The following is a 72089-nucleotide window of genomic DNA, read 5'->3' as shown; positions in this document are numbered from 1 at the left end:
AAAATCTTCCCTAAAACTAAGGCAGGTTTTCTATTCCTGTTATATAGTGTAGAATCTGAGCATTAACAATTACAATATGAATGTACATTTCATTGGAAGTGAATGTGCCTATATAATGAGAACAACAGAAACCTCTCTGTTTAGATTATCTCTCTGTAGGTTGTGCTCTAATGACAGGAATGTTTACGATGGCCATATGGCATGGGGGCTGACTTCTAAAAACATGGTCTTTGTTAGAAACGCCCTTAATGTATAGGCTAGCTGTTAACCAACATTACAGTGAGAAGATAATGGAACGTTCACCGAATGACATCTGTGCTGTAATTTTCCAATAAACTTGAGTGAACTTCTCCCTCGATTTGATACGGGTTCTACATTATTTGACCACTATACGAAACCGCCAATTTCTAACAATAGTTACACAAACACTTAAACCTACAAACATCACATCACTGTCAATATCTCTTAAACTCCTGAGGGTTGTGTATTCCTTTTTTGTTCCTGTTCTATAGTCACACAAACACTCACACACATCACATGTCTGTCAATGGCACTCCACAACCTCCTGAGGGTTGTGTATTCCTTATGACCCCTCAGAATTAGCAGATTAGATGCATTATGCATAATTGGAAGATATTAAAACTTGTAAACCCTGAGCCAATCAGCCCAGGTCCACGGCATTACACATTGCTCCTCCGCACTGAGGAGACCTTTAATATTTAAATAGCTCATTTGAGCCACTGTGAAGACCATAGATAATTTCATAAACTCCCTATGACATTTACCCCTCTTCTGGCTTCACAATGGTATGAAAGGCTTGGTGGTTCCGTGGATATTAGTCTGGACAACTCGCATGGTAGAGAGCTAGAGCACTGACACGGAGCAAAGAGGGAAAGACCCTGACAATAAGACAGACCCCATTTTCTCCATGATTTCTTCCTCTGATAAAGACCAGGGATGTCTGAAAGAAATGACCTCCATAGCAACACTGTTCAAATATTCAGATTACTTCAAAGTGATTTATACATTCAGGTTTTGTTTCATTTCAGTTCTAATAGCAAAGGCCATGGTATCCAATCAATGACCTTCACTCAATGGCATTGGTGAAGTTTTATGTTTTTGCTCTTCAAAGACATTTTATATAATTGCATATTTCTAAACCTTTTATATTGTATCCAGGGCTCTAAATGTAACATACATTTTTTTAGCACTGGTTCTCAAAACAATATAGTTAGAAGCACAACAATTATTTTAAGTGTCCTCTAAAATTATTGTCCCCCTTGATAACAAAATTAAATTGTCATGTTTATCTTGTTGACGTGAAAAATAGTTATTTCTTAATCAAGAAGTACATATACAGTGCCATTTGAAAGTATCTAGAGCCCTTTACCTTGTATTTTGATCATCCTTGAGATGTTGATTTGATTTGACCATAGAAAATATAAGAAACATTAAAAGACACCTACCCCAAACTACTGATGATACAAAACACTATGAAGTCGAAGTCCATTGTGGTCATCAGGGCATCTGGGCAACACACAAGGTGACATGGACACTCAGTGCCATACACTCAATTATTAGAACAACAAGAATTACAAACATATGTATTTGTCCACACAAAACAAAAATACATCCACAAAATGCAATTTTTTTTTTACATCAGTTTACACTTTTGTTTTGCTTAGTTTACATAATTCGCCACGCTGTGGTTCTGACCAGTACTCTTTAAATAAGATGCCACCAAATCATTGTCACTGCCTCTTGTGGACAGAGAATAATTGTAATTTGATTGGAGTCTACCTGGGGGAAATTGTTTGGACTTTATGTAAGGTACATAACTACATAAGGTCTTACATTTGACTGGATTCTACCTGGGGAAATTGCTTGGACATAATTTGGTAAGGTACACAACTACATAAGGTCCTACACTTCACAGTGAATTTCAGAGCTAAAACCAAGACATGAAATCCTCAGAACTCTCCGTAGATGTCTGAGAATTGTGTCAAGGCATATGTCTTGGGAATATTACAACACAGTTGCTATAGCATTGAAAGTAAACAGGAGCACAGTATGCTCCATCACTGAAATGGTTTGGAAACACCAATACTCTTTCTAGAGCTGTCCGTCCAGCCAAACTAAGTAACCGGGCCAAAAGTGCCTTAGTCAGAGAATTTAGCAAGAACCCATTGGCCACTCTAACAGAGTGGACAAGGACAACCATCTCTACAGCACTTCATCAATCAGGTCTTTATGGTAGAGAGGCTGGACCGAAACCACTCCTGAGTAAAAGGCTTATGACATGCCGTCTGAAGCACTCTGAAAACATAAAGAAAACAATTCTCTGGTCTTATGAGTCCAAAATCAAAATGATCAAGACTGAATGCCAAGCGCCACACCTGGCAAAAACAATGTACCACACATCTGCTAAAGCATGGTGGTGGGACCATCATGCTGCGCGGATGCTTAACAGCAGGGACTGGGGGTTTGGTCACGATTGAGGGAAGGAAAAAGGAGCAAAATACAAAGAGGTCCTGATTCAGAGTGCACAGGACCTCAGACTGGGGCGAGCGTTCATCTTTCAAGTGTGCAAATTCGGTAGAAGCATTCTCAAGATTACTCAAAGTGTATATATACAATGAATATATTCAAGTTCATCTGAGTCATTAAGAACCCTTAAGTGGTCAGCAATAAAAAAAAAATGAAATATGAGGTTTTAGAAATACAAAATCCCTTTGTCATCTATGAAGATGGGGAAGGTCAGGGAAAACACAAATGGAATGAGAACGTGGACCACAAATGATGCTATAAAACAAAATAGGTACATGCCAGAAAACATCCATCCACACTATTTAGGCAATAATAGAAAATAAAAAAAAATGTTGGAGAACTGTTGGAGAACTGTTGGAGAACAGTTGGAGAACTAAAGAATGTAGGTGAATCTTCTGGTCACCAAATCTCCAAAAGGACAATTAGACTGTTGAAGTTCAAATCCAGAAGATTATATCCTTTAGACTTTCTTCCTGTGCCACCAAATGTTTGCATCATACATACATATATTAACTATGAGAAGATAATAGATAATAATTCCAAGATATTATTTGGAAATATTCTGCTGGATAGGAACAAGGAGAAATCCATAGGGTTCATATAGGACTTAAACCAGTATTGCCACTTCAGGGAGAAAGCATATGGTTCCCTGTTTTATTTTCTGCACTTTATCCTTTATTGAGAAACGCAAAGACAGTGAATTGAAATAGCAATGGGCTGGAATCAAACCCGTGCCTCAGTGATATTTTCATACCATAGAATGTGACTTAAGACGGCTGGCGCACCCCAAGCCACATGATTAGTCAAATGATATGTTTGCTTCTGCATGGCATGACCACAAATGAAAGGCCAGCTAGGACTCACAAAAGGGCTCATCTTGTTCCCAGACACTTTCCCCCAATTTGTAGAAGGTCTGTTGGAATCCATCAAACTTGGCCTTCATAATTCCAAAAGAAAGTTGTAAGGAATTCCTGGGGCAATAGGCATTGGCCTAATGGGCTATGCCCTGCTACCGATCAAAGGTAGTGTACTTACTCAGGGCAGAATCAGAAAGTTCTTGCTTCGTCAAAAATAATTATGATCAAACTGTACACCATCATTTTAGTGTAACTACTGGGACTTAGGCTCTGTTTTAGTTACCATAGAATCTGTCATTTCTTTCTTCCTTTTGTTATTACGGATCATCCTGTGTAGTTTCAATGTAACAGGGCTTTGCAACGGTCTTTCGACAAATAAAGATTTTTAATGATGGCCTGTAAAGTTTAGAAAAGGAGAACAGTGATAATGCAAAGTAAACATCATGAAAATACACACAAAATAAGGATAGTAAATGAGAATGACATACAGATGGAACAGACTGCCAAGAATGTTTTGTATTGAAAGGAAATTCTGTGGTACAGTAGGTCATAAATCAGCTCTTTATATTGAAAGGAAATGCAGTGGTAGGTCATAAATCAGCTCTTAAAACGTGCGCTTAAATTATTTCTTCACTTGGACATCCGTCTATCCACAGTCGTTAGATGAGGATACTCACATTGTGCAATGGCTTTATAGTTGTATAGTTGACCTGCCCTGTGTTTCTCAATGTCATACCGTGTTCTATTCACCATCACTGTTTTGGTCCCAAATGCTGAATGATGAGTGTTTCACAGACTTTGTCACTTTACACCAGCAAAGACTCAAATGCTTGATATATCAGAAAATATTTACATGGGTGTCACACAGGTTGGGAGAACTGAACAGCAGTTAACAAATTGACCTTGATCTGCTCACACTATGCCATTCCCAATGTTCCAGTCATAGATAGATTTCTTAGGATTGACCCTGAACATCTTGAGGACAGCAAACGTGTGGCAAAACTACAAACTGTATGCCTGGCATAAGACATTTTGGAATAAATAGTCATCCCTGCTTTAAAGTGTAGTACTTAATCATTAGACTGCAAAAAAGTAGGTACTTTGCCCTCCAATGCTTTTGAGGACAGTCTGGCTGTAGATCAAATCAGGATGTAATTTAAAAGCACAGAGCAAAAATAATAGAAAAAAATCTAGTTCTGATATTGAAGCATATTACTTTGTATATTCTGTATAGAACATTACAAGCATTTCTACTGCATTAAAATCACCTAAATAATATACTGTGAGAGAGTTTAAAACCAAACTCAGTGAATGACACACAATGGATGAATACAGAAAATAAATATAGACAAGGAATATATGATATTGCTAGCAACATTTTACCTATTATCTCATTCCAGTAAATCAAAAAGGAATATGGAAAATCAGTGCAGACACTGGTCACCTACCAAGGTCATTGTCCTTCAATGGCTTCAGAACAACCACTGGCTTGCAGATAATTGCCAGATGATGTTAGTGCAGACATGATTGTGCCAAAACAGAAATATTGCAGATAATGAAACTTTTTATTTTCGGTTTCAAAGTCTGATTTTAATTTGGCAACTGGCGCTGGCTGGTGTTGTGACACGGTACAAATTGAACTTTCTTATCTTCAAACAATATAAAAAATACACACACATTGAGATTATTGCACTAATAGTAAAGATTAGGACCAGCATTAAGATTAGAGATTACTTGAGTCAGTCAAAATTTAGTTGATTTCTCCATCTCCCTCTGATCTCCTTCTCATGCCCACTGCAAGTCAACAGTGCATCCAGAGAAAAACTATTCAGAAAGGCACTGGATTATTATGGACACTGGGTTTAATCCAACAACTGGAAATTATTCCAGCCATTTATTTCCAAAACAGAACTATAACAGAAGTGATGAATGATGCTTCCGTTATACTGCATATATTTAGTTGTGTTGCCATCCATATCATGTCAATGTGACATTTTACATTTGACGCCAGTGACAAACTAAAATCAAAACACCTTCTCAGTTGAAACGTTTGAATGAACACATGCCTCAGCCACCTAATACGTGTTTCTACACTGCAGGTAGTGTTGAAGCATTCATTTATTTCAAAGGACACGTTTCCTTCAGTGGCTAATGGCAATTCCGGATCCCCGATGGCTGTATCGTAGTTGTGCCGTTAGGCAGATGATGAGGATCACTAAAGGAGGTTGGGGGGGGTGGGGGGGGGGATCGATCACGTGTCTGTTTTGGCATTCTCCAGAAAAAAAGAAAAAAAAAGGCAGATCTCCATGGTTAACTGACACCAGTAAGAAACTGATTGAAAAGTGTAAATGTGTCACGGTGGTTTCTTGTCCTTAGCAGGCACTAGACATGTTGGGGGATATTGTAAAGAGGACGGGCTTAATCAAGAAATTCTGTGTAACAGTACAGAATGTTTGAATAAATGTATATTCTTTTTTATACTTGTTTTGAAAAAAATATGGGCTTTAACCTATTCATTGACATTTTTCTCTGTGATGCTTTGTACAGGCTGGGTCATCTTTAACTACCAACAGGGAACTCAAGAGCAGTTAGGTTGTTTTAATTATTTGGATGACACTGAACACTGATCATCAACATTCTGTTCACATGTTAGGTTTGTCTCCCTTATTAATGAAAATTGTAATGCTCTTGTTGACTCTCAATTGCAATGAAGCTTGATGTGATCCAATGCTTTCCATTAACCCCTTTTCTATCCTTGGTATGCAGAATAAAATAATACAATATCATCATTATTATTATTATAATATTGTTTCCCTTTATCTGTCTCAGTGTTGATGCATCCAATCATGTTCTCCTCCTTGTTCAATTTAACACATTGTCAGGAAACCTCAGAGAGACAGCTTTGTCTTGACGCTTCTCTTCAAAATGCAATTTGCCCACAATTTTCCACTATGAAACATACCCTAGAGGACAAATTAACACCAAGCCTGGTGTTTTTTGTTTTGTTTTAGTTTTTGTGGAGAGGGAGGTGGGAATTTCTTGCAACCATGTATTTTGTCAACAACGTATACATTTTGTCAAATATCAGAAGAAGCAAAAGAACCCATAGATAGATGGTGTTCTTTTTTTTAAACAATGGAACGTCATTTTCCAATCAAAGTCCTGGAAATGATGTGCTTCCTGTCACCAGATTTCACAGTTGCAGCAAAGCAATTACCACAACATGCCTGGGCCTCTCTGGAGAGACAGTGGGTGGGCAACCAACCTGAAAAACCCACAGAATCTCAACCAAGTAGGAATATGCAAGTGCCGTATTGGAAGTACGGAGTAAGGTAAAAGCATGCAGCGACCTGCTACACACACTGTGCCTACAAGGAAAATTCCTAGGGCTATAACCAGACTGATCGCCGGAGAACGGACACCAAATGAGAGCCGATTCATTTTGTGCCAGGATCCATCACTTCTGTTTGTCTGAACTTTTGTTGGCGAAAATGGATACTCAGGAATGTCATTGCCGCTGTCTAAAGCACTGAAGACCGCAGAAACAGATCAAATCAATGTACCAATCTGGTCACAGTCTATATATATTGTGTGTATGTGTTTGTAAGTGACACTGAAAGCAAAAAATTAAATAAAAAAATGTAAACTTACATTTAGGCAGAGAACAAGCAAATGAAGGAAAGAGGAATGAAGAGGGGCACAGCAAACCAAGGCTCAAGATAATGAGAAGGCATTAGCTAGGCTGAGCCAATTAACATCGTGAGTAGAGCAGAAATGCCAGGGCTTATAAAATAACATCAGCACGAACACTCTCCCTTTTACAGAAGAAAGACTACAGAGGTTGAACAGAGAGCAAGTGATTTTTCTAATGAGGCAAATACAAACAGCAAGATGAATGTTGTGTGAAAAATGCTTATTGATTTTGGCCCAGATCTTGAGGCACCCCTTTTCTCGGAGGGAGTACAAACCATCATTTGGAGGAGTTAGGAGGGAAGGAGAAGAAGAATGCAACAGAGGTGTCTTTGGATGTTGGGTTGTTGACTGGCCTAAGTGTGAAAGGATAATCAGACAGACAGGCAGTGGAGACAGAGACAATCAGATAATCAGACAGAGTTGGTCTTGCTACCTGGCAATCCAGGAAATGCATTTGGGTTCATTCCCAATCAGTGAAACACTGATGGGCTTAGAAAGGGAGTGCAAACTTTTTTATAAAGATGGAGAGAAACAAATTGATAGAGTGTAAGAGAGTGAGAAACATATAAAAACGGAATGCAAAAGGTTGAAGAAAGCCCAAGAGACACAAAGAGAGAGGTGAGAGAGTGACCAAGAAAGAAAGAGGTAGGGAGAGAAATACACTGAATAAAATATGGGCCAGTCTGTTGACAGCACTGTACATAACAATATGTTTGTTTACTCAACAAAGAGAACTGACTGACTGACAGACAAGTCTGAGTAAATATACACTTTAGCTTGGTAGGACGGCCCGCTTAATGGAATGTATCTGACCTTAACACAGCATCTGCCACCTGGCATCAATGGAGCTGTTCTTTTCCCAATGTGGCATCTTTCCTGCTGCATCCACTGAAAACTAATCCCAACTGTTGTCACTGACACTTAGTATGGTATGATGGATTTGAGATCATCCTTGGAAAGATATATGGGTGCATTGTGTTGCTCAATGTAGTATTCCTCCATATAAACTTCTGACATTTTGTGGGCAAATTTGGGAAGAGAGTAAGGAAGTGGGGAAAGGGCTGAAGGTACCGAAGAAACAGCTCATGTGTGTCACATGATCCCACACTTAAGAGCAACTATTTGTTGGCTGACAGCAAAAGCAAGAGGATTTAAATGTGGTGTTGGAATTATTTCCCTGTGATGCACACAAGCTTTACAAAAAAACATGTAAACGTTTTTCAATAAAGGGATGCAATTACTGATAAAAGCATTAAAAAGGAACATGGTTAAATGTGGTAACAGATATTTAAATTAGGCTGTAACGAGGACGCGCGCCATTCCCCCTGGCCTTCTAGTCACGCCGCTCCTCCTCCCACGGCACTGTCATGTCTTGTTATTGCACACATCTGGTGTCCATTCCCTCATTAGGTTGCCTATATTAGTTCCTGTGTTTCTGGGCGTCTTTGTGAGGTATTGTTCTATGTTGGGTGTTGTCCTGGAGAGAAACATGCATGCTTATTTTGCGTTTGGCTCCTTTATTTTCACACACCACGACGACACCGTTGTTACCTTTCAACCCCTAGATTTATTTTTAGATCTATTTTTCTATGTACAAAGCATCAGAAAGTTTAATTGTTTTGTATGTATAAGATTCTAAAGCACAGGGCACTAGTAAACGAGCTTACAAATATCTACTGTGGTAATGACATTGTCCTTTGGGAAAACAACTGTTCTGCCTCACTGGCATGCAATCATAGCTTAACGTTTTGCTTTAAATGCATTCTGATTTCACATTGAACAAAAGCAGAGTAGATTTATTGAATATCGTTTATGTCAACTTGAAAAGTTCAATAGAAGCGAAGAAAAGTGTCCTGTATGAATATAACATTTCTGCAGCAGAGGGCTATTCTATGTTTATTAGAATAATTACACAAGCTGAAGTTAATTACAGGTTTGCAGGCATGACTAGACAGTACTGGTCTGCCTATTTTGCTTTCTTAAAATTTGAATCTAAATGGAATACTTTGTTGTTTCAAATTAATCTACTGACTCATTCCACAAGAAACTGCCCAAATAACTGGCAAATAGAAAATTGGTCTGTGATGATTGTCTTTACAGAGGTATTGCTTGTTGATAGCACTTCTGACAGCCGTGATAGCTGTGAATGTTTTGGAATAACACTTCACCAAATTTGCACAATTGTTAGGGCAACATTTACATAATGTAGCAGAGAGTTTTATCCTGAGCAACCTACAGTAGTGGGTTTACACATTTTTGTACGGGCCCCTAATGGGAATTAAATCCACAACACTGGCATGCCAGCATCAAGCTCAAACAGCTAAGCTCACCAGAATCCGTTGCTTTGTCAAAATTGCTCATGATTAGAATATATGAATTGGCAGAAATACTGAAGGACATACAAACCACAGATAGCCAGACAGTCTGGCAGATAGACAAATAAACAGATATATCTACAGTATCTCACAAAAGTGAGTACACCCCTCACATTTTTGCAAGTATTTGATTATATCTTTTCATGTGACAACACTGAAGAAATGACACTTTGCTACAATGTAAAGTAATGAGTGTACAGCTTGTATAACAGTGTAAACTTGATATCCCCTCAAAATAACTCAACACACAGCCATTAATGTCTAAACCGCTGGCAACAAAAGTGGCCCAATTAGCCATTTCTCCTCCCGGTGTCATGTGACTCATTAGTGTTACAAGGTCTCAGGTGTGAATGGGGAGCAGTTGTGTTAAATTTGGTGTTATCGCTGTCACACTCCCTCATACTGGTCACTGGAAGTTCGACATGGCAATTCAGGGCTAAGAACTCTCTGAGGATTTAAAAAAAATAATTGTTGCTCTACATAAAGATTGCCTAGGCTGAAACTGAGCTGCAGCACGGTGGCCAAGACCGTAGAGCGGTTTAACAGGACAGGTTCCACTCAGAACAGGCCTTGCCATGGTCGAACAAAGTTGTTGAGTTCACATGCTCAGCATCATATCCAGATGTTGTCTTTGGGAAATAGATGTACGAGTGCTGCCAGCATTGCTGCAGAAGTTGAAGCGGTGAGGGGTCAGCCTGTCAGTGCTCAGACCATACGCCGCACACTACATCAAATTAGTCTGCATGGCCATCGTCCCAGAAGGAAGCCTCTTCTAAAGATGATGCACAAGAAAGACTAAAAGACTAAGGACATGGATTACTGGAACCATGTCCTGTGGTCTGATGAGACGAAGATAAACTTATTTGGTTCAGATGGTGTCAAGTGTGTATGGTGGCAACCAGGTGAGGAGTACAAAGACAAGTATATCATGCCTACAGTCAAGCATGGTGGTGGGAGTGTCATGGTCTGGGGCTGCATGAGTGCTGCCGGCACTGGGGAGCTACAGGTCTTTGAGGGAACCATGAATGCCAACATTTACTGTGACATACTGAAGCAGAGCATGATCCCCTCCCCTCGGAGACTGGGCCACAGGGCAGTATTCCAACATGATGACGACCCCAAACACACCTCCAAGACCACCACTGCCTTGCTAAAGAAGCTGAGGGTAAAGGTGATGGACTGGCCAAGCATGTCTCCAGACCTAAACCCTATTGAGCATCTGTGGGGCATCCTCAAATGGAAGGTGTAGGAGTGCAAGATCTCTAACACCACCAGCTACGTGATGTCGTCATGGTGGAGTGGAAGAGGACTCCAGAGGATACTGTGGGGAGAACAAGTATTTGATACACTGCCAATTTTGCAGGTTTTCCTACTTACAAAGCATGTAAATACAGAAAATCACATATAATTCTAGACCTGCTCAAGTCTGGAATGGGCTACAGGACAATAGACAAGCAGCTTGGTGAGAAGGCAACAACTGTTTGTGCAATTATTAGAAAATGGAAGAAGTTCAAGATGACGGTCAATCTCCCTCTCTCTGGGGCTCTATGCAAGATCTCACCTCGTGGGGCATCAATGATTGTGAGGAAGGTGAGGGATCAGCCCAGAACTACACAGCAGGGCCTGGTCAATGACCCGAAGAGAGCTGGGACTAAATTCTCAAAGAAAACCATTAGTAACACACTACGCCATCATGGATTAAATCCTGCAACGCACGCAGGGTCCCCCTGCTCAAGCCAGCGCATGTCCAGGCCCGTCTGAAGTTTGCCAATGACCATCTGGACGATTCAGAGGAGGAATGGGAGAAGGTCATGTGGTCTGATGAGACAAAAATAGAGCTTTTTGGTCTAAACTCCACTTGCCGTGTTTGGAAGAAGAAGAAGGATGAGTACAACCCCAAAAACACCATCCCAACCGTTAAGCATGGAGGTGTAAACATCATTCTTTGGGGATGCTTTTCGGCAAAGGGGACAGGACGACTGCATCGTATTGAGGGGAGGATGGATGAGGCCATGTATCGCGAGTTCTTGGCCAACAACCTCCTTCCCTCAGTAAGAGCATTGAAGATGGGTCGTGGCTGGGTCTTCCAGCATGACAACGACCCGAAACACACTGCCAGGGCAACTAAGGAGTGGCTTCATAAGAAGCATCTCAAAGTCCTGGAGTGGCCTAGCCAGTCTCCAGACATGAACCCAATAGAAAATCTTTGGAGGGAGCTGAAAGTCCGTATTGCCCAGCGACAGCCCAGAAACCTGAAGGATCTGGAGAAGGTCAGTATGGAGGAGTGGGCCAAAATCCCTGCTGCAGTGTGTGCAAACCTGGTCAAGAACTACAGGAAACGTACTGTTTGATCTCTGTAATTGCAAACAAAGGTTGTTCTCCCCACTGTACATATATATATATATATATATATATATATATATATATATATATATATATATATATATATATATATTTTAAATACAATAGTATTCAATAATTAAAAAAAATGCCTACTCATTACTAATAAAAATAAGAATATGAAAATATGGGCAAACAACAGCGGATGAAAAGGTGACTGGGAGCAGCTGTTACAAAGTGTGTTTATGAATAAAGCCCCTGCAGTTCAAGGGTTGAGCAGTTGAATGGCTCGCAAATAGAAGCTGTTTCTAACTCGGTTGGTATGGGATTTCAAGCTCCGACACAGACCCCATCTGTCCAAAGGAAAGCGGATGAATAGCTGTGACTGAGGAGTTAGCCGCCTTTGATAATGCTGTATGATGGCGTTAGACATCACATCGGAGAGATGCTTTGTAGTGAGTCAGAGCAAAAAGTCTAGAAAAGCAGGTGTGAAGACAGCGAGTGACAATAAGTCTCCAAGGTGCAGTGTATTGGACTTGCTTTGTTATTCTCCCTCAGACCGCATCATCAATTTTACAGTACAACCTTCTAGGGCTGGGCACAGAGTGAATCACATCAGGAACTATTACCTCTCTCTCCCTCTCCCCCTCTCTCTCCCTCTCCCCCTCTCTCTCCCCCAATCTCTACTATGTAACTGCTGAGACAATAAACGTGTTAATTTCCTCACCCATCCAGTGTTGTCCTGACCAGCGTCTCTTTTTATCAATTCTAAATACTGAGCCTCTACTTCTTGTCCTTGCAGAGAGTATGACTTGCATTGACACACAAGGAAACACGCCTTTTACGCAGTATGGATCCTGGGATCCATTATTTTTGCTTCCTTTCCTTGTGCTTTTTGTCTGGTTCCTGATTGCTGTTGTTAGATGATATCTTTCTCTCTGTCTCTCTTTCCCTGCCTCCCAAGCGACTGTTAGCGGCTACAGTTGTGTTCTACAGGCAATGAACTCATTGTCTCTCTCTCCCCTTTTCTTATAATGGCTAGAATAATGCCTGGTATTGTCAGTATAACCTTGTAACATACTCTTGTCCTTCTTATTAAGCATAGAGTGAGATAATGCTACATAGATGTTTGTTAATGCATGTGAATTTCTGATATGAGATGCATACAGTTTGAGTGACACGCCTGTATATAATGTATTAATGCACTATAAACCAAACACTTAAACATCGGGAACAGAATTGCTGCCATACAGCGTTAGTATTAGTCCAAATTCTATTAACATTTATGACGTTTGCATACTGTTCAATTGTGACTAAAATATCTGCAGAAATGCATCAATATTAATTATCACTGTGTGTGAGAAAATAACAAATCAATACATTTCTTAGTTTTTGTTACATGGATGGTACGAGAACTTTATAACAGCCTGTGCTGTGGTGGGTCACTCATAGTTAAAATTGGGTGCTGTGTGAAGTAGGGTGTTGTGTGAAGCTGGGCGTTGTGTGAAATTGGGAGATGTGTGAAATAGGCTGTTGAGTGAGGTAGACTGTTGTGTGAAGTAGGCGGTTGCGTGAAGTAGGCTGTTGTGTGAAGTAGGCTGCTGCGTGAAGTAGGCTGTTGTATGAAGTAGACTGTTGTATGAAGTAGGCTGTTGTGTGAAGTAGGCTGTTGCGTGAAGTAGGCTGTTGTATGAAGTAGGCTTTTGTGTGAAGTTTGGAATTGTGTGAAAGATCCTACAAGTTCTGCTATGCGAAGAGAATCTCAAGCTGCCGATTATCTCTCACTTGAGTATTGTTGTATTTAACAGCTGGATCAATTCTGGTCCTTGGATCACGGGTGAAAGGGCATCAAACAGAACGTTGTAGAAGAGCATTGCACCAGATGGACAGGAAGATTACAGCAAACAGAGCAAAGGTTTCTTTTATGATATCCAGGTTGAGCTGATTTAGCTTTTGTGTGTTCTATAAGTGGCTAGGGGAATTGGACAAGTATGTTTGGTTATCCTGGTTCCTCCACTGGGCCCTCAGCAGGGACAGCCAGGCATTGATTTCAGTAATCACTTGGAGGATATTATGCAGGAATACGCTGAATGGGCTCTTTCGCGGCCAATGAATACGCACCCACATACCCCACACAATGCAGACAACACACCAACACAGACCGTAAAAACCCATGAAAGAGACAACACACCAACACAGACCGTAAAAACCCACAAAAGAGACAACAAACCAACACAGACGGTAAAACACACTGAGCACAGACAACACACCAACACAAACAGTAAAAACCCACAAAACAGACAACACCAACACAGACAGTAAAAAACACACCAACAGACCATAAAACACATCAACAGACAGTAAGACGCACACAACACAGCCAACAAACTAACACAGACCATAAAACACACACAACGCAGACAACACACCTACACAGACTGTAAAACACAAACAACTCACCAACACAGACCATAAAACAGCCACAACACAATCAACAGACCGTAAAACACACCAACACAGACCATAAAACGCAGACAACCCACCAACATTGACAGTAAAACACAGACAACACACAAACACAGACCGTAAAACACACAACAACATAGACAGCAAAACACACACAACACACAGACACAGACCGTAAAACACGCTGAACACAAACAACACACCAACAGAGACCGTAAAACACGCACAACACAAGCAACACACCAACACAGACCATAAAACACACACACAACATAGCCAACACAACAAGTCAGACCATAAAACACACACACAACATAGCCAACACAACAAGTCAGACCATAAAACACACACACAACATAGCCAACACAAAAACACAGACATTTAAACACACACACACACACACACACAATGCAGCAGAGTGCACCAGTGCTGTGATGGTAGTTCCCTGGTGAGACTTGGACCGCTCTGCACCATGGAGAAAAAGCCCCGACTCAACACATTAAATATGGGCATTGGGGGATGGAGGGTAATGCACAAGAACAGCATCAGATAATGATGTCTGCATATATTACCACCTGCACTGGCTCCAATACTATACCACCTGCATTAGCTTAAATGCATTGCCACATGCATTGACGTATATGCACTACCATCAGCATTGGCATATGTACATTATCACCTGTGTTGGTTTAAATAGATTACCACCTGCATTGGTATAAATACATTACCACATGCATTTGTTGAAAGTTGACTCAGTGCTGTGCCAAAAGAGCAGTAACCAAGGGTTTAGCAAACTCCTAAACCATCTAGGAGAATGATATGACTTTGATTTGCCTTTGAAACATTTAATTTGGTGTCAGAATGAATACAGCAGGGATGGACATAGTAACACAGTGTCCAATTATTAGTCACAGAACAATGGGGTTGTTCGGCCCAGCACCATAGCAGAGGACCAGTCAACCAATTTACTTATGACTGTATTCATGATACAGTACTGCCTCATTCCTATACAGCCAGGGGAGTTTGCATTTCAAAAGTGAAACTAATCTTCACAGTTTAGCTGTGCACACAACTAGGCTTAAATTAACCCCTGCATTACCAAAATAAATGTTATGTACAGAACAAGGTTAAAGAACACACAAGAGGATACATTTAATAGATGATTCAGACAGCAGTGTACTAGTAATTGTAATTTAGTTGCCAAATTATTTTTACAGATAGGTCAATGATAGTTCAAAGTAGAGAATATTTAATAAGTAAGAAGAATTAAAAAACGATTCTACTGTGCGTTCGGGGGACTGGACAACCATAGTAATGACAGTCATAAAATAGTAAAGAAAAAGAAAAGAGAAACAGAAGGAGAGAAGAAGGATGACAGGAAGAGAAAAGCTTGTATTTTCCATTGCTAGGAGAGGAAAAAAATCTAAAACACTGAATTTACATTTCTGATTTAGGGGTTAGATTTAAGGTAAAACTGCCCTGTGTTTGGAGACAGAAAACAAATAAATTGCGTAATCAGTTCGGTTGGTAATTCCTACAGACAGACAACAATGTTTAGACAATTTTGGCATAAGCTTTTCATAAATTATTGAATATTCCTGTATTAAAGATGTCTTACAAAAAACAAGCCTACACCGGTAAATTCCAGTTACAGCGTTGAACTTGTACAGGGATATTTTTAGATCCTTTCACTTTTAATTTTGCCTGTGTTGATTTTAGGTTTTGCAAAACAATAACACAGTCAAACCAAAAATGCTTTCCACAAAACTACTTGCAAGTAATTTGCATAGTAAGGAAGGCTGTCTTGAATATTTTTGTCATACTTAAGCCGTCACCGTTTATCATACCCCAAACACATTTCATTGTCTTTTATCCAAAAAACATGAAGTCTTCAAAGAACCATATAAAAATAATTGGAGGTGTTGAAAACGTACGCGGAGTAATTCATTCAAAAACCCCTAGATGAGAGAGGACACATCCTGCGCATAATATCCAACATCTAACATGTCCAGCACAGGAATGGCTGCATCCTGTCAAGCACCTGCATCTTCAACAAGGCCCTGCTGGTGGATAACAGGATTTGCTGTGTGTGCATTTGCCTGTGTATCTGTTAAACACAGAGGCAAGTGTCGGCGCGTGTGCTTTTGTGTCGGTGAGTGTCCGTGTGTGTGCACGTGTGTGAGTTTTGACACTGCACACTGCAGCAAGAAATCTGTGTACAATCTGTAAGGTGCTCTAAATCGAAAACAGTTACCGTATCTGTTCTTACAGCATGCAGGTCTGTACAAACAATGAATATAGTATAAAGTAATACACTTGAATAACTCATGTAATTTGCAGGTAAATCTGACTGTGTGCAGGATTTGACTGTGTATGTATCATGTGTTGTGCTCCAAGGTTAAGTTTAGTTCATGCATAGAGTACACAAGCAGCCATTGCAGATCACCTGTTGAAAGCTGCAGCGACACTTTTCTGTTCTCCACTTTCACTACAAGAACATCGCAGTTCGCAGAACACTAAATTCTATAGGGTCGGCAACTGTTTTGAAATGCACTGTTGGCAGAAAGTCACCTGACGTTGATGAATGTTGTCCTGGGATTGTGTATGTGTCTATGCCAAATGTGTGTGTGTGTAGGTTTGTGAGAGAGAGTAGTAGAGAGAGGTATTACTCCCTGATGTGATTTCCTCTGTGCCCATCCCTAGAAGGTTGTACAGTAAAACTGATGACGTAGTCTGAGAGAGAATAACAAAGCCATAGCATGGATGCAAAAAGCACCTCCTTCGGACAAGCATTGAACACACACATTGTTTTTTACTTTAGGTCAGGCTGTATTAAGTTTGGATGAAAATCCATTAGGAAACAGCAGATGAACAGAGTTGTCTACACCTTCAGAGTCTTAATGCTTTTCTCTACCTGGATAGTCCTTGCCAAGGTTATATTTAGTTTTTCCTTGGCGATGTATACACACACAGAGCTTTAAAGCACCATGTGTTAAAGATACTAAACATGGGATTTCTCCCCCATGTGGAAGATCTTAGAATTAAAACTTGGTTCAAAACAAATCCCCCCTCACCCACTACAAAACATAGTGGAGACTCGAGCGCTGACTTTATTTTTTATTCTCACAACATAGATGTCGGCTGCCATGTCACAAGAATTTCATTGTGCAGGATGACACTGTCTTATTCAGTGCATTTGACAAGTACATTTGAAACTTGAACTTGATGAGCTCGGGCCCAGAGAAGGCGGTGGCGGTTCTGGATCTTGTTTATGTAAGGTTTCTTCTTTACATGGTAGAAGAAGCCATATATTTGCCTTTGTGGATGCAGCAATGTACTGTGTTCACAGACTGGTTATCGGAAGTATTCTTGAGTGCATTCAATGATTTCCACTACAGAATCGTGTCTGTTTTTAATGCAGTGTGGTCTGAGGGCCCGAAGATCACGGCCATCCAGTATTGGTTTTTGGCCTTGTCCCTTGTACACAGAGATTTCTCTGGATTCTCTGAATCTTTTAATGATGTTATGTACCGTAAATGATGAGATCCCAAACTCTTTACAGTTTTACGGCGAGAAACTTTATTCTTAAATTGGTGCACAAAAAGCCCACGCAGACCTCTCAGGAATGATCATTTAATACCCAATCAGGTTCCTGACCTGATGCCAAAATGTCCTAATTAGTTGTGTGATATTCCACCAGGTTTAGTTTTTTAGCATTACACAACTTTTCCAGTCTTTTGTTGCCTCTGTCCCAACTTTCTTTTACACGTGTTGCTGGCATTAAATTACAAATGTCTCAGTTTCAACACTTGATATGTTGTCTTTGTAATATTTTCTATTGAATAAAGGGTTTAAATGATTTGCATGTTTTTATTTACATTTTACACATTGTCCCAACTATTTTGTGTTTTTACCCCCGTGGATGGTAGCAGTTGACAAATCCAGGACTAGTTTCTGGGGAGTGCTCCTGTTCTGTGAGATAGTTGTGGTTTTACTTCTTCTTTATGGTGAGCAGTCTTTGGTCATTCACTGTAGAGGTCTTCCTTGGTCAACAAGATTGTTGGCCTTGTTGAGCTCACCAGTGCTTTCTTGTTAATATACTGTAACAGAAAAAGCTCTCTGGGACAGCATCCTCAGTCCTCCACATCATAGTCTATGAAACACAGGCAGTTAGCATCCATGGTTTCGAGCATCCCCTGGGGCAGCTTTTAGGCGGTCCTTTACAGCTGCCCGAATTAGCCCTAACAAGCAGCAGGTGCGTAGGGATGGAGTAGGCCTTCCCAGCAGCCTCGACAATATTACGGAATCTCCTTAGCTTCCTCTCAATTTATTCACATTTATCTGCCTTGACACTTCCTTGGTCCCCATGTTGTTAGAAACAGACTCAAAATGCAAATGAAAATCCCAGATATGTGCAGCTTTCTTGTCAATGCTTGAACAAGGCAAGCAAATAAAACTGCCTTATGTGTAACCACTGTACAGCCAATTGTCCAAACACTTTAAGGATCCTTTAAAAGATGGGACTATGTGCAAAACGATGTACAAAATGGTCAATGAAATGCTAAGATACCTTGTTTATAATAAAAAAGCCACCTCATGAGTATATTTTTGGGACATTTGGTACCAAAACCATTGCTAAGGGCTGTATCAAGGCACTCCTTGCTAGCCTTAGCCTTTGTGGCATTTCACTCACATACTGTAAACACTAATGTGCTCACTGTTATTATTAGGTCTTCTAAGTATGATATATTCTATCTAGAGCTTGAAAAAAATAAAAAGAAGTCGAGACTGTCATTGCTATAGATCTGAATTCAAGGTGCATTATCAAGAAGTTCACTAAATAGCTTGCAATGATGAAAATAGGCTTGTCCTAATGTTCATTTAGACTGCATTCAAATTAAAACTCTGCATGTTGGTTCAACAGAAAATCTCATTCAAAAAGCCTGTTGAAGTGGTAGACACAACAGCACATCGTGTGGCCATAGATGTCTTGGTACACTGTGGCTACAGTATTTTATTTAAACCTTGTTGTCCTGTTCCAAGACGAAAAACAACCCCCCCCCCCCCCCCCCCGACCAAAAAAAAAAAAAGGTATTTCCAAGACATTACAAACCAAGAGGAAAAATTAGTTTATCATAAACTAATTTTGTTTTCATATCTGACCATTGCTTTTATGTGAGATTATGAGAAAATGTACTCTAAAGTCACAACAAGGGAGGCCCATTACTCTTACTAGTCTGGAACGGGAGTGATTACGAGGCTCAGAGCCTCCAATAAGTTTAAGTTTGTGATGAAATCAATCATCATCACAACGCTGCAGATATCTCATTATACCAAACAGACATGTGGTCAGAGAAAACGATCAGTCTTACCAAACTGCTGTTAACTGTGTCCATTAGTGCAAAATATAAATCCTTGTTTAATGTTTCACCCTATGGATTTTCCCAGTTGAAAAATAACATTAATCAATGCTCCCAGAGGATGTGATATACACTTAGAACAAGTGAAATGTATCAGTTCAGACCGAGTGCCTAATGCAGTGAAGTGCATTATACTTGACCTCTCACATTAATTTAATTGTAGTAGAGAATGAGTGTGCCTGTTTTAGTTTCACAGACTGATTTAGAACCAGTCCATACAAGGATGGAAAAACATGAAAAATGTGGGTTATTATCAGAACTGGGGTAAATTTCTGTTCTGTGTTTATTTACTTATTAAATGATTCTTCATTATTTTGGCATAGACATTTATAACTATGTACTTAATTTCTGTCCTAGTAGTCTATCATTGGAAACTTAATGGTTAACAGATGTTTCTGTAAGGTGTGAATGCAGGTGTGCTTTTAATTGCCTAGCTTCGATGATCCTCGAGATAACACCACTCTGTCATATGAGATGACCCAAGGAACAGATTGGAATGTGTCCCTAACCAATAAGGGATCTATTCTGCAGGACTAGTCTTGGTATCTTGATGTTAGATAACCAACCCCCACAACAGTTGGGATAAAAACTAAAGTGGGCTTTTCCTCACCCATAAATGCATCTTTGCTCTTGCAAACATCTTGAATCTCCAGAGAACTATTCATCTTAGATACATGTATCGTAATTGTAATTCTCCCTTTGTATATTAAATTAATTTGTAACATCAATTCATTGTTTGGAATTAATCTAAAACGGTACAAAATCCAGTTCCTTCATCTTAGGTCTAGGCATTAGAGAAAGTTATGTTTAGGACATTAGGTTAGGTTTTTGAGATTAATGTTAGAGTTAGCATACATTTAATGTTAGATTAGGGTTAAGGTTTGGTTGTGGTTATGGTTAAGGAACATGGATATTTTGTTTAGTTTTTTTGATCCCTCATTTCTTGTCTATGTACATTTCCGAGGAGTAGTAATGAAGTAGTAATGGAGTAGTAGTAGATAAGTAATGAATTAGTAATGGAGTGCTAATTTAATATTCACGAACCAGTAAGGAAATAGTAATGGAATAGACAAGCCACTAAATTACCATACATTAATAAAATGACACTGCCGTCACAAAAGCCAAACATAATTATTATGTTTGTCTTTTGTGTAATTATAACATCATTATAAGAATGGTAATATGTTGATGACTTGTCATTCTCAGACTAAATTGTTTATGGTGATATATTTTCTCTCTGAATGACAAAACAGCTGATTCCCTCTTGTTGAAGCAAATCAGGCCATTTGATAGAGAAGCCAGGGTTATTGCCATGATGACATTGGTAAGTCAATGTATAATATGGTTTTCACAGTAAAAATGTATTCAATGACCAAAGCATTTTTAGTGTCCTTTGAACAGACAATGTGGTGAAGCATTTCAGTATATGCGAGTAACATTTTTTAAGAGCAATACAGCATACAAAACATTTAATTCAATTTACACCAAAACAGTGATCATGTACCACTCCATTAGCTGGAGAGGAAAGGTATCAAAGCCCTGAGCTGCCAAACATATCTGTCTTTATTTGCTCTGTGACAGGTGCAAGCATGCAGAAATGCTCTCTCAGCCTCAGTGATGACCGTCATCTCTAATGGGTGTCAGCACAGGGGCGCACCCAACACAGCCACATGTGATTAAAATGTAATCATCACCTGCCCACTAGATCAGTGGAGCTGCCTGGAGAGTGTGTTTGTGCTTGCGTGTGTGTTTGTGCCTGCCTGCGTGCGTGGCATGTGTGTGCATGCTTTTCCAATACAGTATATACCTCAGCCTAAAGCTGACAGGCTGCCTAAATTAAGTAAAACTCCAACTGCTATAGGCACAAAATGCTCCAGTTTAAATGCTGAAAATTGCAGTTAATACATTGGATAAAGTGCTGCAGGTGACAGAGAACTCACGGCTCGGAAAACAGTCATGTCAAATAATGTCAGATGGAATCAGGTAAACAAATTTACCTGATGCAAAATCATGTAACCCACTTGGTTAAGAGGATATATTGAGCGTCTTGCCGGAATGTGACAGCGTCATAATTGTGTCTTGATATTTGCAGCTGAGCTGACATAACCAGTCATAACCAGTCATAACATGTGGAAACGTAGTGACATACTGCATTGTTATTTTATGGTTGTTACAACAAATCTACGTGTGTCATGACAGGATTATAAAAACCTTATTAAACGTTATGTCAGCTTTTACTACTTGGTGACACATTTTTATGAACATGTCATAACGGGTTAAGATATGATGCTTTAAGTCTTGCCCGGTCTCTCATGGGCAAGGTCAAATGCCGTCCAAATTAATCTCAATTTTTATTCTGCGTTTTAGAGAAAATTACATCTCACTTAAACCACTCAGTGGTCTCATAGGTTACATTCTATGATGTCTTTAAATGTTTCAACTCTCTGCCAAAACCTTGCATGGATGTTACCATAACCCTAGTAATGACAGTTTTGGAATATATTATTTGATTATTGAGGAGAGTGGTTTATTACTAAGTCCAGGAGATTCCCTGGTCAAAGCACAAGATCAGGAAAAATCAGAGCTCTGATCAATATTCCGTTTATTGTTGCCAACATAGTTCTTACAGTCTGTTGAACATGTCTGGGCATGGCTCCTCAGGGTTGCATCGGCAGGTACTTTATCACAGACTGCACCACATTAGCAGAACAAAGGATTCTGTATAGTACGTGTTTCAGGAGCAGTGTATCTTTTACACTATTCCAGAGGTATGAACCAACACAGTATGAGATCTCTTTACAAACTACAGTGGGGAGAACAAGTATTTGTTACACTGCTGATTTTGCAGGTTTTCCTACTTACAAATCATGTAGAAGTCTGTCATTTTTATCATAGGTACAGTTCAACTGTGAGAGACGGAATCTAAAACAAGAATCCAGACAATCACATTGTATGATTTTTAAGTAATTAATTTGCATTTTATTGCATGACATAAGTATTTGATCACCTACCAACCAGACCTGTTAGTTTTTCTTTAAGAAGCTCTCCTGTGCTCCACTCATTACCTGTATTAACTGCACCTGTTTGAACTCGTTACCTGTATAAAAGACACCTGTCCACACACTCAATTCAACAGACTCCAACTTCTCCACAATGGCCAAGACCAGAGAGCTGTGTAAGGGATCAGGGATTAAATTGTAGACCTGCACAAGGCTGGGATGGGCTACAGGACAATAAGCAAGCAGCTTGGTGAGAAGGCAACAACTTTTGGCGCAATTATTAGAAAATGGAAGAAGTTCAAGGTGACAGTCAGTCTCCCTCGGTCTGAGGCTTTGGGTGTTTGGCCCCCAAGAACACCATCCCAACTGTGAAGCATGGAGGTGGAAACATCATTCTTTGGGGATGCTTTTCTGCAAAGGGTACAGGACAACTGCACCGTATTGAGGGGAGGATGGATGGGGCCATGTGTCGCGAGATCTTGGACAACAACCTTCTTCCCTCAGTAAGAACATTTATGATGGGTTGTGGCTGGGTCTTCCAGCATGACAACGACCCAAAACACACAGCCAGGGCAACTAAGGAGGGGCTCCGTAAGAAGCATCTCAAGGTCCTGGAGTGGCCTAGCCAGTCTCCAGACATGAACCCAATAGAAAATCTTTGGAGGGAGCTGAAAGTCCGTATTGCCCAGCAACAGCCCCGAAACCTGAAGGATCTGGAGTAGTCTGTATGGAGAAGTGGGCCAAAATCCCTGCTGCAGTGTGTGCAAACCTTGTCAAGAACTACAAGAAACGTATGATCTCTGTAATTGCAAACAAAGGTTTCTGTACCAAATATTAAGTTCTGCTTTTCTGATGTATCAAATACTCTGCAATAAAATGCAAATTAATTACTTAAAAATCATACAATGTGATTTTCTGGATTTTTGTTTTAGATTCTGTCACTCACAGTTGAAGAGTACCTATGATAAAAATGACAGACTTCTACATGCTTTGTAAGTGGGAAAGCCTGCAAAAGTGTATCAAATACTTGTTCTCCCCACTGTAGATTAAATCAGCATCGCAGGGCTGATTGAAGTGACCTATAATATCTGTCTTTGTGTAAAATACTGTCCTTTAGATAAAAATACTCCCAAAGTATTCCATCATTAACATCAAGAACTAAGAAAGCCTCAAAGCGCCATGTGCAATATGGAAAGGTTTCACTGTGTGCCTGACAATCCGCTCCCAATCTCAGTATCATTGGCATAGATCAATGGAGCTGGCCTCAGGCATAGACCTTAGCATCCAAACAATTGTTCCAGGAGCTCAAATACTTAAAAGAGCTGTCTCTGAGAAGAAAAAGACCTGTACACAAACACATGCAGCAGTAAACAAATGTTTTTTTCCTAGGTTATAGTGTTCTATTTCTTTTTGAGAAACTCTACATACTGTTAACACTACTGCAGCTCATTTAGTGTAAGGTACATTGTAAGGATCATCATTTCGGTCTGGTATATCTTTGTTCCAACACCAAAAGAGCCATGGCCTTTATCTTTCCACTATCTTGGGAGAGACATAAAAAATGTAAAGGTTAAATCCCATAAAAGATCTCTCCCATAGTCTATTGGTTTTATCCTATAGCCTATGGGTTCTATGCAATTGTACAAGGGGATTAAAAAACTGAGTGGAACTGGCTTCAGGATCAAGAGTTTAGTTTTTAAGGGCTATAGTGTAAGGGTTCTGTCCCATAGTCTAATCCTATAGTGTAAGGGTTCTATCCCATAATCTAATCCTATAGTATAAGGGTTTTATCCCATAGCATAGTCCTATAGTAAAGGTTTTTATCCCATAGTCTAATCCTATAGTGTAAGGGTTCTATCCCATAATCTAATCCTATAGTATAAGGGTTTTATCCCATAGCATAGTCCTATAGTAAAGGTTTTTATCCCATAGTCTAATCCTATAGTGTAAGGGTTCTATCCCATAATCTAATCCTATAGTATAAGGGTTTTATCCCATAGCATAGTCCTATAGTAAAGGTTTTTATCCTACAGTGTAAGGGCTCTATTCCACAGTGCAATCCTATAACAAAGGGTTTCATCCCATTGTCTAATCCTATAGTGTTCTATTTTATAATGCATAGATTTTCCATGTCCTGTCTGTCTTCATTTCAGTCTTAGTATTTGCATCTCTCTCTCTCTCTCTCTCACTCTAGAAGTAGTACTCTTCTTGAATAAATATTTCAATTTTATATTTTTTTCATAAATTAACACATGGCTGTCACTGTCCTCTTCCATTTTCAATGCTACAAACAGTAAGCACTGGAGACAGGTAGCCTAGAGGCCCTATCTTATAGCAATACCTAAAAAAAGAGAGCATTATAGCTTTTTTTTGAGGGATCATAACTAGGTAGCTAGTAATAAGATTGTTCTCTCTCATTCTCTACATGGTAATTTGTTTTTGTCTCAAATGGGGGGAAATAATCTCAGTAGATTGCATGATTGTACATCCATCTGATGTTCGAAGACAATTTGTAAAGGTTGATAAAGAAATGTCAGGACCTGATGCTGTCAGACATTTCTAACTTTGTCAGCATGTTCCTTAGAACTCTCCTGTTAGTTGTATTTGTTATGTAATTTATTTTGGGATTTATGATCATTTCAACCTATAAGTTGTAGGTAGCACAGAGGCCCTATCAGATTGACCAAAAATACAGATCATTTTATTATAACACTTCATCTGTTGTGGGAATTGATTAACTTATTATAGGAAATGAATAGATACAATCCATATTCATTACAAACAACAGTAGATATGTGTTATATTATGAAAAATATCGTGAAAATAACTACATTTAGGAAAATAGGGCATCTTGGAGACCATAACCCTAACGCCGTTTTACAAAATTAACTAATACTATATTTAAACTGTGTTTTCTCTAAATTAGGTTTAATGTTTGGTGCAGAACTTGTTATTATACACAATGTAAAGTGTGAATGAAAGTTCCCTTTTTAGTTGTTTTGTCCGATAATCATCCGTTTACATCCCAATAGGGCCTCTTTGAGACCTCTCTAAATTCTAACCCTAACTCTATTTCACAAAATGATCTAAAACAATATCTTAACTCTATTTTTCCAGGTGTATATTGATAGATGATTTAGAACATTCTATGACATAGCATGAGAAGTGTAAATGTAAACATCATTTTAATGTTCTCAGATAATCATACCTTCACAACCCCATAGGAGACCCCTAGGAGACCTCTCTTAACTCACACCATAAATGTCCCAATATTTACAAAGCAGACAATGCAGCAAACAACAATAGGTAACATTTCCAACCTGGTAACCTATTAACTAGACACTTATCTACAAGACATTACAGTATGAGTCAATATTACTGTGGAATTTTGATGTTATTGATCCTGCAGATTACCATTTAAATTGTTCAATTCATTCATATTGAACAACCCCTGACCTCTGTGAAAAATATGAAAGCTTAACAGTTTAGACTGGTGCATTGGATATGTCAACAGTGGGCTATGTCTGAAGAAATGTGTGAAGTGGCTAAGCTAAAACTCTGAAGGAGTTAACTCAATAATTCCACAGTAGAATTGTCTGATCTGGTTCCAACCTACAGATAACAGTGTGGAGTTGCTAGATTTAATCCTCCCAAAATGTTACCTATTGTTATTTTGGTATGGTTACATGTTTAGTGCAGTCACAAACAAGTCAAAATTGTATGGCGATTTTGACAATAATTTTATCGATTTTTGGCCTTATCTTGGCCTTAGATAAAGAACTACTTCAGCAAGTCCTTCAAAACTAGTTTCCAGGTGAAATATTCTAAGCAATAGTCTCAATTCCCAAGCTTTCATATTTTACACCGGGGTCAGGGGTCATTCCATAAGGATGAATTGAATGCTTTGTGGGTTAATTTTCAGGATCAATAACTAAATAATTCCACAGTAGAATTGTCTGATCTGGTTCCAACCTATAGATATTTGTGTGATGTCACTGGATTTTATACTCCCATATAACAAATTTGTTGATTTTTTACATTATCTTGGGTATTGAACAGGTTAAAGGTAAGCTACTTTTGCCATTACTTCCAAATGTTGCCAATTGTTGTTTTTGCAGCATTGCCAGTTTTTTCTAGTCAGGGTTATTTATGGTAATGGCCCTATTGGAATGACAAGACATGGTTCTAACAGCAATGAAGATATGTTTTTGTCCTCTCCACTTCAAATACCATCTCATAGAATGTTCTAAAATATCTATTAACATCAATTTAGTTATGCGAATTAGGGTTAGGTTAATAGAGTCAATGAGTTTTTGTATAATTGTATTACAGATTTCTAGTTTTAATGGTTTGTAGTTTACAGGGCATCATTACAAATAGACAGGAGAGATATGTAATCTTAATATTTTTTTCATATAAAGCTGTAATGGCACATTGACATGAGTGCAAAGAGGCCCTATAAATATTGAAGTAGCCGAGATGCCCTACCGAGTAGCCAAGATGCCCTACCAATGTAGCCGAGATGCTATATAGGTAGCCGAGATGCTCTGTTTCAGGTCGCCAAGATGCCATTACAGATATCTCTCTCTCTCCCCCTCTCTCTCTCTCCCTCCCTCCCTCCTTGACTGGGGCTTTGACAATGGCAGGGATTTAATTACAGACCAGACCATTACTGGTGTGAGCATGTCATTGGCCACTGCCACTCCAGAACACTTGATTGTACTGCTGCTCTTCACCAATAGTCCTCTCATCAATAAAATGCAAACAAACACATTGAAGTGCTGTTAGAGATTATGACTTAACCCTCTGTTCTGATAAAGACTTTACGTTTTCCCCCAGTGACAGTCAAACTAATTCATCTGCTAGTATACTCCGCATATTGCACTGAAGTGGGTCGGTAAGTGTTTTATAATAGTGAAATAATTTGGGAAGCCCCAAACGTTTTAGCTGGTAGCAAGTGTATTACATGAAACCAGGTAGTGTAGACTAAGAGATGGCATTGTTATTTTCTTCTGGGACTCAACTGGATTCCGACCAAACGTAATTACTGGAAAGTCCTCCAGAACTTGTTTTGTTACAAAACCAGATGTTGTTTGAACTGCAAACAAATTATTACCTCAGTGGATTATTGGGAACACACAGGTGTTGAAAAACTTTCTGTTTCAAACTTCAGAGGAGCTGTTTGAAAGTAAGTAAAATGAGTGGTTAATTTACTGATAAAAGCATGGAAATAGGAACATGATCAACTATGGGTCCCAAGAAGCAGTATTTTTGTCATTACAGCTCTCAGGGAAAAGACCACACTATACTTTGACATTTACGATTGCTTTTTCAAAGACTGTATTAAAAAAAGTGTATTAAAAGCACATTTATTTTCATTTTCAATATCATATTTTAAAACCTAAAAATGTTATTTTTTAAAACATAAATATTATTAAAACTGTACAACAATTGCATTAGCTTAGTAAAAATGTAAAACTATTTTTATTTTAATTATTTTAATCGTGATCCCCTGGGAGGGGTTCAAAGGGTACAACATAAAGAATTCTAGTAACTTAGCAGGTACATTTTAAGAACATGGACATTATGGAAAGAGGAGGGGGGCAGGGAGATGGTGCTGATCTCCTCCTGGATATTACTCAGGTCGCGTGAGTAATGGCTGCTTTTATGTCGTTATATCATACATATCTCCTTAGATTTAGAGGAGCTGGGGATGGAGTGAATGTCTAATGTAAAAGCACCCATTCAGCTCTCATATACATCCCTCCCCTTTACTCCCCGCCTTGATCAGCAGCCACGGGGTGGGTTGGAGCTTAGACGTAATGGGATCGCTCCACACTCGTTTGGACTGATGCTGCGTTCATAGACGGCGATAAATCAGCGATCACACTGTGAATAATTAGCCTATTACAGTACTGATACCCCAAAGGATGGGAAAGGAACAAATCCCTCCCACCACCTGAGGACCTGGATCTGAGAGGCACTGTGGGGAGGTTAAGGACAGAGAGTAGGAGAGAGTGAGGAGGGGAAAGAGAGGGTGAGAGAATGGGCTCAGAGCAACAGGTTCAAATGCGAGAAAAGAGCTTAACAGGTGCGCTGTCCTACAGAGACCCACCATTTCACAGGGTACAGTATTTCAAAACACTACCTTAGGGCAGATGTAGTTCAGAAGCACAGTAGTTCACATAACCCAATGTTTTACAGTACACTATGCTTTGTTACGATGGGGGGATGGGACATTTTCTCAGATAGTTTCTGACATGTTGTGTAAGGGCACCTTCACAGCTCTGCTATTCTCTCATTTTCATCACCACAGTAATTAACCTACAGTATGTGTTTGCTTGGCCTCCGGGGACTACTGTTCCTTTATTTGTGTGTCTAGTAGAAGGGAACACAATAAAAAGTGTTAAATGTTCAAATACTTAAACGTGACCTGCAGTTATTATGCTTATTTCTATTTTCTCAGGTAGCATCCTGCCTGAGATTTTGCCCTCATACTGTCAGTATAGCTGCAGGAGAAGGACAGACACAATTGCAGTATGCAGTACAGCAGGTCTCAGGTTATTGATACTGCAAACACACCCAGCACACCATTACCCCATGTACAAACTAATTACCTTTCATTAAGTGACTTGTATCCCATCATTGGAAATAGAAGACATCCCAGACGTAATGTAAATAGAAGATGTCCTCGCCTTTGTCTCGACTGAACAGTCAGTGACCTCAGACGGTTGGTCACTAGGGACAGAATTAGGGGCTACATATTTTCCTCCAAGATGAGTCAGTTGAGTCTTAGGGAGCTTGGTTTAATGGCTAAATTTACCAATTTCAATTGGAGGCTGCAGAATGGGTCCTGTCTTATTATCTGTGGATAACTAATTTAATCCTAAACTTGGGCCACAAAATCATTACTACGTTGCTGGAAAAAAATGGCCAACGGTTTTTAGTGGATCTTGGGAAATGCATGATATTGAGAAGAGCTGGAATTAATGACTCATGGCATGGCATTATAGAAGTGAGGTGGGGTGGAAACAAAGTTTCACAAAAGGCACAGTTTATCAGCAATGCAGAGAATTAATTGTTTCTTGTGACTGAACTCTTGTTCTAATCCTTGCTCTTGCGGCACACAATTCTTACATTCTCTATTCATACAATTCAATCAAAACAGAAGAAAATAAATGGAAAACTGCAATCATCCATGAAAGATTTTTGTCTAACAGAACACGGCATAAAAAAACGACATGGGTTCTACCACCTTTTTCATATCCTGAATAATGATAGTCGACAATGGCAGTCATTTCTAGCAACTCACAACTAAAGACAGCCACCTACTGGATTTAAGCCACAGTGCACTTTCCTTTTGTAAATGTGATTCAACTATGCAGTACATCTGTGTATCATTAATATTACAGTAGGATGCGTATTTAAATGTTACATGAGATTATATTACTGATCATCTCCCCCATGAAAGCAGGTTTGTAGAAGTAAAACAACTAGACAGTATAGAGGTGATTTCAGAACTAGGAGGAAGTGTGAGGTGAGGACTTTATCCTAGTTAGGTCACATGGTCATGTAAAAACCAAGGGGCCTTCAACACTGTCTGTTCTCATAATTTCATTACTATGGTAATGAGTCCAAGCTGGCCGTTCATTCATGGCTACCCAGAAGCATCGGTGTTGCCCTGAGGGGGGAACAGATTGGTTGTAAATCTAAAGCAGCAAGGCGGAGTTTAGTAATCCAGGGCCTATAAAGTGTTCTGGTAGAGACAACATATGGAGCCTTTAACCTTCAGACACAACCTGCCTCTCCATCCTGTCATCCCAATCATCCACAATGATATAAAGACAACTCATAGAGGACCCCTTAACCATTTTAACCAGCTCCTGTTCCTCAACAAAGGATATTCAGCTGCTGAATGCCTATATAGCTGTTAATGTGTAAAACAAACAGCATCTTTCCAAGGTTGCAGTGTACCTTAGGAGGCTGGGCTGGGGAGATCCTAATATACTGCTGGGGTTTTGTGGTTGAACGGCCATCAGCAACACTTCAGATGTCAGTGCATTGAGAGGCACCCAAAATGGCACACCAGTACCTGTTGAGTGCACTAACTTTCTACAGGGCCTGGGGACAAGGACACTAGTTAAGGATTGGGGTCATTTTGGACACACAACTGGTTCCAATCACTGATCTAAAGTCCTAATTTGAATTTGAGTAGAGTCTTTAGTCAGTACTCGGTCTGCACGATATATCGTTTCAGCATCGACACTGCGATGTACGCATCCGCAATAGTCACATGGCAGACCGTGTGATTTAGTAAGGTAATATATCAGTCTACAATATATATTAAAAAATAAATGGAAAACCAGCATTATATATGTCTGATATAAGGTAATTTACTCCGATTTATGGGTTAATAAATCCAGTTTATTATTATTATTTTTAACATGGAGTTCGTTGCTACACTTGGTTGACATGCAGACTCTGCTTGTGCGTGATGAAATGATGAGCGAGGAACAGGCAAAAAGACCGAAATTGAGAATTTGGTTGCAAAAGGAAATGCATCGTCAATTACATGGAAATATTTTGGCTACAGACAGGATGATGTTGACCAAAAACAGATAGTTTGTCGAGAGTACCTTGCAATTGTTGCCACAATTTGTTTCGATCATTTAAGGCAGCACCACAAATCTTAGTATGACGAGTGCAGAGCATCTCAATGCTGTCCAAAGCAAAAATCTATTTCGTATGCATTTGCCCGTATTACACCATACGAGAAAAACGGCAGAGAGAAATCACAGATTCAATAACATTTCACGTCGCCAAAGACATGGTACCAACACGGTTTTAAAAACATGATCCGGTCTTGATCCGGCTTGACAAGCCATCACGCAACTATTTTTCTCAAGTTGCCATCCCAGAGCTGTACGAGGAATGCAAGGCACAAGTTGAAAAAGAGACTTGTTGCCCAGCCGGACAACGGAGCCCTACATAAGTTTGACTGTACACTTTATTAATGAGGACTTCCACCTGAAAAGTCGCTGTTTGCAAATTGTATTTTCCCAGAGGATCATACATGTGAGAACATTGCAACAGGGATGAGAGAAGCTTTAGCTGATTGGGGCCTAGATGAGAGTTGTCTAGTCTGTAAAACAGCAGACAATGCAGAGAACATGGTGAAGGCTGCACCTGAACAAGTGGACCAGATTGCAGTGCTTTGGCCACAGTCATGCCCAATTGCGCATTCGGTTTTACTACTGTTGCTATTGCTATAATATTACTGTTACAGTTCTGAAATATAAAAATGTTCAGGGTTTCATACATTTTAATTGTAGAGGATGGGGCTGGGGAAGAATGAAGGATACATACTGTCAGAGCTCTTTCTGAAGACATCCTTTATTTTTTCATATCGCAATATATATCGCAGAAAAACAAAACATCGCAATGTCAGTTATTTCCAATATTGTGCAACCCTAGTCAGTATCAAACAGCATTTGCATTAATTGAGATATAGTACTTAGCAATGCAATTCGGGTAATAGCAATAACCGTTCTGGCGTCACAAACTCCAACATTCCTATGTGTGAGAAAGCTTTTAGGGATTCTATCATTTGGGCTCCTAAGGGATGACTAAAATCAAGAAACCCATGAAGAAAACATCAAAGACTGCATTGATTTTGCGGCATTTCATGTCCCTCTTAACCTTATTTATATCCAATAGGTGTCATTGTTTCCTTTTTCATATTCTATGTCTGAATCAATGGCCTGGCGCTTCAAATATAATTTAGTATGAAACACTGAGTTACCATTCCATCAGGGCAATGATATAATCTGCTGTCACCAGGACAAACAGCTGCAACTTAGGATGGGTTAGGGTTACATCACAAAAACGACAGGGAAGACAGACACATAAGAGATTACTGTACACATATACAAGACGTTTTAGTTTTCAAACCTGTATATTTTACCAAAGCAGAATACAGTTCAACTGTTATTCACATACTATTTCACATAAAGAATGCTCTTCGCAACATGGAGAGATTGACCAGTTCCATCCCCATTCCAAGCGCCTCATGAACCCCTGACAGCCCAGGCTCTATGTGTAGTGACCCCGTCATTGTCGGAAACCTCAGTAGGTTCTTCCAAAGTGTTGCCTGAGTTTGGCTGTGCTGATGTATACCACCAGGTTGATAAGGAAGAACTGCCCCGGTTCCTCAAGCCACACCACATCCATCTGCACCTACACACAATAACAGAATACACACAGGATTTGGGTTGTCACCTTGTTAACCGTTTGCTACTACCAGCAGAACGTACTTGAATAGAATAACTGTGTTTTCTCAGAGGTAACTTTAATGGTGACTGATAAGATGTAAAGATATATTGTACCCATACTAACAGAACAACGCACTCACAACTACTAAATGTAGCACATATATAGCATAAACCAAATAAATCATGAAGAATGGTCTTCGGCCCAGTAAACCATGTGAACAACAGACATCATCTACCTTGCCCTCTACATCCTGATACGTAATCAGGAAGTGCTGGCCCTGGTAGTCATAGGAGACAGTTTCCTCATTGGCCACTACCATGGAAACAGGTGTGCTGACGCACCAGAAGGGTTCCTGGGACTCATCCAGCAGGGTCAGACTCATCACGCAGCAGTTCTACAGAGAGAGAGAGAGAGAGAGAGATCGACAGGAGACGCCTTGGAGACAGAAAGATGTAGCCCGTCGGACAGTGTCCTTGTGCAGTACCTCCATGGAACCCTCCAAGACATCTGACCTCCAGGGCAGGCTGACCATGCCAGACAGAGGTGCGTGCTGGGACTGACTACTCCTACTGATGACACTGAGCTGGATGAAACCTTCACGGATCTGACCTAGACAGCACACAATCAACGAAAGGCACTGATCATTCACTGGGTACAGCTACAACCCGCAGAAAGGTCACTGTATTGAAGTCCTTTATGCTGAGCCAACAAACACATCTTACAATGGCCACAAAACAACAGAGAAGCCGGCACCCAATTCAACACCTTTATCGGACGACATTTCAATCTAGCATGTATCTGGTCTCTCCCTCTGTAACACTGACAAATCCTCCAAAATGCAAGCACCGTTTTAAATGTGTCACAGAGCTAACAGTGACAGAGCTTTTGAATTGCCGTAGCTTTTGATTGTGGTTTTAAGGCAACGCAGTATCTCTGTCACGCGACTGGTTTCAGTTCAAAAGTCAGTGGCACAAACAGTATGGTCTAAATCCACAGAAGTGAGCTCAGAAAAAAAAACACCCAAGGACAAGCATCAGCCTGAACCCTGAGGATAGTGGTCTGTTTACTCTTCTGAGAGATCAGTTGAGAGAAGTGGCCGGACATGATTTCAGTCACAGTGTTGTGGAGGGTGATGTGAAGCCTATAACCATGGAGACCGTAGATAGGGTCCACGTCGTCAAAAGGAGCTGCGTGCTCTGGAATACTGTAGGGGCTGGGAGAGGGAGATAGTGTGTTAATGTAAAGAAGATAAAAGGAGCATTCTCACCTGTCGCCAGCAGAGGGAGTTCTCAGTCTATGTGCAGGTCTGTAGCTCACCCACATCCACCCACTCAGTTCCAAATTAGGGGGCAGGATGGGCACATCAATGCACTGATCATGCGCTATCAGTTAACAATATTATCCCAATGGCCAAACAGAGCACAATCTGATTTAAGAATACTGTAGGCTCTATTTATTTATATCAACATTGAGTGAGAAAGTTTACTTAATTCAACAAAAAAACACAGAAAACCTCTAATCATTTCTCGCGCAAAAATCCACAGAAATGCAATTTCCTCCATAATTGGTAGGAAAAAGTTCAACGTAGGATGTTTCTGAACTCACCAAGCAGATGACCCCAGGAGACTCTTCTCTACCAGCATGTGGTAGTTGAAGGTGGCCATCACAAAGGCTATGGACGCCTGGCGCTGTGGTTACAAAAACGGAAACAGACAGATCATCATTAAACTGTCATCAAGATCATCTTCCTCCTCCTCAACTTCATCATAATCATCGTCGGGGAAAGTGTACTGAACCGAAATTATTCCACACTGAAAATCCACATCTTCCATATTGTGTATGAGACCAAAACAGCATCACGTCCCCCCTCATTATGACGTACATCATCTGGAAACCCTCAACTCTTCATCACTTGTACATGCTGTAAATGTAGGCCTACCCTCCAGATGCCGATGGTGATGCCATGTGACAGCAGTAGCAAATTGACCAGTCCATCTTGACCAATCAGCTGGCTGCTAATAGGGATGCTGTTGTCTCCACCAATATCCTGGCTGCTCTTAGAAGTCTTCTTGTCTCCATCAATCACCTGGCAGCTTTTAAAGATGCTGTCTATCTCCAACTGAGCCATAAGAGACCGCCAGCCTGGCCTGACAGAAATTGGACGGGGACAAAAAGGAAAATAATTATTTAAAAGAAACCATAAAGTCCCAAATACGATTTGATGTGGGAGGGCTGACTAGAGTAAAAGAGAGAGAGCAAGACATTGAATGGCAGATGGAAAGACAATCTTCAGTAAAGACTGGCTGGTAGAAGGGGGAGGGAACAACAAACAATTGGAGGAAGATGAGAGAAAACAACTAACTTGATGGTTTTGGAACATCTGAGAGGTACGTTTTTGACACCATGCAGCAGTAAGGTAGAAAGTTGACCGAAGGAGGGCCATGAACCCCTGCTCCAGAAAATGGTTACTGATGAATCACTGAAGTAAGCGTGGCTTTGCTCAAATGTCCACTCACAACCAGACTGGTCGACCACTGTGATCTCCCAGGACACACACTGCTGTCTAAGACAGGGGACAAAAGAACAGAACAACAATGGTATGCACTAGTGAAATTGAATAAAATGTAACACAATCGCAAATTCTGTCTGAATTGCAAGCTTGCAGTCCAAGCTCAATAACGTTGTGTTATTGTAGGCATTCGCTTTAGACAGTTGGGGTTGCCAGGCAACCTAGACTTGATAAGCAATGCTCACAGGTTGTTCAGTATTGAGTAAGTTTGACAATGTCATGAAAGTGAGCCTCATTTCCTACGCTTGCTAACGTAAGCTAGTCACACGAAAGGTAAAACACTTGGGAACAGGTAATCATCACAGTATAACACCAAGTCAATTAAACTTCAGGGATATCAATCTGTCCAGTTAGGAAGCATAAGTGATTGTGAATCAATGTCACCTATTTTGGTGCAAATGAAAGTGACAACAGGTGCACTGGAGAGGCAACAGCAAGACAACCCCAAAAAGGGAATGGTTTTGCAGGTGGTGGCCACAGACAATTGCTCTCTCCTTAACGTTCCCGACTGATTCCTCTCTAGTTATGTGTTTTGAAAGTGTCCTTGTCACTAATGGTAGCATGAGGCGGTACCTGCAGTCCATTCAGTTTGCACAGGTAGTTCAGCTCCTCCAGGATGGCACATCCATACATGCTATCGCAAGAAGGTTTGCTGTGTCTCCCAGTACAGTCTCAAGAGCATGGAGGAGATAGCAAGAGACGAGCCGTTACATGAGGACACCTGGACAGGGCCGTAGAAGGGCAACAACACAGCAGCGGTATCTGCTCCAGACATTTTTGGGAGTGCCTACAGGCACGTGGGGGCCATACACACTACTGTGTCACATTATAAATTGAATCCAGCCTTCAATTGGTCGGTGATTTTGGTTTCTATTTACCGTTGACAATTTCAGCGGGCACAATGCCAGCAGCCTGTTGTTGCCAGAAAGCTCACTGTAGACCCCTGTGTCAGCTACTACTGGTAGCCTGTACACAGCTGATAAAAAGTAGCATACTGGAGATTTTAGTCTAGACAGATTTAGGCTAATAGTTGCCTACAACACGCTAAATTAAGTTAAGCAAGCTGTTTGTCAGACAATCTCAAGTTAGCTACTGTAGCAACTACGGGTTTGCCCATAATGTGATTAGCTACAGCTAACGACGGAAGGAGGGACTGTTTGCCTATTTAAATGTTGTAAAACTGCTGTAAAAAAGAGCCAGATATGATTTACAATAAAGTCATTCAATCCTGTCAACATCCCTTTGTTTATCGTGAACAGTTAAACAAGTGACCTGGGCATGACTTTCCATCTCGGAGTGAGCACAGTTTGGGTCCGTAGCTTAGTGGTTACACCAGAGTGCTTGGTCCTAAATCTGGGCGACACAACAAGATCAGAACAAATCGAATGTAATCGTGACGTAGGTGGTTCTTAGGAATAGAGTAGGTCCCTGCTGCCAAAATAGAATCCTGGAGGAAGCTGAAATGATGCTGCTTTTTGTTAACAGTTTGTGACTGACACCAACTTCACATTGTACCACCATTGGTCAGTAAAGCATCTGAAGGAGGAAACCAAATTAAAACTCATTAGCTTGAGTGTTGTTGACCATTGAAATCACAGCATAAATAATGACCCAGTGGAAGAGAAATGACATGAAGAGATCCATTTCCGATCCAGTTCTTTTTACAGACACAACCCAGGGACAAGCCCACACAGTGATGTATGCATACTGGGTCTGATGGCAGCTGCCTTGTCACCCAGCATCACTTAAACAGGAGAATAAAACTAAGAACCCCCGTACAACCAGAATGCCCCAGGAGCCCAGGGGGAATTTCACCAACGCCCTGTTGTTTTGTCCTTTCGACTCCTGTCTTGTGAACTGATTATTACTGGGGTAAATCACATCCTCCCGCATGACAAGAAAACACAGGTCCTCAGAGAGACTAGTCTGGACAGGTGGGGAAAGAAGAGGTGATAGAGAATGGAGGGAGGAGTGGTGGTCCAAGTAATTTATTTTAACAATTCACCCAGCTTCTGTGAGGAACACAATTATTTTTCCTTCCTCCATCTTCTGTTCCCGCCACGGATGCTGCCATGGAGCTCAGGAATTGAATGCCAGCATTGCTTCAAATCAGCGGTTTAAAACAGAGCTGAAACAGCAGCGAAATCGCAAAGGGAGCTCTCACCTCTGTGTGTGTGTGTGTGTGTGTGTGTGTGTGTGTGTGAGTAAGCGCGTGGTATTCCCCACAGCACAGATCACATTTCAGATAGAGGCTTCTTCCCTGCCCTTTAATAAGAGGGGTCATTAACAGAGTGGAGAGAAAAACAAACAGAAGGCGTGTTCAATTGTAAAAAGCTTCTATCATGCCTATGTTTCAACCTGAACCCCTATCAACAGGCAGCACTTCAAACGACAATGGTTTAACTTGGCAGAGAGAAAAGGGTCTTGCCTTGACAGCACTAAATGTAACTTGGTATTCAACACAATGGTACAGATATCAAAATACAACAACAGTGGGTCTTGTTTTGCAAGTCTGTTTCATGTTTGCTGCGTTTCTCACTAGTCATGTGGGTTGGTCAGCCAGGTTAAAGACTGGCCATCTGCCTGTTTACTGGCCAGTGCAATACAGAACATGTACAGTAAATAGCAGCCAAATCACAGGTTGGCCCCCTGATTTAGGCTACAATTAGTAGGTTTTTGAAAATACTAGTATTGAAGGCTGCTTTTTTTCAGTACAAAGTCTTACCCACAAACCGAGTAGAATGTCTCTAACCTGAGGACTCTCTCAGTGTGACTGGGAAGGCCAGTATATGGATTGATGGCTCTCAGCATCTTCTTCCATTTGGTTTGGTTGTGGCCAGCTATGGTCCTAAAGTATAGACCCCTCCAGTAGCCCTCTGGTCTGTCCTTGAAATCCATCGCACGCAGTTTCTCCACTAGCTGAAATAAAAAATTAAACACATACGGAGACATTCAGCTGAACACATATATACAATACATATAAGCACTATATTCAAATGAGCATCATACAAGTCTTCCCGTAATTGGTTTGCCTCTGTCCCAACCTTTTTGAAATGTGTTGCTGGCATCAAATTCAAGGTGGGGATATATTTTTCAAGAAACAATAAAATGTCTCAGTTTGTTATATCTGTTATTTTGTCTTTCTACTATTTTCTATTGAATATAGATTTCAACATGACTTGCACATCGTTGCATTCTGTTTTTATTTTCATTTTACGCAGCGTCCCAACTTTTTTGGAAACAAGGTTGTAATTTGTATAAGGGCCTTTGGTGGTGATCACAGCTCACAGTCTTTTTGGCTATGACTCTGTCAGTGTTGCACACTGGGATTTGGTAAGTTTCATCCATTCTTCCTTCCAGATCCATGAAAACATAATGTACCTTGTTTTTGCCAGACATAGCGCTTGGCATACGGGACCAAATGTTGAATTTTTGCATCTTAAGATCAGAAAAGATATATTTTTGCATGCATGTAATAGCACATCATATGCCTTTTACTCAGTTGAGCTTCCGGCGTGATGGAGTGCTGCATTGACGGTTGTCTTTCTGGCAGCTTCTGCAACCTCTGCAGAGAAACTCTAAAGCTGTTGGACTGGCCATAGTGTTCTCGGTTATTACAGATGCTGAGGAAAGGCTTTTTCACTTATTACACATTCAGTTTTTTAAGTGTATGGGAAGTAAAATTATACTGCACCTCATCTGTGGTTTCTGGCTTGTCCTTCCACTTCTTACCCTCCCCATATTTGGCAGAGTAAATCTGGCGCCACATTCCACTGCAAGACAATTAGACAAGACATGTTTCGCTATAATGTGGTTAAACAGGGTCACTAGATATGTGCTGACTATGCTTACTTGTTATTGGCAAGCTGATAGAAGAGCTTGTTGACATATCCCATGCTATAGAGAGAAGAGGCATCCAGGTACCCCAGGATCTTTAGCAGGATCTCAGATGGTACTCTAAAAATACAATAATTCAAATGTGTAATAGAGGCCTGAACTCAGCACGAGTCCACACAGCCAAATACATGTTGTAGGATAGATACAGTTAAAGTGTCTACATTTTAATTTTTTCTGCTTGGATTCCAGGAACAGTAGCTACTGCTTAGGTAGTGGCTAATGGGTATCCTAATAAAATACTAAAAATAAAAAATACAAAGCGAAAATAATTATAAAAACAAAAAGACTGATTAGAAGACGGACTGATGAAAGGGTGGCAAAAGTAAACACGTTGGCCCCCATGAATGATGCATTAGCCCCGTAGGGCCAATTAAGATGATGAGATATGACTGCGTTATTCAGGCACCTGCAACTACAGTACCGTAACAAGCTTTGTTCGATACAATGATGAGATGTATTTCCGAGGCGTTCGTGACCTACGGCTGTTATTAGCAATATAATATAACACAACAATTGCATCGTGACTTGTGGGTACAGTACTCAATAACCTATAGCTCCCATGGCAACCCACTTGCCTCGTTATGTGGGTTTTCCGAGTGTAGCCAGCTGGCTTGGCCCTTTCAGCATGTCGAGCAGACTTCTTTGATACTTGCGAGGTGAGTTTGTCTGTTGGCTGGGAGAGAGTAGTGGCGTTCTTCTGTGGCAGGGGCACTTGCTTTGCGTTTGTAGCCAAGCGACTACTGTAGAATGATTGGAACATAGTTGGTAGCTACAGTGGTAAACCTTAAATAACGTTTGCTAACCAGCCTAACCAACCTAGTAGAACAAGAACGAATTATAACCGAATAACTAACTAGCAAGGAAGTTTACTACCTCAGCTAAAATACATCTGACACACCAACAAGTGTTTTAAGCAACTACGTCGTTAGCTAGCCAGGTAGTTATGTGTGTGCAGTAAAGACTAACCTTTGACGTCTCGAACCGGTGGCCATGATTTCTTATTTTAGAAACGTCTGCACTTTCTGATCGCACGGTCTGCAGCTCGATTGCAGTCTTTCTTTTCTACCTTCGGCTGGCGGTGACTTCTTCTTCCAAATCCTCTCGCCTAACGCACGAAACCACGGTAAAGTTTTAGTCCTGAGCGGTAACCATGGTAAATGTGCTGACCAGCGTCCATGGTTACACAGCCTGTCTGGCTCAAGGTTTGAGGAGTACAGCAGTGCCTGTGATACGCAGCACCGCCTCCTACCGTTCAGCATTGCTTGTCACGCGGGAACGGTACTGTAACACGAGTGGTAAGTCATATCAGTAGCTTCTCTAGGCCTAGTAAATGCACGATCCAGCCCTCATAGTGTCTCTTCAATAAATAGTATTAGTGGACCTTAATTCCTTGACCACATGACAGTTTGGTCCAAGTAGGTATTTTCTTTGATTTGAAAAAGAAAGAAGCATGCTACTCAGAACGGAATCATCAATGCTGTATGTAGTCGGATAAGCTGTCTCCATCTCTCTATGATAAACAGCAACACCAGATAAATACTTGTCATTTTGCATAAAGTTTAACAACCTGCATCTGTATCCACTCAGCCAATTCATATTCACACACATACACACACACACACACACACACACACGCAAAGGAAAGATCTTAAAGAAGTTATGGGAGGGAGAGGGAGGACGTTACAGTCGGTAAACAATTATAAGGCAGAGAACAAGTGAGAGGGATATAGATAAAAGACAGACCAGGGTACAGAGGTTCAGGTGTAGCGATTGAGAAATAGGCTATTTGATATCAGTAACTTTTCAAATGAAGGCATCAACCAGTGCAAGCAAAGGATGTTTAACTCTCCAGGATAGCAGTATAGCACTCTACAGGGAGAATGGGTTCAAAGATCATACCACAATGGAGGAACTTCGAAAATGAATGTTATTTGACTCCAGCAGCTAAGATTAGGGTCATTTTCTCATTGATGGTGAGAGATTATGGGCATGAGAAACACAACACATAACTGCTGACCAGCTCTGAACAAAGGACAATAGATAGGACGTGGTGCTGGGCTCATTACTGATGGCCTACCCACACATCCTGTCCATACCTTCTGATAGGAGTTGTCCATGTGACTGTCATAGACTATGAATAGACCCATTGACCATAGGTTGGAACATATCGTTGTAAGAAAGCATGTCTTTTCCTGATAATATAGGTGTATTTTAGTTCCATACTCTTGTTAAAGGACACCACATGGAGGAATTGTACTTCACTGATTTCTGCTATATGAGGTATCATTTTTCAAACATCTGGTATCTATTATTGAGGGGCCCCACACAACCTGATAAGTGTGTGTGAAGCCAAGAACTCAAGAGGGGACAATATACCAGGCCATATAAGGTTAGATTATAGAATACACTTATGTGATTGGACAACAGCCAGATAGTGGAGGGGATGTGCTGGAGGTTTTCTCTAATATAAATATGCTGTTAAAGACAAAGACTTTTGGAGAACATGTAAGAACTATGGAAGATCAACATCTTGAACTCGTGCAAATAAAGAAAGTTCTCCCCTGATTAATTAATTTTGTTCATGGATCAAAAGTGGACCGAATCCAACAATATGGATTCAGAAAAAGGGACCAAACAACAAAATAAATTTACAGTGAACACAAAATATGCAAGATGTAAAGTGTTGGCCCCATGTTTCATTAGCTAAAATAAAAAATAACAGAAATGTTCCACAACCACAAAAACCCAGATTTGTTAGTGAGCATTTCTCCTTTGACAAGATAATTCATCAACCTGACAGGTGTGTCATATTATAAAAATGATTAAACAGCATGGTCATTAAACAGGTGCACCTTGAAATGTGGACAATGACAGGCCAATATTAACTATTATGTTTTGTCAAACAAAATAATGCAGCCAGTGGGTAAAGGTTTGAGGACCAAGCTCTTGGTATACTGACTATGGGTCTCCACACAGATGTTCAATGGGATTCAAGTCTGGCCTTTGGCTGGGCCACTAGGATAATCACTCCAGCGTTGTCTTGGCTGTGTGCTTATTCTGTGCACTCATCCTTCCCTCAATCCTTAGCAATCTCCTAGTTCCTGTTGCTGAAAAGCATCCCTGTAGCATAATGCTCCCACCACCATGCTTCGCCATATGGATTGCATTAGCCAGGTGAGCGCTACGTTGTTGATTACCAGACATAGCTCTTTGCATTCAGAAGTTGTAGTTCGATTTTAGTATCATCTGACCAGAGGATCTTTTTCTTCATGCTCTCAGAGCATTTCAGATGGCGTGTCATGTGCCTTTTAATCAGGAGTTGCTTTCGTAAAGCCAAAATGGAAGCGTGGACCTGTTTAGAAACACAAACGCACGTCATGCTTTCTCTATTACATAGAACATGGAATATCATAGAGATTGACTCTGCACAGTGGTAGATTGCATTATGCTCTGATAGATATCCAGTAGAGCCGTGGGAACTGGAGAAAGTATCAAATGCACATCGGTTCATCTTTGCCTCAGAAGCACTCATGATCATAACTATCACAACCCTGATTGTTTAATCAAAGCTCATATCATCACATCAGAACAAATCAAACACTCTAACAGACACCCCCCACACACACACACACACACCACCAACACCATGGATTCTAATTTCCATATGATTCTAATATACCAAGCCAACTGCATTTTAAAATTACGCCAATAGATAAATAAAGGCTGACGGAAGTCTCTTTTTATTGAAGCAGATGTATATTCTCTTAGACAGTGCATGGTAAAGGGTCAGAATCCCCCTAGTCCTGGGAGCTAGTCTGCTCTGCTAGCTGTCACTGCAGATAGATGTAACATCCTCACTATTGCCAGTCCCTTCGCCTGATTGCAGAACCTTTGTCCAAGGCTGGCCTCTCATGGCAGAGGCAGCCTCTGGTGATGGTAATACAAGGGCCCTGTGCCTCTCCCTGCCCCAAGCCTGCTCCACTTGACATTTGATGGCTGTAGCTGGAGCTTTGTGTCCTTCTGCAGGCCTGCGGGTCGGTCATAGCTCCAGGGTGTCTGATGTCATGCTTCTGCATGGGCTGTCACTCAGCATTGACAGTGTCATGGGAAGAGCGGAAGACCACGGGACAGAGGGATAGAGGAGTGTGTGTGTGTGTAGAAGTGTGTATGTTAGCTGTGATTAAAAGTCTATAGCTACAGGTGCATAATGGCTGGTGCTTTATTATTGGAATGCAAATGATGTGAGACCTAATTGGTGGATGTTAATAATGTCCTGGGTGTCCTCAGGATAACTAGCCACTTCAAATTATTGGCACCCTTGAGCCAGGCCCTTAAACCTAATTGCTCGTGTGAGTTGCTCTGGATAAGATGACTGTTAAATGACCAAACCGCATTAAAAAATAAGTCAAGCTAAAAATAAAAGTGGAAACTTTTATCGAAATTTTTGGGTGGAATTGACATTATTTCATATTAATGCAGTTTAATGAAAATCGAAAATGTAATTGTTTATATTATTGGCACTCCTATTGAATAAGTCTAAGCATATTTTGTTGCCCCCACCCTTTGCAAGGACTCTTTGCACACTTAGAGGGATGACAGACTATTTCTCTATGTATCATATTTCTGGATCCTGGTTTGCCAAAGACAATTACACAGATTATTGATTTTATAAATGTGAGCTTCCAAAACAAAACCTTTCATGCTTATCACTTAAACTGCTTTAACAGGACACACATTTTGGGTTTCAAAGAACAGTTAGCTGCTCTTGCTTCCTCGGACTATGTGATCTCACATAGTCTGAGAACATTTGATCATGGTGGTGGTGGTTACATCGGGCTGAAAACCCCTTAGGTGGTTTGTATCATTATTAAGAGATTTCTAGGTCAGTAAGATTTGTTTCACTCTTAACTAGCCAGAAATAGCGTGGGAATAAGTTGTGCATGCTAAAGACAAACCACTCCATTACAATAGAATGTGTATTGAACTACTTGAGATCTGAGCAATTGATGTAGTCATGTTTTATCACCTTTTCAAAGCCTCCATGTTATACCGATCATGCTACCTACAATTCTCTTCAATTTAGTTGCAGTTAGCCTTGATCTTTCAGCGATGTTCCTATCAGCAGATATGTACTTACAAACATACAAGGTCTCAAAATGTTTCATCTTTCTAAAAGACTAAACTCTGCGGAGACGATATCTTGTGCTTCCTCCCCTTGGCCGGTTTTTTAAAGATTATCTAGGGTACCGCTAGCTAGTTAACTAACTTGATGTTGACCATGAAACCACTTGACATCATGATTTTTTAAGCATACATTTTTTGAAGTGATCTTCGATGGTGATATTGAACCTTAAACGTTTGAACCGAGGTTTCTCCTGACGATATCCTGGTGAACGTTGAAAAAGCACAAATGTCCTTGTGAGATCCACCCGGTTCTTCTCCCAGTCTGTGGGAAAAACTGTCAACCACTTTGAAAATAAGTGATTCACTGAACCTATTAAGTCCCCAAATCTGTCCTCAGATCCCCCTTCCCACCCTCTCTGGGCTAGATGTCTTGGTCCTGGATTCCTAATGGTGGAACATTTAACACTAGGACAGCAGAGTAGCAGTTAAACTTCTAATTTGGCTGAATCCTTTATAGCCTTTAATTTAATTAGTGACATTTTGTTTTTTTAAGCAATGACATTTGTTTCCTATTGCTCTGAGCCTAGAAGCAGAGGAAAGAGAACCAATGAGAATCTCCAGCCTGTTAACAACCTGAGTTCTTCCCTTATCAGTGTTGATGGATGACAAGGGGATTCTACATGGGTTATACGCCTGTGAAACAGATAGCCAATGGAAGGCCCTTTTATAGTTCATTTAAAAAAGTTAAATGTTAATGACAATTTTGATTTTATCAGAATTTGTCTGAATTTTTTGATGTGTCGATTAAAATTTAAATGTTCCCCCTTTCTCTGATAATAAATGTCTATAACTCTTTCTCTCTGTTTTAACCCAACATGTGGATTTAAGACTACTTACCCACTATGTTATCAGTGGACACATTTCATTCTATGCTTTCCTGGCATATGCTATTTCTGACACTACATCTGTTTAAATAATCTACCTATCTTAAACAACTAATGGACTAGGACACAAAAACAGAGAGACATGTGTAAACTGAACAGCAACAAATATTTCTCAAATAACACATACAGTACTGTACATGTCACAGGATATATATGATTCATAGGACATGCATCCGAGTGGATATACTGCACAATGAAGACTCAATGGATGGATATACTATATAATAAAGACTCAATGGATGGATATACTGCATAATGAAGACTCAATGGGTGGATATACTGCATAATGAAGACTCGATGGATGGATATACTACATAATGAAGACTCAATGGATGGATATACTACATAATGAAGGCTCAAAGGATGGATATACTTCATAATGAAGACTCAATGAATGGGTAGTAAATAAATATTAAATTTTTATTATATCCTTCACAGGCTAAATTGCTTGAATGTATATTCTATTGAGTTGTTGGATTAGCAGTCTGAAATACAGAAGAAAAAAATAACATACAGGTGAAATATCAAATAAGGTATCCAGAGTCAAAGATTTAATCTTATATATAATATTGGCAAATTGTATGATTTTATATATGTTATTTTTTATGTGGTTTTGAATAGATTAATAGATGGATAGATGATGATGACAAATGGATAGATAAAATCCCAACACAACCACTGGTCAGAAAAATAAAATTTTAATTGCATTTAAAATATGCCTGACACGCCTAACAGATCCTTAATGATAAACCTACCCCCAATACATTGTCTTCTACTCCCATGAGATAATAACTGAAGTCAAACATATACAGTATATAAATCTGAACGCCTTGCATAATCCAGCCAATTAGCAAAACTAAGAGTGAGCTGAGTGGCAGCTTATTGCAAAGGTTAAGTGAAGGTTCAGCAGTTCTAAAGAAGAACCACATATTTGTTGGAGACAAGCCATGATAGGGATCCTTCCTCAGAGATACTCAAAGGCATTATTATGTATTTGGACAGGGCTGGGCTGAGAGGGAAGGTACAAGGTACGTATACAGTGTGCGTAATTAAACCTTGGGCAGGGCCGGCTCCAGGCGTAAGCAATATCATCAGTCCAACCGCTAGGGGGCACCCGATCGAAAATGTATTTCAAACGTTTGTGAATTTCACAGGTTTACCATTTTCTTCTACTACATTGGAAGAAACCAGAAATACACAATGTCCTCTTAGTTATTTAGCTACTCTATATCACTAACAGCCTGCTGGTAAAGTGCAAAAAAAAAAAAATACAATTTGAGAAGGATTATAGTGATAGCTGGCTGACACACTGTACACAATGGCATGGAACATTGAGCATACGCGGCTACAGAAAAGCTGTTTTCAGACAAAGGGTGCACAAGCAAACAGAGATCACACCCTGAGCCACTGCAATGTCTGTGATCTTCAGGCGGGGGAACTGTAAATTGAGGATGATGCCAGGGTATCTGACATGTAAGTCCAGGTTGGATGAGCGCTCAAAGCCATATTTCCAGCACATTTCTGAATCCCCAGGCGTTCTGAACGCCCCATCAGATACATATGACAACACGTCGACCAGGAAAGATCCATGTGAGAGATGCAGACCCAGTCTCCACCTTCAGGTCTTTACTGAAAACTCATCTCCTCTATAGGCGCTATGATCGAATGTAGTCTGGCGAAGGGGTGCAAACTTGGTGAACAGCACTGGGTGGATTGACTAAAGACCCTTGCAGTCTCTGCCTGGCAATACCCACTTCTCCACTGGGATAGCCTCTCTTCAATGATACAAACCCCATTTCAGAGCTGAGCTGAGTCACTGGCTAACATGTGTCTTAAACAAAAGTAATACTGTTCTCTTTTCAATGTATTGGGTCAATATTTTATATATGTTGCCCCTACTTCAATCTTACACCTTTCAGATTTTAGGCATGCAAATCTCAAAATGTTGATTTAAAAATCTCAACATGTTGATATATTATTTTTAATTTGTCATGTGTAGGTGTTAACCTAGTTTGTTTATGTCTTCTTCATGTGTGTTTCCTGTGTGTGTGTATTCATGTTCATGCTTCTGTGGTAAGAACAAGGAGAGAATATCTTTGCCACTGGGTGTCGCACAAGTATCTCTCTGGCACCTTCTCTAAAACGGAATATGAATATAAATGTAGGCTCCCAGTGAGAGTCAGCCGTGAACGCTGTCCCGCGAGGGCCACTGATGTATGATCTCACAACATTCAACTGGTTATTATGTAAACAAAGTAATTAATCCAGACGCGAGCTTTTTCTGCTAGAAGCCTAGTGTAGAGAGATCTTATACAGGGTGCTGTCGAGATAACTACTGTACTTGAATATAAAGGATGGGCGTGAGTCGCCCTCGAAAGCTAAGCGAGGGGCGATCCCTTTTCAGCATAGGCGGCGTGCCCACCGCTCAGTTCATTCTACGCGCTGCTTCCTATACGGAATGAGAGACTCACTTCACGCTATGGATAGCCCACTACAGGTAACGTCCAGAGAAACTTTTGGGGACAAAGATGGCTATACAGTTTGGACAGGGATTTATTTAGGAAGGAGTAGGCTAAGTAGGCAAATTAAACTTGAGAAAAGGAGGAAGAAAAATCGACTCAATTAATCTATATTTTAAACTGTTTTTACGACTGTTAAATTGTGTTAGAATACAATCTAAATGTAATATACTCTTCAATAATGCTTTCGGCGAAGTGAAAACGTATTTGACGCACCTGAGATGCGTATTAGATTACCACGAGTTTTATCTTTACCTACGGATTCCAGTGAATCCGTTTTAGAACTAGTGTAGTCTGTCTCTTAAACATCTGATGGTCTGTCATAAATCAGGTGTTATCTGTCTCTTAAATCACCAGGAAACACCACACCAGCTGTCTCAAGACCAGTCTAATATCAACTGATACGCACAGAAGGGAGGGGAGTGTGAGAAAGTGTGCGTGCGTGCGTGTGTGTCAAAGTGTGTGCGTGTTAGAGAGAGAGAAGGGGAAAGAGAAAGAGGAGTAAGGTTGCACCAGGTGATCGCGTCCTATCAAACCTCCAAGGAGCTGCCGGTAGAATCAGTTTGCACTGGACAAATCAGAGTTCGGACCAGACCATGGTGGTGTCAGCCCGCTGTTCGGGCCCATGTGCCATGCTGGCGCTTAGCCTCCTCATGGGATACGGCGTGGTTTTCTGCGTCGCCGGCCAGAACGACACGGAGCCAATTGTACTGGAGGGGAAATGTCTGGTGGTCTGCGACTCCAACCCGTCCTCGGACGGCGGAGTGACTTCTTCGCTTGGGATATCGGTTCGGTCTGCGGGCGCCAAGGTGGCATTTTCTGCCGTGCGCGGGACGAATCACGAACCCTCCGATATGAGCAACACGTCCATGACCATCTACTTTGACCAGGTCAGCCTTCGCGGGGGATTTCCTTATGCAAATGCAAATAGAGTTTATTGAATGTGGATTGATAATTTGTTTGGAGATTGATAAGACACACACACACACACACACACACACACACACACACACATACACACAAATAATCATTATTTATGTAAAGGGTTATGATAACTTGCCATGGTTTACATCTATCCATTTGGGAGAGACCTGCACATTTTCTTTGTCTCTCCAAAACTTGAGAGAGCAGTTGTAGGGAGCCACTGGAATAATATTTTGCAGAGTTTGATGACGTGGACAGTTAGATAGTCGTGCGTAATTTGCCATAAATATGCGTAAAACTACTGTTTGTTCCAGATGGTGTCATTTGAAAAATACGTATGATACTGGGCTATTATGTGTCTTGATGTATTGGGGGAGAGAAACAGGCACTGCGGTGCTATAACAAACGGGACTTCTGCTATAAATGCTATAACCATCAAGCGCAGTTGCGCCTCCCTGGTGCGTTATAAAGCAATGGTCAGTATTGTTGATTAGAACTTCTCGGGTATCGATTACAGTCTATTGATTATATCACTAATCATACGCTTACTGACTTCTACTATATTTCCCAAATGTAAAAATCGCTGGTGAACTGTAGCCTATAGGCGATTGACTGTGTCGAGCCTATACAGGACAATACCCTATTACGCAGCGTGATAGTGCTTGGTAATTTACTCCAACACTTACGGGTTCTCAGTTTGTTATATAGTGACTCATTGTGCGTTATCTTGACGCTTTGTTTTACAGGCGTTAGTGAACATTGGCAACCATTTCGACCTGAAAGCAAGTGTTTTCCAGGCGCCAAGGAGGGGAATCTACAGCTTCGGCTTTCATGTGGTCAAGGTTTACAACAGACAAACCATACAGGTAAGACGAATTGTTCTGTACATTCTCTTAAATATGACTATTCAAAGTATTAAAATGACCAATTTGAGTGTATGGATCAGCCCGTCCCAATGGGTACAAGATTGGTGCGTTATTGGAAAAGGCCTAGGAGCTGACTAATTTAAATGTGCTCTTTCCTTTACCCCAGGTCAACCTGATGCAGAATGACTACCCCGTCATATCAGCTTTCGCGGGTGACCAGGATGTCACACGTGAAGCGGCGAGCAACGGCGTTTTACTGCAGCTGGAGCGCGAGGACCGGGTGTATCTGAAGCTGGAACGAGGCACACTCATGGGTGGATGGAAATATTCCACGTTCTCCGGTTTCCTAGTCTTTCCACTATAATTTAATTTGCGATCTCGGAAATCGCAAACGTGACTCCTCCAGGTCTGAGGAATGCTAAAGACAAACATTACTATTTTATTTGAACCAAACTGTCGACGGAGGAAGAAGACAGACACATATGTGTCCACACACGTTACGGTATCTATTTAAATCAAACATGAACGTTTCCTTGGAGTTCATACATCTAAATCCATCGACCAAACCCCAATCTGGAAGGATAATCGAATCGATCGACCCGTGATGTATACCACTTGTCGATTATTTGGATTTTATCACTTGGGAATCAATTAACTTTTGTCAACCGACAGTAAAGTCAGTGCATCTCTGTGTACCTAGACTACTGAACAGATGAGAAGATTAAATGAATCAAAGAAAGAATCAAAGTCCCGACCTATGTGTATTTACCAATGCTCTATTTTGTGTTTGTATAGCCTTAAAGAATTATGTTTTCCGTCAAGTGAGTTGTATGGAATTATTATGGACGTACAAGAGAAGAGCCCAAAGCATTTTTTTGCACGAATGGATGATTTTTTTGTTTGTTCTGTGCTGTCCATGGTGTTCCGTTTGTATGCTGAATATTTTGAAAAAAAAAGTGTAGGCCGCCTAACTATCCAGAGATTATATAAAAAGAAAAAAGGCGACATATTTCAGCCAATGGAGACATCTATAGAAACTCTTTTACAAAAAAACAAACAAAAAACTTTATCTAATTTATAAAAAAACATATTCACATTATGGTGTGTTCTACATTTCGGATCTGCGTAGCTTTGACTGATTTAGTGTCCAGTGACGTTGCTCACAAATGTACATTGTGAAAATAACAACAGAAAAACTCCCTATATATGATGTCCCGCCTAATAAAAAAATATTGTATTGTAGGCTATACGGTATCTTATTCACTTTTATTCTAGGTTATACCTTTTGGGGTTTGCAAAAAAAAAAAAAAAACAAGCTAAGAATAAGTAAGCTTAGTAAAGATATCAACTTTCAAAGTAAAAGTAAGCTAATCGTGATATAACTGACTGTTAAAGGATAATGTCTGTACAGCATACCTTAGACCTGTAGCGTGGTATACATTTGCGCTGTCCATGGTACAGGTCTAGCAGCCGCTTCAACTGAATGCAATGCTATATGCTTGTCACAAAACACCGAAGCTCAAACCAAACCGCATCTAACCTTCTTATCAACTTTGCACGTTTTTTTTTTATTGTTAGCTCAGAGAACAGATAAAACAACACAGTACACAATACCGTATTGACAATCGCATTTTTAAAACATTTTTGTGTGAGTTTTAGGAGAGTTGCCCACAAATTATACAAATACAGGAAGAAACAATATGAATTAGTTTCGTCCTGCTGTAGACTAACCTTACAACATAAGCACACACACCACACACCACACACAAACAAACACAAACAAACCAACAAACAAACACACACCCACACAGCTCTTCCAGCTATTATGTAGACTGCGTATACATTGCTACAACATATGAACAATCAACAGTACATCATTGAAGCCTACTGTATCACTACAACTTTCATGACAACATTGCATATTAATGGGAGCAACACAAATGGTTACAGAGCCTTCTTCAACACCCTTATCCATCAGAAATATGTAATATGCAAAAAGATGCTATCAAAGATGCACTCCAATCAAATCCACTAATTGGAAAGGCTTTGCGGAACAAGGGAACAGGGCAAGTCTCTGCTATCTTTTTATAGTAAAACTGAAATGTTTTTGTGTGTTTTTGAACACGGTATATCTATTGGTTCCTAGATATGTATCTAGGCCTCTACTATGATTTGTATTCTTTCTCTGCGTTCAAAGGGGAACACACGAAATCATAGTTCTAGATAAGATAACTGACATTAAGGAAGTAGGCAGTAGAATAAAAGCAATTGGTATGGTTTACTTAGAGTATACTTTACTAAGAAAATCAGGGAGACAATTTGTTATTTAGTTTCCTCTGGGCTGTGTGGCCAGATGGAGTGTGGGTTTCAGCAAGGCAAGCCTGGGATGAGAATAAATGGAATTCTTTCATTTGACCTTTGCTTTGGAGCCTCAGTCCCTGTGTTATTTGGACACTAAATCCACTTATTTGACTGGTGCAACAAGATGCTAAACAGCTAGGAGCGGTTTAAACAGCTTAACGGTGTGGCAATGCTCTTAGATAGTTTTTGTATTGTCAACTATAGATTGTTACTGCATATTTTAGATAACTAACATAGAAGCGAATCAGATTTTGCATTGCAATGAAGTTGACAGCATGTAGGTTAGATGTCATGAACTGACGTTTCGATAAGTGAAACCATTTTGATAAGAATGCAGACGGGCACTATGCCGTATTCCTAGCAGTCATGACAACAGCAAGATGGCAGACTTTAAGGATGGATGCCCACCAGAATGCTAGAATGTTATTATGCTGATGTCATGTTCTGAACTAGCCAGTGGAATATTGATTACAAGATTGAATACAGCTGATTAATTTACCAGCTAAAATACTCCAGACTTACAGTATACTGTATGTCAGACATCTGTCCATGTGGGGAGGATAACTATATATGACTTGAAAACCAGGCACTGGGGCTATAGGGATACAGCATTTAAATAGGCTTGTAGTTATAGGGGGCATTTTAACTTTGAATCCAAAGGTGGTGATTTGAAATCAGACACAAGCACATTATTTTTACTATGTGTTGCAGTCCTAGTATATAATGTGCTGCAACCTCCGACTGTCCTGCCACATTAAAATGTATGTTAGTCTTTCCGAAATCCTTACGATAGCCATTCAGAACAATTACCTTACCTCAATGCTTTTGAGTTTTTGCCTAGATTGTTGACATTTAGATTCACTTCACCAATACACATTTACCGCCCTTGGACAAACATTAAATAATAAGTACATAAATAATCAGCTGTAATATTTAAATAATTATGTTGTATAGCTTATTACACAGAAAATGTGATGAAATGGAATGTCCGAGCAACCTTCATTAAAAATCCAAGAGGGCAACATCTTCCAATAGGACTCCAAGAGTTAAGAGCAGAGAGGCTTGCTGTTGTTAAGACAGAGGACATGCCAGGGATAAAGCAGCATAAGAATCAAGTGGCCCTGGCAACCAAACACTTACTGTCTGCTTCTCAACAGCTTTAATATAGCCATATATAACTAGCATTTTAAAAAGCTCTGTAAACCTATAAAAGCTCTATGAAGCCACTAATGACTCAAACTCTTTGTTTTAGGATCACTTGTTATTCTGATTATGGTAGCATCTCACTCTATCATCTATTTATGGCTTTATCACTTAAAAATGATTCTACATTTTTGGTCGTCTGATTATCTCATTAGAGACGTACAACTACAATGTTAGGTTTTTCCAGAAACACAATGGATTATTTGGACGTGTATGTTCTAAGTCACTTTGGTCTTTCAGCCAGTAAAGCGGGAAGCTTGTTTAAATTCCACAATCTTTTGCGTGCTGTGATAACTCCTAAACACCATTTGCCACAACCGATATTTTGCAAGTGAATTTGATTTTACCACCTTATAGCAATGATTTGAAAGTTAGCCTATTAGCTGTACACCTACATTTTTATGTCCTCTGACAGCAGGAGTCGTTATGGGTGTGAATCAGGGTTACAGTATTGGGTTTTTGCTGCAGATATGAACAACATTTATCAAAGATGTGAAATGATAAAAGCACCATATGCCTGCCCCAATAGTATCATCAATCCCTGTGTATGGGGGGCAGTTTTATGGATGTACAGATGGCAGTATATTGTGTTTTGTGTAGCCCATATAAATAAGAATTCAACTAGTACAACCTATTAAAACACTGAGCTAATATGGCCTTTTGGTGTTTTAAAGACATCTTTGTTTCAGAGTTAGTCTCTAGGAGGCTGGCATGCTTCTTGTTAAATATCCTTTGTGGCCTTGTCTCTGGGCTCGTGTTTCATTTAAACAGCTTGCCCGGTAGTATTGTAGACTTCATTGTGAGCCCTCACAGCACGCAATAGTGTAATACTTTATGCATTAAAGTCTAAATTACATATTACAGTCATTTGGGACATATTATCTGAGGGTTCAGCTTGTCGTAATGGATGTCAGTTGCAGTTATTCATTAAACTGCATGTTTGGCGAGGAGTCTTAAACACACACACAGACACAGATGCTCCCTGCTGAGTGACAAAACTGTAATTCCTAGGCAGTCAGGCTTGACCAAAAATCTACATTCTACAAAAAAAATTAATCGATTTGAGCAATCAGATATTGGAAGTTGACTTGAGGGCTGTCATGCAGAAAGAATCAGAACTGTAACTCATCTAAGCCACCATTGGAGTTAACGCATCTAATTGAGTTGTAATTGCCTCACTTGCCGTTACCAGTAAATGTAAATCATGTGTAAATATTTAATGTAAAACCATGCCTGGCTACCAGAAGTCATTGCTGTAGTCTAATTCCACGCCCACAAATCCTCTTCTCCTCAGTGAGTCTTGATTTGACTCCCTCTATGACATTTGGATTGGGTCCATGAACAGAGGGGTTGGGCTAGGGCCAGAACACACTAGGGTTAAGTGATATTTTCCAAATGAATAATTGAATGAATAATGATTGGTTAGAGATGACCCAAATACTTTTTGTAAAACCCACCATTTTGACACAAAGAACTTCAATGAAATCAGTCTCAGCAATGAGTAATGCATATTGCCAACCATAGAGCAGAGGAATAATTCCATTGGCGGAATCAGGCAGGAAGAAAACAGCGAAGTGCATAACTTCTCCTGCACAGTCTTTTGAAATATGTATACTGTAGCTAAATTACGATAATTAATTGGTTATCGTTATCCTCATTAACGACATGTGCTCCCACAGTGGAGCAGTGAATACCTATTGAAACCTAATGAAAATCCAATTAAATAAATACCATAGAACATCCCATTGGTACTCACATCAGTCTTTAGTCTTCAAATGGGAAGATCATAGCAGATGTATACACCTGGCCTAAGCGTAAAGCGCAATAAAACACATTTTAGATCATCTATTACACCATTTTTCTCTCTTTCTGAAAAACTTGGCTACTTCAAAAATCAACATAGACAACCTAATTGGGAACGATAAGCCATCAGACACACAAAGACCCCAAGTTTGGCTGCTTATGCCTTCTGTGTTTGATTTTGGCGGCACAGTCATCATGGCAGAAGGATACAAGTCCCATTGTCGGCTGTAGGGCTATTTATTCTATTGTCTCCCAATTGAAATCCATAGCAGGACCTCCTTGCATGATGCATCTGTCAAGGGGAATGGCAAAGAAAAACTCAATGATCACGATCACCGGAGACAAGACAAACAATAGCAATGTGTCTAAACTTTTAATTAAACAGTGAACAGCCCAGTATATACAAGTAGCTATGCAGGAAGCAAAGTCCCACACACAAAATGTCTTCTCGAACACTTATTTTCGCAAGTGTTCCTCAGCTATCCATTTGTGGCTAAAATTGCCCTAAGTGTGATTCTTGGTGAGAATAATCCTTTCACAGCAGTATTTTTATATTCAGTGTGCTTTCAGGCAAACCTAGCGGCACTTCCTTCTGGTTTTAAACGATGCTTAGTCCCCCACTCAATCTAATATCTAATGTGGCAGCAAGTTAAAAAGGAAATGCATACTGAATGTCAGGCTTTATCGCTAGCCTTAATGGCCCGGCCCTCTTTATATCATTTTTGAAACCGCCTTCCATAGGTTTCTCTCCAAATGAGCTCTGTTAATTTCATAGCCCTGCAGTAATGGCTATAGCTTTGTCTGCATAGCAATAGGCACATAACCACCTGTGCTTTTCCTTTCCCGTCCTAAGGAATAAAACCAACCAACATTTTGGCCTTGAAGGCAAGAAGGGAAAGAGGACCTTATCAGGTGACAATCCCATTCTATTGAAGCATGTATATGTTATTTAATCACACATTAGGGCAAAGACCCCTCATTCATCTTCTTGAGTTAATTGTCTCAGCAACAAAAAGGTCAGAGCTGTCTAGAATGAAACAGGTGACTGAGTGTAGAAGCTTTCCAAGTTATCCTTTTCATGCAACTTGAACATTGACAAATTTCTTGGTTTCCAGTACCTACTCACGACCGTTAGTTAAGTGGCATCTATACATTTTGTGCTTTCGTCTGCACGTTTCATGCTTTCGTCTGCATGTTTCATGCTTTCTCATGGAGTTGGTCATCTTGGCTTCCCAATGACCATAGCTAATTTACAGTTGATAGAGAAGACCCAGTCATAATACATAACGTGCAAAGAGGATGGATAGGAGGCAAGAACTGCACGGTGGCTTCTTAATAATGCATTTGTTTGCCTAACAAATGAAGAGAAGCATATCCCAGATCTAAACATCAGACAGACCCCTGTGTCAATCTGCTCCCTGAAGAGCTGGAGAGGAGACTGAAGAGAACGGGGTGTTGGGGGTTGTATTCCTCCTTTCATTCCCTCAAACTCTGCAATAAATATATATATATATATATATATATATATATATATACTGCTGAAATGTACAATCCCCCCCCCCCCCCCCACTGCTCCCCATAACCCTCCTACATATACAAACAGTACAGTAGAGCATGCAGAGCTAGACAATGCAAGCTAACCTCATATTAGGAATTTATTTTGATGTGATAGTCCCTGATATATCATCTGTCTACATATAATATTCAGTCAATGCTGAGCCAGGAAGGAAATGTCCCAGCCCCACAGCCTAACCAATTTAACCAAATTCATTAGAATGGGAAACACTGCACATCAGCACTACCGCAGCAATAGTTGGATGACATAAACACACGGCAGTATGAGCTGGGAAATGTTCTGACACAGACAGGGCTGTCGTACTTACAGCCAGTACTATATTGAGAGTTGATATAAAATCCCCATCCTCACAAACACAAACACCTTAACCCTAACCTTAACCCTAACCCTAACCAAAATAACCAAGCCAATGAAACTGAAATTAACACAATCCTAATGCTTAATTCTAAATTAGATTGAGGTAAGCCAAAGCATTCTTTCAGTTTTTACTTTAAATATGCCCTACGATGCCATATAAACTATGGCATAGTGCTTTGTAATTTAATTTATCTTGCTACTCACCCTTGACTTTTCTGTGCTAAACAAGGAATTTTCAAGCCTTGATATTCCAGTGACTAAACTCTAAATTATATAATATCAAAATTTGGGTCACATTGAAGCTCGTAATGTGTTTACAGCTGACACTAGGAAGACGTGGTGGAGAAGCTATCCTTTTCAACAGGCTGAATTCAAGCTCCATTCCCATACAACTCTGAGTTACTGATTGGTACTTTGCAAAAATGTTATGCCACATGAGGAAATGATTTACAGCAATGTATCTAGGCATTTTGGGTTACATTTCGCATAAACAAATAAAATAATAACACAACATTTTCCATAGAATATGCTGGGTGTGTTGAATTTTTTCATGTGTTCATTTGTCACTAAATGGTTTCTGTCCTTTTCCCTTTCTTTCTGTCCCACATGTTTGCATACAGTGTATATACAGTGCAGTCCATAAATATTTGTACACTGACTCAAGTTTTGTTGTTGTTGGCTGTTTAGCACATTGGGTGTGGAATGAAACAAACTAAGAGGTTAAGGAAAGTGATCACATGAAGTCATTCATTATCACATGGCTTTTTGACTCCCTTTTAAATCATAGTGAGAACAGAAATCACCCAAATGGCCCTGATCAAAAGTTTACATACCATTGAATGTTTGGTCTTGTTACAGGTGACACATACTTGTGAAAATGGCAATTAAAGGTGAATTAAATTGCAATTAGTGTCTGTGTATAAATAGTCAATGAGTTTGTTAACTCTCACGTGGATGCACTGAGCAGGCTGGATATTGAGCTATGGGGACAACAAAGTAATGGAAGGTAATGGAAATGTATAAAGATGGAAAAGGATGGAAAAATATCCAAATATCCAAAGCCATACAAATGCCAATCTGTACTGTTCAATCACTTATTAAGAAGTGGAAAATGTGGGGATTTCTTGATACCAAGCCAAGGTAAGGTAGACCAAGAAAGATTTCAGCCAAAACCGCCAGAAGAATTGTTCAGGATACAAAGAAAAACCAACAGGTAACCTCAGGAGAAATACAGGCTGCTCTGGAAAAAGACGGTGTGGTTATTTCAAGGGGCACAACACGACAATACATGGTCGAGTTGCCAGAAAGAAGCCTTTACTGCGCCAATGCCACAAAATATCTAGGTGACAATATGCCTGACAACAACTTGACACACCTCACAGCTTCTGGCACTCTGTAATTTGGAGTGACAAGACCAAAATAGAGCTTTATGGTCACAACCGTAAGCGTTGTGTTTTGAGACAGGTCATCAAGGCCTATAGTGAACAGAATACCATCCCCACTGTGAAGCATGGTGGTGGCTCATTGATGTTTTTTGGGTCTGTAAGCTCTAAAGGCACGGGGGAATCTGGTGAAAAGATAAATGCAGCATGTTATCAGAAAATACTGGCAGACAATTTGCATTCTTCTGCATGAAAGCTACGCATGGGACGCTCTTGGACTTTCCAGCATGACAATGACCCTAAGCACAAGGCCAAGTTGACCCTCCAGTAGTTACAGCAGAAAAACGTAAAGGTTCTGTAGGGGCCATCACAGTCTTTTGACTTTAATATCATCGAGCCACTCAGGGGAGATCTCAAACGTGCTGTTCATGCAAGACATCCAAAGACTTTGCATGACCTGGAGGCATTTTGCCAAGACGAACTGGACAGCCATTCCACCTGCAAGAATTCAGGACCTCATAGACAGCTATTACAAAAGACTGCATGCTGCCATTGATGCTAAAGGGGGCAATACACAGTTTTAAGAACTAAGGGTATGCAGACTTTTGAACAGGTGTCAGTTCATGTTATTCTTTGTTGCCATGTTTTGTTTTATGGTAGTGCCATTCTATTATGACCTACAGTTAAATGTGAATCCCATAAGAAATAAAAGACTGCTCACTCATGTTTTCAATTCTCCAAGGGTATGCAAACTTTTGAGCACAACTATATATGCAGCAGAGTACAGAGCCATCCTGGAAGAAAAACTGTGGAAGTGTGTAAGAAACCTCGGACGGTTGTGAAGACTTCTGTGGATGGTAGTCACTGATATAAACACACCACCTGGTAAGTGCTTCAGATTTGTTGGGCAGTTGTTGGTTTTTTGTTCTTCATTATCATTCATTGTCTTTGTTCTGCCAGGTTTTTTACCATGGCTGAGCTCATCGGTGCTTTCTTACTTCTTAATTTACCAAACAGTTGATTTTGGCATGACTATTGTTTTGATTGATTTATTCAGATTCATCTGCTTCCTGATTGCCAGCTTGACTTGCACTGACACTTCTTTGTACATCATGTTGGCCGGCAACTGGTAACAGAATCCCAGTGCAATGCAAAGCCTAACAGCAAAGATAAATATGGAGTCTCTTATCCACTAACACTGCAAACAAACACACCTGCTTAATAGGAAACAGATGTGATGCCAATTGTCCTTTTGGTACCTTTAAAGGGCTTGTCTATGCAAAAACATGCTGTCATTTCAAAACAGTTCATCCAACATGGATGAAATTACCCTCTAACTGAAGTTGTCAGAGCCTAAAATAAATAACGGGATACTGTGAAAATACTTTGGGAGTTCACTGTAAAATATGTAAATAAAGTTTGATGGAGGGATTGGCTTATATTCTGTTAGCCACATATTCACTTTATTCAATTTAGCCCGGGGCACCACAGCAGACCTGAAGGTACGCAAACAAGCACGGTAATGGGCAACATACAGATACTCATATAGAGGGCTCAGATTAATCTCAAGTAAATCCACTGCAGGGGGATGATAGAAAATACATTACTCCGATTCAACCACTGACCAGTTTCTTCCCCACCACCTGGTGCCATGGCATCACAATGGGAGAAGGAAATACGCATTTGTCTTAGCACTGTATCGTTTGCACAAAGACACAGGCCTTCTTTGGTCTTCCACCGACAGTGTGTTATGGCCAAGCTTGTCTGTTTACATTGGACTGGTTGTGTTGTGAGGCCGCGTCCTTGGGCAGATCAATCCAAGGCATGCTGATGAGCAGTGGGCAGGTGTAGCCAGAGGCATTGTGATAACGGCCAACACATGCAGAATCCCACCTTCGGCCACAAGTGTCTATGGGAGAAGATAATGAACGCCTGCACATACCACAGTCGTGAGGAGAAAATGTACACAAACCCGCGCTTACACGCACACGCATAATTGGAATGGTAAAATGCATAAGCGCACGTGCACACAGACACAGGCACGAGCTGTGTCTGTGTCTGTTGCAGAAAAATGGGGTGAAAGGGGTGTCCTCAGTCCAGGAAATGAAATCCCTGGATACATGACCTGACTTCATGATGACAGTAGAATATTAGGACTGAAACCCAACCTGGTTGGCACAGCTGTGTTTTTACATCCATCCACCCAAACACACACTACTAGGTATCATGTTGACAAAAGCAACAACAAAACTGAATGGAAGTGTGTACTTGCCATTCATCCAGAACAAAATGGAGAGAAAATGTCTTGAAAAATGTAATTAAAAAGGATAGCAATATTGTCTAATTTACTCAAAAACAATCTGAATAGATTTTTAATTGAATTAAACAATTAATGAATGTGTGACTTGCCTTCTTGTGTGATATAATAAAGAATGTGGATGTGAAAGTTTAATGAATTCCAAACAGACATGAATATATTTTTACTTGTTATTGGAGTATTTGCTTCATATCAGTAATCATATTTTGTCATTTAAATTCAGAAACATGTAATGCAATTGTGTGATGATGATAACCAAGTGTTTTGCCACTATATTTTGGGTAGGATTCACTGTAATTTCAATAAACCTATATAAAAGGCAATTATTTTACTTACTCCAGAATAGAACTGATAATGTCACACAGTGTCGTGCTTGAGACACTCAACTCCTTTGAGTTTTAAATGATTTAATGTGTGCTCATTTAAATTATATGGCGTTTGAATTTCTTGTTACTTAGGAAGTGGCTAATTCGTGCAAACTGATGTGGTAGCCAGATGTGGTAACCATTTCTAGGCTACTGGCAAGATCAAACAGGTAGCCCCTTACAACGTTAAGGTGTATCTGTGCATACAATGACATGGTAAAGCACAGTCCTCCAATGACAATGAAAGACACTTCTGAGAAACGCATTGTCTCCAACGCCAGCAAGGAGTAGGATGGCATGCCACACGCCAGAGGATGGCTCAAGGACCACTGAGACAGACGTGCTGAGACAATCGGATGTTGTGAGACTGGACGGGCCATAACCGAGGCAATGTGAGCCATCTCCAAGATAACCACTGGGTCCCCTCATGGACTGTCACATATTCAGTCAGGAGGTGTGAATCCTGGATGATTGACAGAGAGGGGCGGGCTGTCTAATGTGGGGAGAAATGAATAAGAAGGGAAACACCACAGCCAGTCTGCAGTATCCGAATACATCGTCACTAGAGGGCAGAGACACACCCAGGCGTCATAGTGGGAATGGTCACCTGGAGGAAGAGAGAAATCTGGATAATAAATATCTAAACAACCGATTTCAAACAATTGAAAAGGTTTGCAATTGCAACAGGATACAAAAAGGTCCAATATATATATATATATATATATATATTTATTTATTTTGTTGAAAAATAAATATAAAAAGATAATTATAGAATGGTTTATTAATGGGTTATGTCCCCCAGAGTGTCAGCTATTTCCTCTGATGTGACACCGTCTTCATGTCACACCAAGAGAAAAAAGCTGCCACACAAAAAGCTGTATAGAAATATCATGAATAGATTCTAAAATCTGATATTGCCTTAAGAGTAGATGAAAGAAATGGTAATTGTTTTTGACACATTTTCTTGCATCCACATTGACAGCCTTATTTGAGACTGGCACATCATTTTCACTTTTGGATAAAAATTGTGAGAAAAAAATTAATAATACTTGGAGTCAAATTTACTCATTGTAAAAAAATACTATAAACAACTTTGTAATACATCAACACAATTAGCCAATTTCAGATGTTTCATTTTTTATGGCCATTATGACTGAAAAAACAGGTCCCACGGCAACTACCGAATTTAATTTGAGCTCTTTCTAATTGGGAAACAAAGTCTTTGTATCAATAGTTCTCTCTGTTCCAGCATGAGAGCACCCTGCAACCCTTTGCTGTTTTGCCTCTGAAGCTAAGCAGGGTTGTACTGGTCGGTTCCTGGATGGTAGACTAGATGCTCCTGGAAGTTGTGTTAAAGGACCTGTAGGGGGCACACTTTCCTCTGCAGGTTCAAATACCAGTGCGTCAGGGCAGATAAGGGGACACTGCCCTGAATAGAGTCTGTGGAATGTTGAACTGCTGTTCTGACTCTGTGGTTGCTATTGATTCCAAGGATTTTTTCATAACAGCAGGTATATTAACCTCAGTGTCATGGCAAGATTTTCAATCTGGCCCTCATATCATGGTGACCTGATTAATCATCCCCTGCATCCAATTAGTTTATGTATCCCATCTCCTCCCTAAAAAAAATGGAAGTAATATAGGTGCTAAATATATGCAATCAATAATGTAAGTTGCAATGGATGGCAGCATCAGCTAAATTACTAAAATGTAAATGTATTCCACAAATTATTGAATATACTGAATCAAATTTTAAATCCTATCATACCTTTTAGGATGACAAGTAATTGGAGTATCACAGTGCTTAGGAAAGACATATTTTAGTCTGATTTGTGTGGAAGAAGGCACATTTAGCCAAACAAAGTCCCACTATCTCTCTCTCACTGTCTCTCTCTGTCTGTCTGTCTTTCTCTCCATCTCAGTATCTCTCCTTAACTTCCATCCATCCATCCTGCCCCAGTTCTGGTGAGTTTCCCCATCTGGTTTGACAATCTGTTTTGATGGAAATCAGTTGGAAAATCAGTTGTTTTTACAGCCCTCTCATCTCCTCTCTTGTCTCCTTTCTCTGCTCTCTGCTTCCAGCTTGAAGTTTCCCTGAGTTCTCTTCTCTGAAGTGGGATGAAGCCCATCTATAATCACAGTCTTCTCCAACAACAACATGAACAGGGTGTGCGTGTGTGTGTCTGTGTGTGTGTGTGTGTGTATGGTAATCCCTGAGGGGAAAGTGTCCTGTAAGATCCAATAAATTCCCTCAAGACAGAGATGATTAAGAGGAAGACTAGAATAATCTCTTCTGTCTGTCAACATGCTTTGTATATCTGGACTCAAAAGCTGGTTTTCTAGACGAGTCCCCTTATTGGCCTTCTGCTAGTGAAAGCTAATGTCTTTGACGATGGGATGCTTACAGTACTCTGATTTGTCTACACACACAACCACTGTTGTTCCGTGTGTTTGTCAAGTTGGGTTATACTCTCACTACATTTGAATTAGTTAAGATGAACTTCACGTCAGATGTAACAGCTTAACATTTAAACTGATAAGATGATGTTCGCGGACACATACCGTGTAATTGTTGTAGTCGTTTATCCTGAAAGCTTACTGGATTCATATAATCCAGGTACAGAGAGCAGAAAGTTGAACATGATGGGTTAACTGAGTATTTATAGACACTACTTGTTCTCTCTGTCTTTGAAGAGAAAGATGTGAATACGAGATGGAGATACGTTTTACGAGTGAATAGCTTCCACTGTTTGATGTCAGAGGTGTGAGAGTAAACATTGTTTAGGGAGATGGAGGAGAGGGAGTTAGAAAAGTTAACTTCTCTCTCTATTTCTCTCTTCATCTTTCTCCCTTTCTCTCCGTGGAATAACAGCGACTACCTTGGCAAAGTCTGTCAACAAATGCCACTATATCTTCTGACATTTAGGATATGATGAGCATAGTGAAACTAACCCTAAAGACACTTTTTTTTTTCCTATGGAATTTTAAATATTCCTTTGTGTCCTGCTTTCTGCTCTTGCCTTTTATATCCTGAAGTTGAGGACGTTTTTAAATGCAAAGATGCTGTCGATTTCTTCTCACAGTGTAGCCTCATCCCTCCGCTCCTTCTCTCCCCCCCCCACCGTCCCTCACTCTCTTACCCCCTCTGCCACTCTTTCTCCTCCTAGTCCTCCAGACGACGCCTGTGTCTAAACTCTCTCTTTATTCCCTCCTCCCCTCTCTGCACACATCACTTCTCTTTCTGACTTTACTTCACAGGAGTTTAAGAGAACTAGCTCGACTTTTTCTTTCTTTTATCTAAGTGTAAAGTCTGTCTACGGGTGTGTGTGTGTGTGTGTGTGGGTGTGTGTGTTCCAGGGTGTAGTCAGCAGTATTGAGAAAACACCACATACGCTCCACACTGCCACGCTCTCACAGTACATGATCTCACAATTTTCCACCTGTGGGCTGACACACCCATGACACACCCATGACACACCCATGACACACCCATGACACACCCATGACACGCCCATGCATGCTAACGCAGGCACATACACTTGGCACACAGAATCCATAACCTGTACATTGCCTTTCTTTGTCCCTATCCCTTTCACTCTCACACACAGCACAAACACCACACACGCATGCATACACTCCATCCCAGGTGTTCTCCTCATCTCTGTGATTTAACATGGTACAAAAGACAAGATCTAGATACATGCCTTGTTAGGTCCTCCCTCCGCTCAACCTGTAGGTTGTCCATACATATTTGCCCATTACCATTCTTTTTAATGAGATCGGCTTTTTCTCTCTTTGGTTTGAAGTGTTTTTTATGTACTGTAGTGATCTTTGTAAAGTATTACTACAAACGGAGAACATTTTTAACACAGCTAGCCTTACATGAATAAACATTGTACTCTCCTTTCGCTTGTAAACATCTTATACCACACAATCACTGTTTCCCCCCCCCAGAAATATAATGACTATATTGGTTTAGTCACCAAAACAAAGCCTAATTCAATCCTCTTAAAATATTAATTCTTAGAACCAGCTAATCCAATAGCATAAATGCTAAACACCTGTTTCGAAATCACCCGCTGAAAGTAATCTGATAGTGTATTACACTGTTTCCACATTAGGTAACAGACAAAATGCTGCCTATAAAACTGCCTGAAAATGTATCATTTCTGTATTTTCTACCCCATGGGGAATCAAAGGTATGACCAGTGAAGACATTCTACAATCACTGATGCAAAAATTGTACATCTTAAAGTAACAACTTTTTAAAAATATTTTGGCTCTGTGTTCCAACACTATGGATTGGAAATAACAGAATGACTACGGGGTTTAGTTGCAGCCTGTCAGATTGAATTACATTTTGCGAGTATTTTCATCCATCCTTTTTTTAAATGCAGCACATTTTATTCATAGTCCTAGAGTAACAAAGAATATGGATGGATTAACGTTATGTACACTCATGTTTTGTACTTGGTCATAAATTCTTTGCATGCAATGATTGCCTGAAGGCCTCCACTACAACCATCTCCACTTCCTCCTTGGGTCTGAGCCTTTTTGTCTTGTCTTCTGAATGTGAAAGATATGCTCAATCAAAGTCAAATTAGGTGATTGACTTCACCAATCCAGCTGCATGATGATACACCATGCAATGAGTTTGGAGGCATTTTGTGGCATCACTCGGATGCATGCTGCCTTCTGCAGTCACACAATCACTGGAAACAAGAGAACCAGATCCCAGGGCAGTCATACACGCCCCGAACACAGCAACCCCTCTGCCATATTTCACAGATTATGTGGTCAGCCACTTCTTTTGTCCTTTACACTTTCCTCTTCCCACAAGTCTGGTACACTGTTTAGTTTTGTATGATTTCAATTCCAATGTGCTAGAATACACAGCTATAAAAATAAGGTCACTGTCTGAATACTGTTGGGAGTTCACTGCAAGACGCACGCACAGAGATAATCACTCTCCAGACACTTGGATGGTCACGGGATCAAATTCTGAAAGGTCTGAATAGAAGATAGGGTAAAATAAAATCTATATATCAAAGAAAGAGTTAAGCGATTACTGTATCAATAAGGAGCAGATGCATTTAAGAGCAGTAACTAAAAGTTATTTTAAACTAAAGAGATGATAATTATGATCTATTGACTGTTTGGTATCAATTGTGAAAAAATTACAAAATATTGGTGAAGATAGTACCAAAAGAATAAAGCTATCGCACTGTGAATCCCAACAAGAGAATATAAGAACATGCAAACAGGCCAAATTGGCTTCCAGGAGAGCTAAAATCAATCTAAACTGAAAATTGCAAGGAGGGGAGCCTTGGGATGTTTTCGAGAGAGACAGAGGGATGGAGGGGGTAAGGAGCTAAACCAAGGCTGTTTTGGGTAATGTGAGCGTGAAATGCCACAGCATCAATTACTGAATGACTGAAGACAATCCAGTTGTGTAGCTGGCAAGAGCAGGAGTAGAGAGAGGTGTCTAATGGATACACACTGATTAAGGCCTAAGTCTTCTAGATTTATTGTGTTTATATTTACATGACACTGTATAGCCATACTGTATCTCAGTACAACATCTGTGTTATGGCTCCCAGCGCTTTATGTACTTTATGTTTCTATGAGTTGTTATGAAGTTGTCTGAAGCACCTTAAGATCTGAAAGATTGATAGGTAAACATTGTAATTTCCTGCGTTCAAATCGCTAGGCATTTATGATTGATTTAGCAAGGCTCAAGCTATGTGCACATGACAATGCATCTCTTGTTGCCATTATTTTGCCTCATTTCGTAAGTGGATAATTTATTAGTCAGCTTATTGCCACTTCACAGATTGATTTCAAAACAGAAACTGACAATATTCATATGATTATCTGTGCAAAGAAAACCTTTGATCATAGACTTTGCTGCTGGGAAAATTGTGAAACAATTTCTCAGATGGATGGGTCTATTGTTGGAAATCGTAAAGGGGCAAAAAACATTTTCACCCGTGTGGTTTCAGCAATGAAACCAAAATGAAAAATCCACATGTCTAGCTAATAATTCTATTGAGAAATAAATATGCGTTGTTTAATTCCAGAATTTCATATATTGATATTCACAACACGTGGTGACTATTTTGGTACAATGATTTCCACACTGTAATGTTCTAGATGGCATCAATCATGAAGAACTATTGTTGCATGTCATGGCAAAAGTTCTCAGTTGCAAATTCTCTTTTAGTTTGCACCAGAAGAAAGTAGGATATTAATTAATTTAATGCTAATTCATAAAATGATACCAATATCCAGGTAGATGCAAATCAAACAGTTGTCATGTTCAAACTATTATCATCAATCAGTTTAATAGCAAAACATAAAAGGACCATAAAAGTATATTAGACGGTTAATCGCAAAGCTCAGGTTTCACCCCCTCGCAATCGTCCACCGAATATATTTTATTTCCATTTACGCTGACATCCTGAAGCGCCAGCGCCATAAGGTATGTTTCAACACCCTCACTGGCGGTCCCCCTGGAAACACAAGGCAGGACATGGTAGGGGAGTTGTCATCAAGGTTGTTTTTAGAATGATTAAGCGCTTCTTTAAAAGACTCCAGTGGTGTTACAGAACCAAGCAATCGTGTGTCACTTCAGAGCAGACATATCCTAACGATAACAGCACTGTGGAACTGTGTGTTAATGTAGAACTGTAGAACGGCAAATGTAGTTTGAAAACATAGTTATTTAAAAAGTCTCCAGATGAGGGGAACTTGCAGTGGAAATGGACTGGTTTCCAACTGACCTACGTACCGTGCTCTCCACAAACGGGAAAGCATATTTGCTTTATGCTTCCTGAAAGCCTGATTCTTTCCGGTTCACATGTACTGTTGCATGTGTATGTGCAGTATTGAGAAACTTAATATATTATGTATCACAGGCTCCCTTCTTTCCACATTCTCTGAAAACCTCATGTTATCGGTAAAGGTGAAGAAGATGACCCAGACAAAACAATGATCGCTGCATGAAAGCATGCTGGCTGTGCTTGGAATTGCACATCTAGCAAATATTACTGTAAGATACATCTTACAATGTCACAATGTTCTCCGATGGATTTCCAGCTCTCAACACAAATAAATACATTTTGAATCTTCATTGGTCATATAAGGGACACTTCCATATCAAAAGATACAATAAGATTAGCCTGCATTCAACTAAATGATGTTGAGTAGGTTTGAAGATTAGTCTCTGTCATTCATTTTTTAAATGGAGGCAGTTTGTCACTGATCATTTTACAGTTAAAATAACTCTTATAGGATGCATGTAATAGTTTGATTAAGAGAAGTAATCAAATGATTTCAAGCATTTCACAATCACTTTAGTTGAAAGGGATACAACGAAGATAAAATATACATATTTTCATGGTATTTGAACGGAGGCCCTCAGAATTGCATGTATTCCACAATATTAATTACCAGAAAGTTGAGTTCTTACCAGAAAGACATTTACAAATGTATGCAGCCTTTCTAGCTATTGTTATGTTATCTCCTATAACAAATATTTTGGGCATGTCCATTTATTTAAAAAGATTTATTCAAGTGAAAATCCAAGTCATTTTGTTACCGTGTGTTTGCCCGACACTTTCTCTCACTCTCCTTATTTCTCTCCATCTTCCCTTTAAGTCTCTCTCCTCTATCTCCCTGTGACTCCTGCTCCCTCTCACTCTCTCAATTGCCACTACTCTCCCTCCCTCTGTCTCCCCCCTGTCACCGTGTGTCTCTCTCTCCTGCTTAGTTAAGCTAAGTGATAGGCCGTGGCAGGGCCGCTCTGTTCAAAAGCGAGCCTCATCATTAGGGAGCTCCAGAGAGCAGCTCTCTGAGCTCTACCTGCCCCCGGGGGGAAGATGACAGTTCGTCACAGCCCTCCAGGTTACCTTCCACACAGAATATGGAAATCAAAGAGGGCGCCCAGAAATTTGAATAGAATAAGATGAAATGATTTCATACCTTTTTTTTTTCCTCCCCCTTTTTTCCTGTACCAATAATTATTATCTGAAAAAAAGTTGTGGTTGAAAAAAAGTAGGGGAAAAAAACTGCACACCTTTGAACTGATAATGATTCATCATCGAGTGAAAGGCATGGACATTTCAAAGTGAAAGCTGTGAGTGTTTGAGGATGGGCTGAGAAAACAATGGAGAAATTGAGTAATTGACATGAACCATTGAAGCCCTCACTCAGCTTGACAAAACATGTAGGTCCTGGAAAAGCAACAGAGAAGCTCAAGGTTATCTTAGCACAACCATGATAGGCAAACACATATTGATTATCCCAGGATCCATGACTAGGAAATCTAAGAGAATTTAAACTTCTCAGAAAACATTATTCCTTTAGGTGATTCTTGTTGAAAAATAAATGTCTAGATTTTAGTGCTGTGAAGAGTGTTTCTCATTGATCCTGCAGCATGAGGAGGATCAGAAACTTCACAGCCTATTTGAATATAACTGAACGCACCTTTTGATTTGCGGCCTTTTGAGTATTTTTTTCTCAAGTCAGTGCAGTTCAACGGCTTTTTCAAACTATGCAGTGACTTTGTTCTGTCAGCTAAAGCAGGTTATTTCATTTTAAAGCCAACCATCGTATGCGGAGCGTACAGCAAAGATATTGCTACTGCAATGATCTGCAGCTGTGCATACAGGTCAAAGGGCTATAATTAAAATACAGCTTCAGAGATGGTTCTGGACGTCCACCTTCTCGTGTCTTTTGATCACGGTCTTCGAATCTCTTGTAGAACAATACTTACGGTAATAACTCAAAGGACAGACTACAGAGGTGAACGCATATATCATAGCTACAGTATGTTCATGCACTTACACTGTCTCTCTCATTCACATACACACGCGTAAGCACGATCGCACACCTGCAAAAACATACACCCTCATTAAGAACCCTCCACACGCAACACAGCACCACTACAAAGGCTGTGGGCATATGGCTACAGCTTCGGCACATCCTGTAACATAGTTTCCTGATTTGACACATTATACAGTGAAACTATGGGGATAAACCCCCACCCACGGGGTGATCCATTTTGGCTCCTGAACAGAAATGTGCTATCCGGGCGGTGCACTGCCTGTCTATACACATGGGAGTCTTTGTCAATGCTAATTGGCCAGCCCACCCACCAGTGAAGTGGAATAGTACTTCCTGCACACATCACGCCTTGTTTGTTAGCAAGTAAATCCTGACGCCAGATTCTGGAGCTATGGAGGTGAAGGTAGTTCTTTATTTATTTGTGCCTCCATTAGTTCCTGCTACTCCTCGTGCGGTTCCACGGGTACTGTATTAACGAACGCCTGTGTCCATGTAAGAAAGGACAGAGTGTGTGTGTGTGTGTGTGTGTGTGTGGTGTGGTGTGCGGGGGGGCGGGGAGACAGAAAGAGGAATAGATAGTTTAACCTCTAATATCCTACCAAGGGACCACCAGGGAGACAGGCCGCAGGAGTCAGCCAAAGGAGTGGATTAGGATGGGAAGCCTCTGAGGATACTTTACAGCCACACACAAGGACACACACACACACACAGATACACACACACACCTCTCACCAGGGCTATTTCCCTCCAGAGCTAATAGAGAAATCTCAATTCTCACTTTCCTTGACATTCCATTCATCTCAATTTCAGCTAAATTGCATGTTGTTTCTCATGGAGAGTCGGTTTACTCTATTTACTGTTACACCGTCTGTACTCATGTCTGGTGCCTGGTGTACAAGCCCCAACCAAAAATGGACTTTTTTTCAATTATTACGAGTGAAGTGGGGGAGTGCATAGTCATTTTGTTGGTGATTGGTGGTCGAGTGGCGAATCCCAGATAAATAAGATAAGATGAAGTCAGCCAGATATTTTTTTTTTGTTTCCAGTGGAAGGGAGAGAAAGAAAGCAAGGGAGGGGGGTGGGGGGTGGAAAGAAGACAAGGGTAGGGGGAGTGGAGGAGAAAGAGGAGGAGACGGAGGAGACAGAGGGAAAGGCATTGGGTGAGAGAGGGGTGGAGAGGATAAACTGAGAGATAAGCGATAGTTGAGTTAGGGAGGGAGAGGCAACGGGGAAGAGAAGGCGACAGAGGGAATAGGAATGTTTTAAAGAGGGAGAGAGAGTTACAAAGGGAGCAAACTGCTGTACGTCATTCCTCCAGTTTTTCTTTTTTTTTGCGTAGGTGTTGTGTTTGGATGTGTGCATACCCCATCAAGGGTGGTCTAATTCATCAACAAGGCTGAGAAGTGAAAATCGCAGCGGTCCATTCTGCGACGGCTCCCTACAACAGCGTTCGAGAGATTGTATTTAGTGGCGTTTTGCTCCTTTCCTGTTTTCTCTCTATCCTTATTAACATGCACTTACATTCCCTTTGTTCTCTCAAGTGCTCATTAAAGACTACAGTGCCTTCTGATGTCTATAGCTTTACATAATTAGAACCCAAGAGGTTTCCCAACGCTCACCAAACTTCTTAGTTTGTTTTATTCTGCATTAGAGGAGCAATTTGTATCATTTCTCAAGAGTTTAACCTTTGCTGACTGTGACGGAGGGAAGGCACCTGGTTTGATGAAAACCCATTTAATGTTCTGTTTCCACATTTTGTGGGCATAGGGATATCCCAGTTGTAATTATTCAAGTTATTGCCATAAAAAATATGAACATACATGTACAATGCATCCGGAAAGTATTGGGGCCCCTTCACCTTTCCCACATTTTGTGGGCATAGGGATATCCCAGTTGTAATTATTCAAGTTATTGCCATAAAAAATATGAACATACATGTACAATGCATCCGGAAAGTATTGGGGCCCCTTCACCTTTCCCACATTTTGTGGGCATAGGGATATCCCAGTTGTAATTATTCAAGTTATTGCCATAAAAAATATGAACATACATGTACAATGCATCCG

General features: G+C 40.3%; 2 protein-coding genes across 3 annotated transcripts; one reads left to right on the top strand and one right to left on the bottom strand.

Moving 5' to 3' along the window:
- Positions 1–32094: 32094 nt before the first annotated feature.
- Positions 32095–40690, bottom strand: fbxo15 (F-box protein 15). Of its 2 annotated transcripts, none has more exons than XM_010885677.5 (12): positions 40402–40690; positions 40011–40175; positions 39391–39495; positions 39233–39311; positions 38264–38457; positions 35332–35532; positions 34909–35116; positions 34575–34657; positions 34037–34182; positions 33454–33578; positions 33205–33363; positions 32095–32933 (listed from the first exon to the last, which is right to left on the bottom strand). In XM_010885677.5, the coding sequence occupies exons 1-12, from the start codon at positions 40425–40427 to the stop codon at positions 32823–32825; spliced, it is 1602 nt and encodes a 533-aa protein (XP_010883979.2). In that variant the 5' UTR covers positions 40428–40690; the 3' UTR covers positions 32095–32822. The 2 variants fall into 2 exon arrangements, with proteins under 2 accessions (XP_010883979.2, XP_010883980.2); XM_010885678.5 differs by having other exon boundaries at positions 38291–38457; positions 40402–40689.
- A 7030-nt stretch (positions 40691–47720) lies between these two features.
- cbln2b (cerebellin 2b precursor) lies at positions 47721–51061 on the top strand. Its single transcript, XM_010885679.4, has 4 exons — positions 47721–48000; positions 48380–48912; positions 49693–49812; positions 49979–51061. Exons 2-4 carry the CDS (start codon positions 48619–48621, stop codon positions 50174–50176), a joined length of 612 nt encoding a protein of 203 aa, XP_010883981.1. The 5' UTR covers positions 47721–48000; positions 48380–48618; the 3' UTR covers positions 50177–51061.
- The last annotated feature ends 21028 nt before the right edge of the window (positions 51062–72089 follow it).

Source organism: Esox lucius, chromosome 21, assembly GCF_011004845.1.
Source record: "Esox lucius isolate fEsoLuc1 chromosome 21, fEsoLuc1.pri, whole genome shotgun sequence".
NCBI lineage: Eukaryota > Metazoa > Chordata > Actinopteri > Esociformes > Esocidae > Esox > Esox lucius.
The sequence above is the reverse complement of the archived record's forward strand: the minus strand, read 5'-3'. Positions and strand labels throughout refer to the sequence as shown.

Excerpts from the sequence above, each read along its gene's own strand:
- fbxo15 (XM_010885677.5), bottom strand. The coding sequence starts at position 40,427 with ATGGCCACCGGTTCGAGACGTCAAAG. Across the intron at positions 40,176-40,401 it reads ACCGGTTCGAGACGTCAAAG|TAGTCGCTTGGCTACAAACG; the intron begins GTTAGTCTTTAC and ends ATCATTCTACAG. Across the intron at positions 35,533-38,263 it reads ACATTCTACTCGGTTTGTGG|ACAGCAGTGTGTGTCCTGGG; the intron begins GTAAGACTTTGT and ends CCCCTGTCTTAG.
- cbln2b (XM_010885679.4), top strand. The coding sequence starts at position 48,619 with ATGGTGGTGTCAGCCCGCTGTTCGGGCCCATGTGCCATGCTGGCGCTT. Across the intron at positions 48,913-49,692 it reads TGACCATCTACTTTGACCAG|GCGTTAGTGAACATTGGCAA; the intron begins GTCAGCCTTCGC and ends TTTGTTTTACAG. Across the intron at positions 49,813-49,978 it reads ACAACAGACAAACCATACAG|GTCAACCTGATGCAGAATGA; the intron begins GTAAGACGAATT and ends CCTTTACCCCAG.